Raw genomic sequence first — 72,089 nt, forward strand, 5'->3', positions numbered from 1 at the left:
TCTATTGAGATGATCATATGGTTTTTCTCCTTCAATTTGTTAATATGGTGTATCACATTGATTGATTTGCGTATATTGAAGAATCCTTGCATTTCTGGAATAAACCCCAATTGATCATGGTGTATGATCCTTTTAATGTGCTGTTGGATTCTGTTTGCTAGTATTTTGTTGAGGATTTTTGCATCTATGTTCATCAGTGATATTGGCCTGTAGTTTTCTTTCTTTGTGACATCCTTGTCTGGTTTTGGTATCAAGGTGATGGTGGCCTCATAGAATGAGTTTGGGAGTGTTCCTCCCTCTGCTATATTTTGGATGAGTTTGAGAAGGATAGGTGTTAGCTCTTCTCTAAATGTTTGATAGAATTCGCCTGTGAAGCCATCTGGTCCTGGGCTTTTGTTTGTTGGAAGATTTTTAATTGCAGTTTCAATTTCAGTGCTTGTGATTGGTCTGTTCATACTTTCTATTTCTTCCTGATTCAGTCTTGGCAGGTTGTGCATTTCTAAGAATTTGTCCATTTCTTCCAGGTTGTCCATTTTATTGGCATAGAGTTGCTTGTAGTAGTCTCTTATGATCCTTTGTATTTCTGCAGTGTCAGTTGTAATTTCTCCTTTTCATTTCTAATTTTATTGATTTGAGTCTTCTCCCTTTTTTTCTTGATGAGTCTGGCTAATGGTTTATCAATTTTGTTTATCTTCTCAAAGAATCAGCTTTTAGTTTTATTGATCTTTGCTATCGTTTCCTTCATTTCTTTTCCATTTATTTCTGATCTGATTTTTATAATTTCTTTCCTTCTGCTAACTTTGGGGTTTTTTTGTTCTTTCTCTAATTGCTTTAGGTGCAAGGTTAGGTTGTTTATTCAAGATGTTTCCTGTTTCTTAAGGTAGGATTGTATTGCTATAAACTTCCCTCTTTGAACTGCTTTTGCTGCATCCAATAGGTTTTGGGTTGTTGTGTCTCCATTGTCATTTGTTTCTAGGTATTTTTTAATTTCCTCTTTGATTTCTTCAGTGATCACTTCGCTATTATGTAGTGTATTGTTTAGCCTCCATGTGTTTGTATTTTTTACAGATCTTTTCCTGTAATTGATATCTAGTCTCACAGTATTGTGGTTGGAAAAGATACCTGATACAAATTCAATTTTCTTAAATTTACCAAGGCTTGATTTGTGACCCAAGATATGATCTATCCTGGAGAATGTTCCATGAGCACTTGAGAAAAATGTGTATTCTGTTATTTTTGGATGGAATGTCCTATAAATATCAATTAAGTCCATCTTTTTTAATGTATCATTTAAAGCTTGTGTTTCCTTATTTATTTTCATTTTGGATGATCTGTCCATTGGTGAAAGTGGGGTGTTAAAGTCCCCTACTATGAATGTGCTACTGTCAATTTCCCCTTTTATGGCTGTTAGTATTTGCCTTATGTATTGAGGTGCTCCTATAGCTACAGTAATCAAGACAGTATGGTACTGGCACAAAAACAGAAAGATAGATCAATGGAACAGGATAGAAAGCCCAGAGATAAACCCACGCACATATGGTCACCTTATCTTTGATAAAGGAGGCAGGGATGTACAGTGGAGAAAGGACAGCCTCTTCAATAAGTGGTGCTGGGAAAACTGGACAGGTACATGTAAAAGTATGAGATTAGATCACTCCCTAACACCATACACAAAAATAAGCTCAAAATGGATTAAAGACCTAAATGTAAGGCCAGAAACTATCAAACTCTTAGAGGAAAACATAGGCAGAACACTATGACATAAATCACAGCAAGATCCTTTTTGACCCACCTCCTAGAGAAATGGAAATTAAAACAAAAATAAACAAATGGGACCTAATGAAACTTAAAAGCTTTTGCAAAGCAAAGGAAACCATAAACAAGACCAAAAGACAACCCTCAGAATGGGAGAAAACATTTGCAAATGAAGCAACTGACAAAGGATTACTCTCCAAAATTTACAAGCAGCTCATGCAGCTCAATAACAAAAAAACAAACAACCCAATCCAAAAATGGGCAGAAGACCTAAATAGACATTTCTCCAAAGAAGATACACAGACTGCCAACAAACACATGAAAGAATGCTCAACATCATTAATCATTAGAGAAATGCAAATCAAGACTACAATGAGATATCATCTCACAGCACTCAGAATGGCAATCATCAAAAAATCTAGAAACAATAAATGCTGGAAAGGGTGTGGAGAAAAGGGAACACTCTTGCACTGCTGGTGGGAATGTGAATTGGTACAGCCACTATGGAGAACAGTATGGAGGTTCCTTAAAAAACTACAAATAGAACTACCATATGACCCAGCAATCCCACTACTGGGCATATACCCTGAGAAAACCATAATTCAAAAAGAGTCATGTACCGAAATGTTCATTGCAGCTCTATTTACAATAGCCTGAGATGGAAACAACCTAAGTGTCCATCATCAGATGAATGGATAAAGAAGATGTGGCACATATATACAATGGAATATTACTCAGCCATAAAAAGAAACGAAATTGAGCTATTTGTAATGAGGTGGATGGACCTAGAGTCTGTCATACAGAGTGAAGTAAGTCAGAAAGAGAAAGACAAATACTGTATGCTAACACATATATATGGAATTTAAGAAAAAAAAATGTCATGAAGAACCTAGGGGTAAAACAGGAATAAAGACACAGACCTACCAGAGAATGGACTTGAGGATATGGGGAGGGGGAAGGGTAAGCTGTGACAAAGCGAGAGAGTGGCATGGACATATATACACTACCAAACGTAAAATAGCTAGCTAGTGGGAAGCAGCCGCATTACACAGGGAGATCAGCTCAGTGCTTTGTGATCACCTGGAGGGGTGGGATAGGGAGGGTAGGAGGGAGGGAGACGCAGGAGGGAAGAGATATGGGAACATATGTATATGTATAACTGATTCACTTTGTTATAAAGCAGAAACTAACACACCATTGTAAAGCAATTATACTCAAATAAAGATGTAAAAAAAAAAGACACTGATGAAAGAACTGAAAAATGATACAAACAGATATAGAGATATACCATATTCTTGGATTGGAAGAACAACATTCTGAAAATGAATACACTACCCAAAGCAATCTACAGGTTCAGTGCAATCACTATCAAACTACGAATGGCATTTTTCATAGAATTGGAACAAAAAATTTCACAATGTTTATGGAAACACAAAAGACCCCGTATAGCAAATGCAATCCTGAGAAATAAAATTGGAGTTGGAAGAATCAGGTTTTCTGACTTTAGGCTATACTACAAAGCTACAGTAATCAAGATAGAATGGAACTGGCACAGACACAGAAATATAGATCTATGCAACAGGATATGAAAGCCCAGAGATAAACCCACGCACATATGATCACCTTGTCTTTGATAAAGGAGGCAGGAATGTACAGTGGAGAAAGGACAGCCTCTTCAATAAGTGGTGCTGGGAAAACTGGACAGGGCAATTATACATAAAGATGTAAAAAAATAAAATAAAATACAGTTTCTCATAATTAAAAAAAAAAAAAGGACTGCCCTTTTTATCTTTTTGGTTACGTAAATTTTTTAGTATATTTTGGATATCCAACTGGAAAGTTGTGAGCCTTTTTTCTATACCTTTTTCCTTTTGTTCCTTCTTTCCCGTCCTTCCCTATATTATATTTTAAGTCCCAGGATTTACTTTGGAAAAGAGGGTGTCCTCTCTACCCTGGGATTCATAAAATTTTTCCCCCAGGGGTGCACACTAGTGCCATCCGGATCAGAGGTCTCCTCCACGACTATTGGGTATTTTATAGAGTTTTTAGTTTAAGTTTGAACTAATCCCTTTGCCGTGCCCCAGTGAGGCTATGGGTGTTGTCCCCCGTAACTCAGAGGGTCAGGATCTTTGTTGCAGCAGAGGCAGGGGCAGCAGCAGCAGAGGTGAGCCCTCATATTAGGAGAGTGGACTCAGCTCACCACCTACTGACTGCCTTTCCCAGTCTCCTTCTCTCTCTGAAATACCTACTCTTTAAGGAGTGGCCATCTCATGGGCTCACCTCATTCACAGGGTATATAATCAGCCTTTTACTCCCCAAAGACAAGGCAATCCCAGCCTCAGTTACACTTTTACTTAAAGACACTGATAGGTTTCAGCCAACACATCGACTGAGGACCACTTTAACAAAGGAGCCTTTCTCATACTCCTGCTCAGAGAGGACAACGAATTACCTAAACTTCCAACTCGGTGTCCTCTGTATATAGAACCCAGGGTTGGTGGGGTCAGCAATGCCACACAGGGCAGCTCAGTGCAGAGAAGGAGCTCCTCAGCAAAGAGCAGCTCACAGGGCAGGAGCCTCCAGGCTTTCTTATCAGTCTGTCCAGGTAAGAACTAGGGGAAGAGGGAGGGGTGAGGCTTAACTTTCAGTAGTCAAACATCAAATATGTGGACCTCCGACAGCTCATTATAAGAACAAATCCAGAAAGCATTAGCACTGGTTTGTTCTTATACAAAGAAACACTAACAAAATGATCAAGAAGTAATCAAAACTGGTTATTTCAGGGTGGCTGGAATAAGAGCAGAGAAGTAGAACAGGATATGTAAGTTAGTTTCCTATCTTAGGAATTTTTAAAAAAATCAACCTTTCCATGCATTAGTTACTGAAAACAAGGAGAGAAATTTACATACACTGCCTTTTCCTATGATTAATCATTATTTTAAATTAGCTTTTGATTTTTAAAATTTAAATTTTTCTACATAAGAAACTACTTCAAAACTTAACCCTTTAAACACTAGCAGATATAAAACTGCAGACCATGAAAAATTTACAAATCCCTTTCCAACTAAAAAAACGGGATTTCTATCAACAGCCCTAACGTACAATGCTTCAACTTACAATTTTTCGACTTTCAACAGATACTCTTACAACCATCCTGTGCACATACAACCAGTCTATTTTTCACATTCAGTACAGTACTCAATAAAGTACATCAGACAGTCAACACTTTATTATAAAATAGGCCTCGTGTTAGATGATTCTGCCCAAATGTAGGCTAATGTAAGTGTTCTGAGCATGTTTAAGGCAGACTAGGCTAAGCTATGATGTTCAGTAAGTAAGGTGTATTAAATGCATTTTCAACTATCAATATTTTAAATTTACGATGGGATTATTGGGATGTAAGCCCATCATAAATTGAGTAAGATCTGTAATAGTTCCTCCCTCCACTATATTTAACATAAAATATTTTAGAGTATGAGTAGCATATTATAATACATTAGGGGTTTCAATTAAGCCCTGAAATGTACTAGAAATTTCAAAGATTTCCATAGGCTTTGAGGTGTTTTCCTCATATCAATGAAAAAAGAAATTCAACTTCTTTTTCCTCGCATGCATTAAAATAGGAATTCATTTGCCTTAGGAATAGTATAGCCTCTTAAAAGTCAAAGTTCTCTAGAGACATGGACAGACACTGACCTAAAAAATGAAAGAAGCAGGGCTTCCCTGGTGGCACAGTGGTTGAGAGTCTGCCTGCCGATGCAGGGAACACGGGTTCGTGCCCCGGTCCGGGAAGATCCCACATGCCGCGGAGCGGCTAGGCCCGTGAGCCATGGCCGTTGAGCCTGTGCGTCCGGAGCCTGTGCCCCGCAATGGGAGAGGCCACAACAGTGAGAGGCCCGCGTACCACAAAAATAAAAAATAAAGAAGCACCTGAGAACTTAAAAACACCCATATCTCACATCTTGAGGGTCTCCTGCCTAAATGGAACCAAAATTCTACCTGGTTCCACAATTTTCTTATCTTACACTGTATATGTCAACCAACTCACATAGTATAACCCCGAATGCCAATGAGAACCAGAATCAACACAGATATGCAGCATGCTTCGCTACAATTCAGAAAACAAAAACACCACCACGTTCACAAAGTTGAACATAATCGCAACTTGGGTTCTAAACACTCCTGGTTGAGATGTAACCCCCTACAGTGTGTCAGCCTCTGGTGAAGGAGGGTAGGGACACCTGAGCAGCCACAAGAAAGAACACTGGGAGCTCCATACGTCCTCCCCCCTGTAAGCATGGACGCTCTCCCTCCCCCAGGCTTCTACTCTCACAAGTGAGGAAACTCTCAGCCTGATTCTGTTTAAGGGTCTGACCCAAATGAACTCCCAAATTCATCAACCCTTTGTCCATGAGACAGAACACCTGACCTTCAGACTTTCTCAATGTGCACCAATTACATTCTGAATGCAAAACGTCAGCATAAGGCCTAAAAACGTCTAGACCTAAGGAACCACAACTACAAACTCAGAAATAGCATCACGACACACCTCCCACCCCCGTGTGCACATGCATCCCCAGTGTTCCAGGGAGTTGGTAGCTTTTCTCAGTATAAAGGACTCCTTCTGTGGTGGGTGTGACCAGGAAGGACACCAGCAGAAGGAGGTTCTCCAGGAAGAATCCAACAGGTCTTTAAGTATTTCCCTTTGCAGACAAAATGGGAGCCATAGCTTGGGCCAGGCCGCTGCTCCACTCTGCAGTTGCTCTGGAACAACGTTGATACTTTAAATGACACAAAGCCAGTGTGTGAACAATCCCAAAAGTCACTCAAACCCAGCATTTACATAGAAAGGAGGGAAGAAAACTGTAAGGCACTTCGACGAGTTCAAATAGAAAACCCCAAATATCTATTCAGGTGTCACGTAATTATTATTTCCAGGGAAAGAAACTGGTTTGTAAACAACTGATCATACTGGAACACTTCTACTCTGCAATTCTAAGCCCTGGAAATTTACTTGAAGACACCCAAAAGTAAAGAATAGACCTCAGGAACTTCCTATACATGCTCAGGGGAATAAAGAGTGAAAGAATCCTATACAAATGGAACGTGTAATACTGGAACATATTATTTTCTTCTAAAATTCACCTCTTTCTTGCCTGTTTAGAACTATTTTATACTCTCTTTGAAGCTCTATTGATTAAATACATTTTACCTCTATTGAAAAACTGAGACTTAAATAAGTGAAAAAAATCTTTCTAAGGTGACAAACCCAGAGAGGGGCTGCTCTGACAAAACACCCAGGAAAATTTCCAAAGAAGAACCTCCACCCAAAGCACTTCCCATAGGATGTGTGTGCGTAGGACAGATTAGGGGGAGAGGCAAGAGGATTTGATGCAACCTAGTTCTAAGTGGTTATTCTCGGCTTTCCTCTCACGAAAACAGCCACAGGCAAATACAAATCTTTTAAAAACAGCATTCCACGGCTCTGGAGAAAAAAGATAAAATATTGGATCTGTGAGACATGCAGCCGGAAGACAGCTGATTATAATGATGTGAATTAGAGAGGGAAAGTTGGCTCTGGGAAGGAGGTGAGGGATCTGAACATTTAGGGATTTATTATCAGTCCTAGGAAGAGCTACGGCGGGAGGACAGGAGCATGGATTTGAGACTCCGCTTCCCAAATATGTGGAAAACTCAGGAGAAAACAGGTGACCCCTGGGAGAAAGGGACCGGGAACACCGCAGACTACAGCTCCTCCCACGCACGAACCCCAGAGACCGAGGCCTGATTGTCACTAATGACCCTCCCCGTGGTTACCGCACAGTCTGGGGAGACGCGGGGACGTAGGCACAGCGCTGCCCAGCGAAGCTCTGGGGTCGGGCGCCGAGCTAAATAACGGGACAGGACGCCCGGGGTCCGGCTGCCGTCCCAGCGTCCACGCTGCGGGCGGGAGGGGACTGAGGTCCGAGCCCCGCCACAGACGGTTCCCACAGACGCTCCGCCCCGACTCCACACTCAGGGGCAGCACACTCACCATTTCTAGGTTTCCTGGGTCTCCCTGAGTCCTTCCTACGGCTCCCACGACCAGTGCAGGTCACAGCGCAACACAAAACGCGGCCCGCTCACCAGGAACTGTTGAAGCACAGGCTATACCCGATCTCCGGCGAGGCCGGCGCCAGTAGGGACGTCCACTCCGGTGCGGTACGTCGCCCCCACCCACCTGCTCCAGCAGCGCCCCTGATTGGATAGCTCGGAGGGCCACGCCCCTCAGCTTGAGCTACAACAGGAGGGAGGATGCGCTGCTCACCCGAACCACCTTCTGCCAGTGGGTGGGAACCTGACCCAGCCACGATCGTTTGTATGGAGAAAAAACTTTCTCCTGGTCTGGGGCTGCGTCTACAGTTTTTTTCTCCCAGCTCTTCGTGAACATGTGGTCACAATTTACAGGGAATTCTTGAGTTTTCGTGAAACAAGCACACAGCACGAGGGTGGCCCAGGCCACACTGGAACAACAGGGTCTTCTGTCTCTAGGGATCAAGGGCTTGGCATAGGCCTGTCAGGCCACTCAGGGAACTGCAACCCTTGTTTAGAAACACAAGACACTAAATGTGACATCACCACTGAAAATAAAGAACCCGGCTGCATTTGATCTCACCACTGATAATAAAGAACCCGGCTGCATTTGATCTCACCACTGATAATAAAGAACCCGGCTGCATTTGATCTCACCACTGATAATAAAGAACCCGGCTGCATTTGATCTCACCACTGATAATAAAGAACCCGGCTGCATTTGATCTTTGATCCTTGCAAGGATTGAGCATTCCACCCATCCCTTTCCCACCCCCACTTATTTGGCACTTAAGTGAACGAAACCCAGGGCACTTGGATCTGTGGGAAGTTTGAGCCCAACAGCCCCAGCCTGGGCACAAGCACTCAGTCTAACCACAGGGTGTGAGATGTACTCATTAAACTATTAGGTGATGAAATAAAAATTCATATTCTAAGGCAAGTCAAGGAAAATTTAAACATAAAAAGTTTTCTCTGCCCTTTGGCCTCCTCCTACCCCTCTACTGTGCATTGTGTATCAGCATTATGCATCAACCAAACCTCCCCACCGGCAGAAATACCTGCTCAAGCATAAAGAGCAACATTCTCCCAGTATCAAGAAGATAACTCCTTAGGAGATAGCCTTCCAGCTTAATCTTGTAAGGGGCCACGAATACCCATGACCCACTATTCATACTTGCTTTGTACACGTAGACCTGGATTGTGTAAACTGTCAGTAATACATCATTTAATGTACAGCTCTCTGCCTCAAAATCTTATATAACTGTGCTTCGACATCTAGTGGGTAGTTCTCAGAGCTTTCTGAGGGTATACTTCCAGGTTATAATCCTCAATTTGGCTCGAATAAAATTTTCCATTTCTTTCTTAGATCGACTAATTTTTTTGTCAACACAGGTTTCATTAAATTCACATTTTACGTTGGAAGGAAATTTATTTTAGATCAGATTTTGCCAGTGTTTCTCGAGAACTTCAAAATGTAACTGACTATAATGTCCCTAAGGCAACTGATTCCGATTTTCACTGATAGAAGAAAAATAGTAAGTCTTTATCTAAACAGGGAAGTATCTGGAAATCCGCACCCCGCCCCCACCAGCTTTACTGAGGTATGACTAATAAAACTGCCTGTATTTTACAATGTGATGATTTAATATACGGTATCCCGGGGCTTCCCTGGTGGCGCAGTTGTTGGGAGTCCGCCTGCCGATGCGGGGTACACGGGTTCGTGCCCTGGTCCGGGAGGATCTCACATGCCGCGGAGCGGCTGGGCCCGTGAGCCATGGCTGCTGGGCCTGCGCGTCCGGAGCCTGTGCTCCGCGGTGGGAGAGGCCACTACAGTGAGAGGCCTGCGTACCGCAAAACAAACAAACAAACAAACCAAAAAAAACATACGGTATCCTACATTGTATACTTGAAATCAGGCAAGACAGTGGATTAAGTAATCTCACCACCCACTCAAAAAGTAACCATGTGTGGTGATGGATGTGTTAATCAATCTGGAAACTCTTATATGCCTACAAGATCGAATTGCATAACTTAATGTATTTAATTTATATGAACACCTTTATTGAGACAATGTTGATACCATACGATGCATCACATTAAAGAGTACAATTCAAAGGTTTTCAGTATATTCCCAGATATATAAAATCATTCCCACAGTTGATCTTTGAAGATTTTCATCATCTCAGAAAGAAATTCCCCTTCACTTTTTCACTCCCAATATCCCATCTTCCTCCTCCAATATCCAGCCTTAGGAGCCCTTAATCTACTATCTGTCTCTATAGATTTCCTTATTCAGGGCTCTCAGATGAATGGAATTATGTAATGTATGGTTTCTGTGATTGATTTCATTCATTCAGCATAGCTTTTTCAAGGTATACCCATGCTGTAGCATTGATCAATATTTTATTCATTTTTATGGCCAAATAATATTCCACTAGATGGATAAAATGTTTTCTTTACCCTTTCATCTGTTAATAGACATTCAGATTATTTCCACTTTTTGGTTACTATGAGTAACATTGCTATAAATTTCATGTACAAATTTCTGTTTGACCACATGTTTTTCATAGTCATATAGCTGGGAAAGGAACTGGGGGGGGGTCATATGATAATTATAGATTTAATTTTTGAGAAACTGCCTGACTGTTGATCAAGTGGCTGCACCATTTGTGAATAAAATATTTCAAGTGTTGATAGAAAAAAAGGATCTAACTAGAATTCGTTGTTGAGCAAAATTATCCTTCAAAGGTAAGGGGGAAATAAAGACTTTGAGACAGGGCTTCCCGGGCAGCGCAGTGGTTGGGAATCCGCCTGCCAAAGCAGGGGTCCGCCTACCAAAGCAGGGGATGAAGGTTCGAGACCTGGTCCGGTAGGATCCCACACGCGGTGGAGCAACTGAGCCCATGAGCCACAACTGCTGAGCCTGTGCTATGGAGGCCGCGAGCCACAACTACTGAGGCCCGTGCGCCTGGAGCCTATGCTCTGCAACAAGGGAAGCCACCACAATGAGAAGCCCGTGTGCTGCAACGAGGAGTGGCGCCCGCTCACTGCAACTAGAGAAAGCCTGCGCGCAGCAACTAAGACCCAACGCAGCCTAAAATAAATAAATTTATTAAAAAAAAGAATTTATAAAGACTTTGAGACAAACATATTAGGGAATTTGTCACCAGTACACCTGCTTTGCAAGAAATGTTAAAGGAAATTCTTCAAAAGGAAGGAAAGTGATAAAGGGAGAGCTTTTGAGAAAAAAATAAATGAAGGGAAAATATCACTTTAAAAAGTTCTTAATCAATCTGATAGATAACACTTATTAAAAATAATACCAGAGGGGCTTCCCTGGTGGCGCAGTGGTTGAGAGTCCACCTGCCGATGCAGGGGACACGGGTTCGTGCCCCGGTCCGGAAAGATCCCACATGCCGCGGAGCGGCTGGGCCCGTGAGCCATGGCCACTGAGCCTGCACGTCTGGAGCCTGTGCTCCGCAACAGGAGAGGCCACAACAGTGAGAGGCCCACGTACCGCAAATAAATAATAAATAAATAAAAATTTAAAAAATAAAATAAAAATAATACCAGAAACAATTTATTTGGTAATTATCGCTTATGGATAAGCAAAATGAATGACAGCAATGTTGAAAGGGACAGGAAGAGAGGAAGTGGGAATATGAGGAATTTATACAACCAGTGAAGTGGTTTAGTGATACTTGAAGGTCGACTTGGGTTAACTGTAAATGTATACTACAATTCAAGAGCAACCAATAATAAAGTAAGTAAAGTATAATTGATATGCTAGGAGAAGAAAAAATAGAATCAAGTAAAATGCTCAAAGCCAGAGAAGACAGAAAAAAGGCAGAAGACAAAAGGGAAAAAAAAGAACAAGGGCAACAACTAGAAACCACAAAAATTACTGTAGATATTAATGCAACTGTATCAATAATCACTTTAAAAGTCATTGGTCTAAATACAACAATCGAAAGACAGACAGAATGGATAAAAAAACAACACCCAATTATGTATTGTCTGTAACAAACTCTCATTAACATTAAAGACAGATGGAGTAAGACTAAGATATGTAAAGATGTATCATGTTAACAGTAAGAAATAGTTGAGGGGACTTCCCTGGCAGTCCAGTGGTTAAGACTCTGGTCCAGTGGTTAAGACTCCATGATTCCCATGTAGGGGGAGCAGGTTCAATTCCCGGTCGGGGAATTAAGATCCCACATGCTGCAAGGTATGGACAAAACATTAAAAAAAAATTTTTTTAATAGTTGAAATATCTAATTTCAGATAAAGCACAGGGATAAAATGGGGCATTACATAATGATAAAGGGGTCAAGTCTCTAAGGAGACACAGCAATCCTTGTGCTTATGCACACAATAAAGTGGCAAAATACACCAGGGAAAAATGGATAGAACTGCAAGGAGAAATAGATGACTCCACTATTATTACTGGAGACTTCAACACTCCTCCATTAATAATTATGAGAACCAGCAGCAATTGGATTTAATTGAAAACTGTGAAATAACTCCATCAAGCAACAGCAGAATATATATTCTTCTCAAGTGCATATGGAAAATTCATGAAGATAAAACACATTGTATAACATAAAACACACCTTAACAAATTAACAAATATGCTTTCAGACCACAAAGGCATTAATCTAGAAATCAATAACAGAAAGATATTGGGAACTCCTCAAATACTTGGAGATTAAACAACACACTTCTAAATAACTCATGGATCAAAGGAGACTCAAGAGCAATTAAAAATTATTTTGAATTAAACAAAAATGAAAGTACAATTGATTAAAATTGTGGGATCTAGCAAAAAGTGCTTAAAGGAAATTTATAGCATTGAAGGCATACACTTGAAAAAAGAGATCTGTGTAATTAATGATCTAAACCTCAACCTTATACAACAAGAAAAAGACGAGCAAATTAAACCAAAATTAACCACAGGAAGATAAATAATAAAAGTTGGAGAAGAAATCAATGAAATTATGGGAAGCCAATGGAGAAAACCCAACAAAACCAAAAGCTGGCTCTTTGAGAATATTAATAAAATTAAGATACGTGGGGCTTCCCTGGTGGCGCAGTGGTTGAGAGTCCGTCTGCCGATGCAGGGGACGCGGGTTCGTGCCCCAGTCTGGGAGGATCCCACATGCCGTGGAGCGGCTGCGCCTGTGAGCCATGGCCACTGGGCCTGCGCGTCCGGAAGCCTGTGCTCCGCAATGGGAGAGGCCACAGCGGTGAGAGGCCCACGTACTGCAAAACAAAACAAAACAAAAAAATTAAGATACGTGTACACAAGCTGAGAAAAAAAAAGAGGGAAAAAAGAAATTATTAGTATCAGGAACAAAAAGGGAGAAAATAAAACTGTAAAAGCATTTGACAAAATACATGACAGCAAACAACAAATAGAAGGGAAGTTCCTCTTCCTGAGAAAGACCATCTACAAGAAATCTGTGGTTAACATGATACTTATGGTGAGAAACTAGATGCTTTCCTGATAAGATCAAGAAGGCAATGGACGGCCCCTCTCTCACCCGTCCTAGTCAACACTGTACCAGAAGTCTAAGTTAATCCAATGAAAGAAAATACAAGGAAAGGAAATAAAATGTATACAGAATGGGAAGTAGGAAATAAAACTGTCTTTTGTCACATATGACATGATTATGGAGAAAAACTCAAAGAATCAACAATAACAAAGAAAACCTCTTGAACTAAAATAAGAGAGTAGATTAAGGTTGAAGGATAAATGGTTATACAAAAGTCAACACCTTCCTATAGATCATAAATGGTTAATATACAAAAGTCAGTGCTGTCCTATCGTTCCAAACAAATATAGTCAACTGATCTTTGACGAAGAATCAAAAGCAATATAATGGAAAAAAACAGTCTTTTCAACACATAGTGCCAGGGAAACTAGATAGCCACCTGCCAAAAACAAAAACAACATCAAAAAAACCCTACCACATAATCAATCAATCAATGTACCTAGACACAAATCATAAACCTTCCACAGGAATTAACTGAAAATGGATTATAGATCTTATGTAAAATGCAAAACTACAAAACTCCTAGAAGATAACACAGGAGAAAATCTAGGTGATCTTGGCTTTGGTGATAAATTTTTAGAAACAACACCAAAAGCAAGATCAATGAAAGAAAAAAATAGTAAGTTTGACTTCACTAAAATGAAAACTTGTTCTGTGAAATGCAGTGTTAAGAGATTAAAAACACAAGCTGAAGTCTGGGAGAAAATCTTTGTAAAACACTTCTCTTGTAAAGGACTGGTATTCAACATGTCCATTTATAAGAACTCTTGTAAATCAATATATCAAACAATTAAAAATGGACAAAATATCTGAACACATACCTCACCAAAGAAGATATATGAATGGTAAATAAGCATAAGAAAAGATGCTCAACATCATATGTCAACAGGAGTTGCAAATAAAAGAAGAATGAGATACTACTAGACACTATTATGGCTCAAATCAAAACATCAAGAACAAACACCAAATGATGGAGAAGATGTGCAGCAACATGAACCCTCACTCACTGCTGGTGATAATGTGAAATGATATGCCTACTTTGGAAAACAGGCAGTTTCTTAAAACTAAACCTATGCTTACCAGGCACTCCAGCAAGCAGGTTCCTTCCTATTTCCCCAAATGAGTTGAGACTTTCATTCATAAAAAAACCTACATAAAATTTTTATAAGAGCTTTATTCATGATTGCCAGGACGTACAGGTAACCAAGATATCCTCCAATAAATAACAGAAAAAAATAACAATGGGAACATCCATTTGATGAAATATTATTAAATATTTTTAATATTAAGCTATTAATATTTAATATTATTAAAGGATATGAGGTGGAACTTCGCTGGTGCTCCAGTGGTTAAGACTCTGTGCTTCCACTGCAAGGGGTGCGGGTTTGATCCCTGGTCCGGGATCCCACATGCCACGCGGTGCAGCAACAACAACAACAAAAACAACGTCATGAAAGTGATGATATAAACTTAGTATTAAAAATAAAATAAAGATTATTTTTAAAAAAGGATATGAGGTATCAGGCCAAAAAGATATGGAGAAACCTTAAAATAAGACGGCTAAGTGATTGTATAGTTCTGGAAAGGCCAAAACTATGAGAAAGTGAAAGATCTTTGGTTGCCAGTGATTTTGGGGTGGGAGGGAGGAATAAAGAGGTGTAGCGCAAGAGATTTTTAGAGCAGTGAAAGTACATGATACAGAAACGATAGACACATGTCATTTCACGATGTCAAAGCCCAGAGATTGTATAACACAGAATCAAAGCAATCTTACATGTAGATTTTAATGCATCAATACTAGTTCATCGAATGTAACAAATACACCACAGTAATACAAAATATTAAAAATAGGACAAACTACGTGGAGGAACAGAGGTTATGTGGGAACTCTTTACTTTCTGATCAAGTTTTCTGTAAACCAAAAACTGCTGTAAATAAAAGTCTGTTAGGAAAAAAAAAGATAAAGACAGATACATTAACATTCATCTTAGATGACTGATAACTGAAAAGGGCCATCTTTCATTCAACTGATTTGAATTTATTTCAATGAGGCATTACGATGCTCTTATGAGGCCTGGACCCTGAGACCTGGAAGAGAGGTTAAAACTACATTGAATGCTGTGTTCCATAGCCCAGCCCTGGATATTCTGAGAAGTGAAATGAGTGCCTTGGTTACTATCAGTAGTGCCTGGGACTCTGACGTGGATAAGAGGGTCCTGGCGAGGCCTTAGTACATACACAGACAAGTGTTACTTTGATTTATATTGTACCTGTTAGGCAAGAGATTCCCAGAATTCTTTTACCACGAACTCTTAGACAATCATCCAGGGGCCTGTAAACACACGCTGTCCAAGCCAGTTGCTGATCAGGGCTCAGACGACAGCCTTGGTTTTGGTCAGTTGTGGACCCTTGAGTCCCATCCTTCATCAGGATGTCCCAAATAAGGGATGAAAAGCAGCAACTCTGCCTGAGTTGGATCATGTATGAATGTGGAGATGTTGTCTCTAATGTCTGAAACTCCCATTGCTTTTCACTCAGGGAATCCTAAGGAGCTCACGGGGAGCCTAGGGGTCTGGGAAGGTGGTGACCTTCTTTAGCACCTGGCAAGGGGCCAAGGAGAGGGGAAGCCACCCCTCCTGCAGGTAGGTTATGGCAGGGGGCCCAGGTTTAGCTGTATCTTGCCTGAAGGGGGTCTCCATAGCTGAGCTGAGCTGAGCTCTTGGGGTGCTGTTCACAGGTCCCAAATCATAATGGGAATCTGGGTGAAGGGTCACATGCTCAGGGCTGTTTTTAGCACAGCTCTGTCAGAAGGGATAAACTGCAGCTCGAATGGCATATAGCGTGGAGCCTAGGGCAGTTACTGATCGTCACTCCAGAGGCAGAAGACGAGGTCACTGAAGCCTCTACTGTGAATCAGTGTCTGATGGCACGAAGGGAAGTGCCTGTCATCTGGCAGTTTGACCTTAGTCCGGAGCCCTTTTGTTTTTTTGTGTAGGGGGAATATTCAAGGTAGGCCGATGTACAAGTAATGGTATAAATGGGCTCAAGTAAAATTCATAAACAAGGAATAACATGCCTCCAGAACACCAGAAGAGTCTAGACAAGGTTGTGGGTGCTGAGAGGGACAACAGTTATTTCTTCACTGTGTCAGGTAGAGTGGGCCCCAGGTTACCAAATAATTTTTAGGAATTTAAGCAAGCTGCTAGGAGCCTCACATCAAATACCAGCAATGTCCTGTCTACTTTTTAGGAGTTCTTTTTGTCAGTATTTTTATGTTCTGATGTCCTCAGAAAAGGATGTCATTGGTGTAATGTCACACCTGTGCTTCTGGAGCAAGGTGGCTACAGTTCAGATCCTGCCTGCAGAGACTATGCATGCTCACAGTGGTGCTGAGGTTCCCTGAGGGTAACCAGGTAAAGGTGTATCATATCCTTTCAGAGGTGAAGGCAACTGCACCAGGTGAAGGTGTATCATATCCTTTCAGAAGTGAAGGCAACTGCAGCTGAGAGGCTGTTGAAATAGACAGAGAACAGAACAGACTTAGCCAAATCTGGGAAAGCAGGATATTTACATTGCTGAATGGGTAGAGCCAGTAATTTCCATAATCCTGGGGACAGGGAGTAGGGTTTTTTTTGTGTAACCACAGCCTCACAGTTACAGTAATCCAGTGTGAAGTGTCATTCATTCTTTCCAGATTTAAGAACAGGTTAAGGGAATTCCCTGTAAATCCAGTGGTTAGAACTCAGCGCTTTCCCCTGCCAGGGCCCAGGTTTGATCCCTGGTCAGGGAACTAAGATCCCACAAGCCAAAAAAAAAAAAAAGAACAGGTTAAATGAGGCTGTTAAAAAGAGAAGCAGAAGGAATAATCACTTCTTCATTAAAAGGTGTTACACAACGGTTTTCAATCCTTCAAGGCCCAATATAAGGTTTAATTTATAGTGGGACAGACTAAATAATTTAACTGGGAGGTATGGCCTGTGGGGTTCCATTTTCCCTATATAATTTGAAAGTGTCAAAGACTAAATTAAAATTTCATTTGTAACTCAATGGTTCAGACCTTCCTCTGCTCAGTGTGGGATATCTTAAGACAATGGGTGCTATGACCAAGAGGAATTTAGTCCTCATGGTCAAGGTGAAACATATCCATTTGTCCTCTCTATGATATTTAGTTAACTCCCCTAAAATTATCCAGGATACCTTGCTTAAATTTTGTGGGATTCCCAAGTATCCCACTTTGAGCCCTAGTATTATTTGCATGAAGGTTTGTGAATGAGTGCATTACAGCAAAAGGTAAAATTAATTCAGAACATGTGATGTAGAGGCCCAAAAGCAGAATAGTGTCCTTTCATATATTTTTTCTTTTTTTATTTTTGCGGGACGCGGGCCTCTCACTGTTGTGGCCTCTCCCATTGCGGAGCACAGGCTCCGGACGCGCAGGCTCAGCGGCCATGGCTCACGGGCCCAGCCGCTCCGCGGCATGTGGGATCTTCCTGGACCAGGGCACGAACCTGTGTCCCCTGCATCGGCAGGTGGACTCTCAACCACTGCGCCACCAGGGAAGCCCCATATATTTTTTCTTCAAAAAAATTTTTTTTGTCTTTCCTTTCAACCTTTTTGTTGTGTAAATTCTTTTAGGATATTTTGAATTTCCAATTGGGTCAAAGTGTAGACATTTGTTTCCGTATTCTTTTTCCTTTGTTCTCTTCCTCCTATCTTTCCAGGGTTTTTTTGGTCACTGGATGTACTGCCGGGGAGGTGGTATGCTCTCTACCCTGGTATTTGTCAATTTTTTCATCTAGAGAGCCACAAAAAAGTGCCATCCCCCATGACGACTGTTACCTTGTAAATGTTAAAAACAAGATAACACACTCAAAATGAGATCACTTATACTAAGCAGCATGTCACCAAACCAAGTTAATTATAGTTTCAGCTGTCCCCAAAATGGAATCTTAAACCATCAATCAGGAATTACCCGTTCAGCACTAGTTAAGTAATCTGCCACACAGACCGCTACTATCCCCTAAAGGAATAGTACTGATACCTTGCCAGACCAATCCACTTTTCCATAGTATTAAAGTTCTTTGTCCCCACTCCCTTCTGCCTACCTGAGCCTTCCATTTTGTGCAGCTTTTTGTGCAGCTCTTCGAAGTTCCTTTCTGCTAGATGAGATGCTGACTGATGCATGAATCTCTGAATAAAGCCAATAAGATATTTTAAATTTATCAGTTGAATTTTGTTTAGTATAAAGCTTAAGGACTGCTTAAGCTTTGCTGTGCCACAGTGAGGCCATGGTTGTTGTCTCCCATAAACCTGATGGTGGGGATCTTTGTTACCACAGAGGCAGCAGCAGCAGAGGTACTAAAGCGTCCTGGGAAGTCCTCTGGTATTAGGAGTGTGGATTCAGCCCACCATCTCAATGGCTGCCTTTCCCCCATGTTTTCTTTCTTTCTTTCTTTTTTTAAATACTTGTTCTTTCAGAGCAATTACCCAATGTGCTCATCTCTTGCACAGGGTATAGTTTCCCTCTCTCATCAATGATATGATGGGTTAGGGCCAACCTATTCTCTGTCACAGATTCACTCTAACACACCAATAATTCAGGCAAAGAAACTGATTTAGGATTAACTTAAGGATGACTAAATCCCATACTCCTGCTCCCAGATGCCTAGGAATTCTCGACTGTCAATTCTGGTCCACTTAACCTAGAACTGAGGCTTGGTATGGTCAATAATGCAACACAGGGCAGCACAGCTCACAACTCGAGCTCCCCAGCAAGAAGCAGCCCACAATACCCGCCCCCATCAAGCAGCAGAGCAGGTTAGAGAGTCAGAGCAGGAGAAGACAGACCCACGGGTGGTGGTCATGTCTGGACATGCTGCTGCTCACTGCACCAACTGTATGGTCACCTGCAGAGGGGTGGTTCCCATGTTGAGTAATGCCAGTGTGGCATACACACACACACACACACACACACACACACACACACAGGGTAGGAAAAGGCTTATGAATCACAGAATTGAAGTTTCAGGTGAGGGCAGGGCAGGCCTCTCAAGCAGCACAGGGTGGGGTTCGGGGGGTGGTGTTGGGGAATGAGGCTTAAGCTGAGAGCAGTCAAATATCAAAAAGTGTGGGCTCATTACAAGTTCAAAGATGGGTCAGAAAAATATGCATTTGCAAATGCTTCTTTTTAGATAAAGAAACACAGGATACTCAAGAAATGATCACCACTAGTTTTTTGGGGGTGGCTGAAGCAACAAAACTGGAGGAAAACAAAATGTTCAGACACTAAGTCTAATTTAGACCTTCTTATCTTACAGAATTTTGCTAACTGTTGTACGATTATTTAAAATAAGCAGAGTAATTTATATAAACCATATTTGTCTATTCAATAGACTTTATTTTTAATTAACTTGCTTTTGCTTTTTAAAACAATTTTTAATTCATTTAATTTTTACTTTTCTATAAGGACACCATTCTAAGATTTAATCCTTTAAACACTAACTCTTATATAAGTTTTAACCATAAAATAGAGAAAAATTTCAAATCTCTTTCTAACTAAGAAGCACTATAAACTACAAACTTTATAAACACTATAAACCATAAGAAGCTTTATAGTTTCTCCTTATATCTTACTCCAGGGGATTATTATTATGCATTATTATTATGAATAATATAATGCACTAAGGATTGAGACAGGCTGGGACCTGGGACCCTTTGCTGCAGTGCTTGCATCTGGACAAACCTCTAGCAACAAAATACAAACTGTAAGGGACAAGCAACAAAATACAAAGAGACTTAAGGGACTAACATAAATGCATGTATGTGAAGTTGGGGCAAATTCTGAACAATAAGATACAAAAAGACCAAAACCCACACAGCACCACCAAAGGAGAAGGCAGACCACCTAAGCCACCCATCCAGAACGACCGCATATAAGGTACCAGCTGCCCACTCACCCAACCCCCCAGGGAGTGAGCAAGGGAGGCTGTTACTTGTTTTCGCTCCCTCCTGCTACAGCAGAGGCCCCAATAAAGCCCTGCCTGAATTTCCTGTCTGGCCTCTTATCAATTTCTATTGGTTAAGGAGGCTAAGAACCCTGGTTAGTAACAGGATTTGGGACTAATCCATAAAATGTATTAGACCTCTCAAAGATTTATATAAGTTTTAAGTAGTTTTTCTCATAGCAATTAAAATAAAAATAAAATTCTGTTTGGTTCCAGAATTTCTTGCCTTACCTCCATTGTATCTCAGTCAGCCTACATTTTCAAAGCCCAACAAAGAAAAATCTCATACATTCACAGGAAATAATATCACAAATTACCAAAGGAAAACAAAGTTAAGAGCTGCAATATTCAATATATAAAGGTATACAAGGAAATAAATGCAAATGTTTGAATCAGGTGTTTCCCTATAGTTCAGAAGAAAACCCAGATTCCCAAGCTTGCAGTCCAGTCTCTGCTGCTGGAATACAACCCCTAGAGTCAATCCCTGGTGATGGAGGATGGGGGGGACACCTGACCAACCACATGAACGAACTCTGGGAGCTCTGCACACCCTCTTCTCAGGGCATGATGAAAATACTCCCTAAGGCTTCAGTTCTCACAAGTGAGAAAACTCTTGGCTGGATTCAATTTAAGGTTGTGATTCAAATGAACTCCCCAACTCATAAACCCTTTGTCTAGAAGACAGAACTCCTGACCTTCACAGTCTTTCTCAATGTACTCAGATTACTAAGTGCACCTACACTGTGGATGCAAAGCTCAAGCCTACCTCTACAGCCACAGTTAGAACCTCAGAAAGGGCATCACCTCCCCAAACCCATACCCACCATCCCATGCTCATCCCCAGCTTTCCAGGTCTCTGTAGCTTCTCTCGGTACAAAAGTTCCTTCTGTGCTGAGTGTGAGCAGGTAGGACACGTGCAGAGGGGGGCTCCCCAGGAAGAAACTGGGCCTTCAAGTACTTCCCTTTGCAGGCTCAAGGGGGCCTTAGCTTAGAGAAACTGACCTTGAGCTTTTCTTCCCACATAGTTGATCTGGACCACCACTGATACTTTAAACACAGAAACCCAGGGTTTGAACAATACAGAAAAATCATTCAATCCAGTGTTTATGTGTAAAGCATGGAAGGAAATTTTTAGGCAATTTTCTAGTTCAAAAACACCCCACAAATATCTATTCCTTTCAGAAAGTAAGTGTCAGTTAATAATTATTTCTATGCTAAGAAATTGTTTGGAAACATTGTATGATTTCACTTATATGTGTGATGTAAAAAACAAAACAAACAAAACAGAAACAGATCCATGGATACAGAGAGCAAACTAGTGGTTGCCAGAGGGGAACGGGGTGGGAAATGAGTGAAGTAGGTGAGGGAGATGAAGAGGTACAAACTTACAGTTATAAAATAAATAAGTCACGGGAATGTAATGTACAGCAGAGGGAATATAGTTGATAATACTAGAATGACTCTATATGATGACAGATGGTAATTAGACTTACCCTAATCATTTTGTAATATATAAAAGTATCAAATCTCGGGGCTTCCCTGGTGGCGCAGTGGTTGAGAGTCCGCCTGCCGATGCAGGGGACATGGGTTCGTGCCCTGGTCCGGGAAGATCCCACATGCCGCGGAGCGGCTAGGCCCGTGAGCCATGACCACTGAGCCTGTGCGTCCGGAGCCTGTGCTCCGCAACTGGAGAGGCCACAACAGTGAGAGGCCCGCGTACCGCAAAAAAAAAAAAAAATTTTACCACATTTTTTACACTGATAGAGTTTCTCTCCAGTGTGACTCCTTTCATGTATTTTAAGAGAACTGGGATTAAGGAACACTTTCTCGCGTTCTTTACATTTATAAGGTCCATCTCCAGTGTGTGTTATCATGTGATATTGCAAGTTATTGTACCATGTGTAGGCTTTCCCACATTCCTCACACTCATAGGGTTTTTCTCCAGTGTGGATTCTTTCATGATTTCGAAGAGAACCAGGACTATTCAATGCTTTAGAACATGTTTTACATACATATACATTCTCTCCAGTGTGACTTCTTTTGTGTATTCAGAAGGAACTGAAATAACTGAAGCCTTTACCACACTGTTTACACTGATAGGGTTTCCCTCCAGTGTGATTCCTTTCATGTACTTTAAGAGAACTGCAATTAATAAATACTTTCTCACATTCCTTACATTATAAGGTCCATCTCCAGTGTGTGTTATCATGTTTTTGAAAGGTTATGAGCCACGTGAAAGCTTTCCCACATTCCTTGCACTTATAGGGTTTTTCTCCAGTGTGGGTTCTTTCATGTATTTGAAGATAATTGAGAGTACTAAATACTTTAGAACACGTTTTACATTCATACAGTTTCTCTCCAGTGTGACTTCTTTTGTGCTGTAGGAAGGAAGTGAAATGATTAAAGGATTTACCACAGTACTTACATTTATATAGCTTGTCACCATGTTTTTGAAACTCTCCTGGTTCATGTTCAATGTGACATTTCATGTGTCTAGTAAGGGTTGAATGATCCATGAAGACTTTTCCACATGCACTGCATTCACATGGTTTTAATCCAGTAGATTTCTTCCTGAAATTGAGAGATAGAATAAGGATGAAGTTTTCTCCACATGGACTACTGTCTTTACGTTCAGAGAGTCTCTCTACCATAGGACTTCTGTGAAAAATGAGAAGTACATTTTTAATGATTTCTTTATTGATCTTGTATTTATTGTATTTATTATGATTTATAGGATTAGCATAGGTTTCCCACCTTGTATGAATTGTTAGAAATTGGATAAACTGAATGCTCTGCAACAGGACTTTACCCTTCCTACTATTAAAGTGATATTCAAATATAGGGTTTATTAATAATATTTGCAAGTGAACTATTTTGCAAACACCTAACATTTGTGTCACATTTAAGAAAATGTTTTTGGTAGAAATTTTCTAAAAATTAAATTTGAAGAAGGGGCTATTTGTTTTGTTTGCTTGTTTTAAAAATTTCATAATTTACCAGGATTCTCACTTGACACAATGCTTTGTATTGTGAGTGTGACTTACCTTAGGTATCCCCCCTGGTTTCTGTACTGATCTCCAATGTCATGATATTCCCATGTTTTTCCTAAAATGCAGACCCAGAAAAATTATTCCAAAATATTAGAATTAATAAGAATTATTTGATTGTGTGTCCACTGTTTTTGTTTTGTTTTGTTTTTTGCAGTATGCGGGCCTCTCCCGTTGTGGAGCACAGGCTCCGGACGCGCAGGCTCAGTGGCCATGGCTCACAGGCCTAGCTGCTCCGCGGCATATGGGATATTCCCGGACTGGGGCACAAACCCATGTCCCCTGCATCTGCAGGTGGACTCTCAACCACTGCGCCACCAGGGAAGCCCTGTTTCCATTGTTTATAGTGACCAAGCCCAGTTTACATACCAACATCCTCCCTTCCCCAATTCCACATCTTAGAACAATGTCAGTTAGCACAACGGATTTGTTCTCTAAGTGACTAGGTGAAAGGAAGTCACCATCCTTACCTACTGAGACCAGGTTCCAGAAGTTTTCCTGCATCACATCTCTGAAGACTTTTTCCTGTGAAAGATCCAGTAAAGCCCACTCCTCCAGGGTGAAGTTCACAGCCACATCCTCAAAGGTCACTGAATCCTAAAACATCCCAAATAAGTGTACAGTAAGATGTATGAGACTGACAGAACTAGACATCTATACTCCATTTACAGGAAGGTTACGTGTAACTCTGTTGTCTGCAAACAATTATTCTATGACTTGATCATCAGAAACTTACTCTCTCAATGCTTCCTCATAAATTTAACAACATTATGAACACATGGAAGTTATTTACACATTATTTCTGTGATCTCATTATACCTTATACCTCATTAATAGGAAAGCCCAGAGATTATAGGGAACTGACAGAAATGCTATATGAATGAAACAAATATCATTTTAAGAACGTTGGTTTTGTGTGTGGAAATTATTTCACCTTCTTCCTTATTATCCACCATTTACAGCACTTCATGAGGTAGAGAGTCAAGTCTGCATGAGTTTTCAAAGAATGAGTTTCCTGAGAAGAAAATTCAGGAAGCTTTTCTTCCTAGTTCTATCACGAAACATGAGACTCCAATGGACCTGTAGAAATCAAACTTTTACCAAAGCCAAGCTAGCCACACTGTCCCAAAGTCCTGCAGGCCTGTAGAAGTAATTAGGTACACCTGACTGGATGTAAATCTTGTGGGGAAGCACTGCTTTTAAGTTGTCTAATAATTATCACAGACCATGTTCTTCCTTTCTATGTATAATTTCATGCAGCTACAAAGTTATTCTAAACTTAGAGCTCAGACCCAAGGAAAAAGGAATAACAACTTAGATCACAAAATCCCTCCACTCATGTGCCTCAGAACTTCTTCCAGCCAAATTGTAGAATACATACTGAGATAATAGCCAGAATAGCTCTCTCTGGTCAAACCCTGTTCCCTTGAGGAACAGGATAATAAGAGCTACAGACTGCAAAAGAGTTCACTGAAGTCCATATATGTTGATGGTGAATTGGTCCATGATTATAAAATATGTAAAGGTTTCATCAGTGGAGTCCTCCAAAACAATGTCAAGTCTCCATTCTGCAATTACAGGACCGAGTGTTTCCTGAGCAGACACCCTATCTGCTGTCTGGCAAACTTCCAGTCTGGAATTCATGAAGTTAGAAGCTGTGATTCTCAATCTCACTAGAAGAGAATGAAAAAATTCGAAATAAAGTTTTCCTAGAGCCACAAGACCAGTGACTTCAAAGGGCAAACTGATGTCTCCAAAACTAGGAAAGAAAAAATAAAGATGTTTTTGAAATATGCCCAAAATATTCTGTTCTTAAGGCCTGTACTGGAACAAAAAAGTTTTACCGGAGTGTAATGCAAAAACAAAAGAAAAAAAGAGATAGAATACAATATCCATAAACCTTAGCATAACCTTCTGTAACACAAGATTTAAAATACACATGAGGGCTTCCCTGGTGGCGCAGTGGTTGAGAGTTCACCTGCCGATGCAGGGGACACAGGTTCGTGCCCCGGTCCGGGAAGATCCCACATGCCGCGGAGCGGCTGGGCCCGTGAGCCATGGCCGCTGAGCCTGTGCATCCGGAGCCTGTGCTCCGCAACGGGAGAGGCCACAACAGTGAGAGGCCCGCGTACCACAAAAAAAAAAAAAAAAAAAGTAAAATACACATGATAAAATAACTAAGAGAAAAGAAACACAGAAAGAAACAGAAAATATAAGTAACAATCCCTGAGATTTTCCTAAAATTAATGATAAACAACAAACGTAGACCATGAAGCTCAGCAAACACTAAACATGAAAACACCTGAAACGGAGACCAAAGTATACCATATTCAAACTAGAGAAAAACAAAGGCAAAAAGAGTATATTTTAAGAATCTAAAGGAGGAAACACACCTCAGGTATAGACAAAACAAATTAGATTAAATTGGACTTCTTTTCAGAAAACAAACAAGAACAGAGTGGACTGAAATACTTAAAGTTTTGAAATTAAAAAACCATCTAGAATTCTATATCAAGCACAATTATTCTAAAAAATAAAGAAGAAATAAGGACTTTCTGAAACAAAAATTGAGGGTATTTGTCATTAGTTAACCTACTTTGAAAGAAACATTCAAAATTCATCAGAAAAAATACAAATGATGAAGGTGGATTAGAAGAGGCACAGACATTTTTTATATTATCATATATAACAGATGACACTTTATGTAAAATAATATTAACAACAATGACATTGGAATGAAAACCTCATGGATAAGTGAAATAAGAAAGGGGGGAATGAAGAATAGTGTGGTATGAGGTACCTATACAACCACTGAAGATGTATAGTGTTACTCGACAGAAGATGTGGGTTAGTTCTAAATGTATACTGAAAACTGAAGACCAACAACTAGAGACTTCCCTGGTGGCGCAGTGGTTAAGAATCCACCTGCCAATGTAGGGGACATGGGTTCGAGCCCTGGTCTGGGAAGATCCCACATGCCGGGGAGCAACTAAGCCCGTGCGCCACATCTACTGAGCCTGAGCTCTAGAGCCCGCGAGCCACAACTACTGAACCCACACACCAAAACTACTGAAGCCCGTGCGCCTAGAGCCCATGCTCTGCAACAAAGAGAAGCCACCGCAGTGAGAAGCCCATGCACCTCAATGAACAGTAGGCCCCGCTTGCCGCAACTAGAGAGAAAGCCCACATGCAGCAACGGAGACCCAACACAGCCATAAATAAGTACATACATAATTTATATACATATAAAAAAGACCAACCACTAAAAGTTTTTTTTTTTTAACATGTAATCGATAGGCTAAGAGAGGATAAAGTGAAGAATCGGGTAAAATGCTCAATTAAAGCCAGAGAAGGTAGGAAAAAAGGGGAAGGCAAATGAAAGAAAGAGCAAGGGCAACAAATAGAAACAGGATAATGTGTGGTAGATATTAATTCAACTGTATTAATCACCACTTCAATCATTAATGGTCTCAAAACAAACGAAAGACAAATACAGTAATATCTGATGTTAAAAATTGTAATTATATGTTGTATACAAAAAACCCATTTTAAATATGAAGACACAGGTAGATGAAAGGTAATGGGATGGAGAAAAATGCGCCATGCCAAAACTAATCAAAAGAAAGGTGGCATTCGTATATCAATTTCAGACAATGCAGATTTCAGACCAAGGTAACCTCAGAGATAAAAAGCTGCTTTACATAATAACAAAAAGGTCCATTCTCCAAGAAGGCATAAGAATCCTTCATGTGTACATTCGTAACAACAAAGGGGCAAAATAAATAAAGCAAGGCCTGAAAGAATGCAAGTAGAAATACATAAATACATTATTATAGTCGTACATCAACACCCACTTATCACAAGCTATAAATTTCAGCAGGCAGAACATCAGGAAGGACAGAATTGAACTGAACAAGCACTATAAAACAACTCGATTTAATTGTAATCTATGGAATGCTTTATGGAACAAGGGCAGAATACACATTCTTCTCAAGTTCACATGGAACATTCACCAACACAGAACATATTCTGGAATATAAAACATACCTTAACAAATCTGTAAAAACAAAAATCATACAAACTCTGCTCTTAGACTTCAAAGGCATTAATCTAGATATAAATAACATAAAACAACAATAAAAAAGAAATAGATATCAATAACAGCAAGAGAGTTGGAAAACCCCTCAATACGTGGAGATTCAACAATACACTTTGAAATAATACATAAGATCAAAGAAGTCTCAAGAAAAATGAAATTTAGAACTAAATGAAATGAAAACACAATGTTTCAAAGGATGTGGGATGCAGCAAAAGCAGTGCCTAGAGGGAAATTTATGCCATAAAACAAATATACTGGAAAACACCAAGATGTATAAACAACAATTTAAAAGCATGTACCTTAGGAAATGATAAAAAGAAGAGCATATAAAATGTGAAGTAAGCAGAATAAAAGAAATAATAAGACTTAGAAAAAAGTAACAACATAATTGTGAGAGAAAAAGTAACAACATAATTGTGAGATATCGATGGAGAAAAAAATGTTAACTTTGTTTCTTTGACAAGATTAATAACATTGATAAAAATCTAGTCAGGATAATTAAGAAAAGAGGGAAGAGAAATAGTACAAATAACAGAAAGGAACAGAGGGGGAAATGAAAATGAAAAAGGATTTGATAAAATCCAACATCCATTTATGAAAACAAACTACGAATAGAGGGAACTTTCAGTTCTTGAGAATGAACATCTTCATGAATCCTGTAGCTAAATCTACAACATTTGTTTGTATAACATGATTATCCCTGTGAAACATCTGAAAGGATCCACAACGACAGAGATACCTCCTGGAATTAATAAGAGACTGAGATTAAGGGTTAATCAATTGCTTTCCTACAGACCCACACAAATGTACTCAGCTGAACTTGAACAAAGATGGAAAGGCAATTCAAATGAAAAGGAAATCCTTTAAACAAATAGCACTGGAAATAATGGATATTCACATAAAACACATGCATGCACATAGAAACACAACAAATGTAGACACAGGCCTTACACATTTCATAAAAAATAACTCAAAACACATCACAGATCTAAATGTAAAATGCAAAAGGAACAAACTCCTAGAAAATAATATAGAAGGAAATGTAGGTGACTTTGGGTTTAGTGATGAATTTTTCAATATAACACCAAATGCAAGGTCTGTAAAAGAGAAAAAGGTATAATTTCACTTCACTGAAAGGGAAAAAACCTTGCTCTGAGAAAAACAGCATTAAGAGAATGAAAAGGCAAGTCAGAGAGTAGGAGAAAATCTTTGCAAAACACTTATGTGACAAATGACTGGTATTTAACATGTCCAAAGAACTATTAAAGTGCAACAGTAAGAAGAAAAAAACCTAATTGAAAATAGGCAAAATGTCTGAACAGCTCCCCAAAGAAGATATACTGAAAAGAAATAGGCTACATGAAAACATACCCAATATAAAATGTCAATGGGGAATGGAAAATAAAACAATGAGGTATCAGGACACAGTTATAAATGACTAAAATTCGAAACACTCGAACACCAAATATTGGTGAAGATATGAAGATAATCCTCATTCATTGCTGAGGGGAAAGGAACTTGGTACCCCTACAATGAAAAACAGGAGCTTCCTATCAAGAAAATATACTCTGAGTATGTACAGTAAGATCCAGCAATCACACTCCTTGCTATTTATCCACATGAGTTGAAATATTATGTTCACAGAAAACCTGTACATGAATATCTGGAGGGGGTTTATTCATAACTGACATGAGTTAGAGTTAAGCAAGATAGCCTTCAAGACTCAAATAAATAATCAGTGGATGGGACTTCCGTGGTAGTGCAGTGGTTGAGAGTCCGCCTGTCGATGCAGGGCACACGGGTTCGTGCCCTCTGAGAGGATCCCACATGCCACGGAGCGGCTGGGCCCGTGAGCCATGGCCGCTGAACCTGCGCGCCAGAAGCTTGTGCTCCGCAGCGGGAGAGGCCACAACAGCGAGAGGCCCACGTACCGCAAAAAAAAACAAACAAAATAAAAAAACAATCAGTGATATATCCTTAGGACGAAATACTATTCAGTGATAAAGAGAAATGAGGTATCAAGCCATGAAAACACATAGAGGAAGCTTAAAAAGTACATTGCTATCTGAAAGAAGGCAATCTAACAAGGTTATATACTGTATGATTCCAAGCATATGATGATCTGGAAAAGACAAAAGCATAAGACAGTAAGATGATCTTTGGTTCTTAAGGATTTGGGGGTCAGAGAAAGAGATGAATCAATACGTGAAGCACAGAGTATTTTTAGGGAAGTGAAACTACACTACATGTGCATAAATGATGGACACATGTAATTGCCAAACCCATACATTTTACATACATTATATAATACAATACAAAAAGCCCAGACTAATGTAATCTGTGCACTTTAATGCATCAGTATTGGTTCAGCAATTGTAACAAATGTACCAGTCATACAAGATTTTTTTTTAAGTGAATACTGTGTGGATAGAGAAGGGTTATGTGGGAACTCGCTATATAATTTCTGATCAGTTTTTTGCTATATCTAAACTGATGTAAAAAAGCTGAAGCCTGGGGGACTTCCCTGGTGGCACAGGGGTTAAGAATCCGCCTGCCAATGCAGGGGACACGGGTTCAATCTCTGGTCCGGGAAGATCCCACATGCCATAAAGCAAATAAGCTCATGCGCCACAACTACTGAGCCTGCGCTCTAGAGCCCGCAAGCCACAACTACTGAGCCTGCGCTCTAGAACCCACAAGCCACAACTACTGAGCCCGCGCTCTAGAACCCACAAGCCACAACTACTGAGCCCGCATGCCACAACTACTGAAGCCCACATCCCTAGAGCCCGTGCTCCACAAGAGAAGCCCTACAAGGAGAAGCCCATGCACCGCAATGAAGAGTAGCCCCCGCTCGCCGCAACTAGAGAAAGCCCACGCACAGCAATGAAGACCCAATGCAGGCAAAAATAAATAAATAAATAAAATTTTAAAAATAAATAAAACCAACAAGGAAAGCGTATTTATAAAAAAAAAAAAAGCTGAAGTATATTAAAAAAAAAAACGATGAAGAAAGATCTGTACAACTCACCCCTGATGACTGCCTGATGTTTGGTTATGTGTGGTGATGGTTGGGTTTGGTTCTCCATCAAGGCTGTCCCAATTAAGGGATGAAGGGCAGCAGTTCTCTACTGAGCTCCATCATGTACCAGGGTGTATTGTCATCCTTAATCTATGTACTCCCCAGAGCTGTCTGTGCATTCAGTTAATCCCAAGCAAGTACCCAGGGAACTAAGGTGTTGGAGAGGATGGCTCCTCCAGCACCACAGCATCTCTCAAAGGACTGAAGAAAAAAATATCATATCTCCACCAGGAGGCATAAGCCCAAGGGCCAAGGTTTGGCTCCATCATACCACAAGTAAGTGTGAGCAGCCAGGCTGAGCTGCTGGGGTGCTGTTTCCAGGACCAGAGCCATAACAGGCACCTCAGTGGAGTGCCATATGATCAGTGCTTATGGGAGGCCTCTATTTTCTAGAGAACCTGGAACATGTGTAACTGAGCAGGACCCTATAGGGCCTTCCGGGAACATACAACCCCCCCCACCCCCCACCCCCACCACCAATGTCCTCTGCCTGCCTCTTGTCTGTTGAAAAACTTTAGCCTTCTAGGTCTTCATCGAGTTACACAGAATAAATTTTATCAGAGATGAGAGAAAATGCAGAAAAAAGGGAAAACAGCCAAGCAAGACAAAATAATGATAGTTTAGCTATTAAACAAAGTCAAGGACCTTTAGTTCCTCCTCAAGGGCTGTAGATAATATTCTGAGCCACGTCCTTTTAGCTGTTTTGCAGATACTGAAACCCCCACCGGGTGGAAGAAGTTAACTCTATGCTGCCCACAAGCAGGGAGACCCCAGACTGGTTGGAACCAGAAGTTTAATGATGTCAATTCCAAATTACCTCACCAGCAACCAATCAGAAGAACGTCCACGAGCTGATCACATACCCCACAAGCCCCCTCCCTCACCCAGTCTTTAAAAACCTTTCGGAGAGTTCAGGTCTATTAAGCACTAGCTACCTGGACTCCTGGCTTGGTGCCCTGCAATAAATGATGCACTTTCCTTCACCACATCCCAGTGTCAGTAGATTGGGTTTACTGCCCGCTGGCAAGCGGAACCAAGTTTGGTTCCGTAACACATGGAGATAATTACAGCTCTACTGGCATATTAATGTGGGACCTAGGGCAGTGCCTCGCATCAGAAGCCTATGGCCAACTTAAGGCCCCCTCCAGAGAGCCTCCAATCACTGCCAGTAGGGTTAGAGGCCTCCTCCACGACACTGACTGCTTTATAGAATTTAAAGAACTCACTTATGTTGGGTTTGAACTAATCTCTTTGCTCTGCCAAACCGAGACGGTGGGTTTTGTCCAGCATAATCCAGAGGGTAAGGATCTTTGCTGTAATAGATGCAGGGCCAACAGCCCCATAGTTACTTAAACATTTTGGTGAGCCTTTTGGAATCTCACCACCTACTAGCCACTTTTCCCTGTCTCTCTTCTTTCACTTTCTTTGAAGTAACTGCTCTCTAAGTAGTGACTGTCTTTTGGGCTCACCTCATTCACAGGGTATAATCATCCTCCTACTCCCCCAGTCCTCCCCTCAACACTAATGTCTGGGCAAACCCAGCTTCAGTCACACCTTCACTCTAAACACAGATAGGTTCCAGCTCAGACATCAACCCAGGACCACTGGAAGGAGGGCCCCATTCTCATATTCCTGCTCCCAAACTACAGGGAACTAACAGAAACGGCCAACTGGGAGTCTTCCAAATAGAGAACCCAATCTTGTTGGGGTCAGCAATGCCACACAGGGCAGCACAGCGCACGGGTAAAGCTCCCCAGCAAACAGCAGCTCACAGAGCAGGAGCCTCCAGGCTTTCTTATCAGCCCGTCCAGGTAAGAGGCACTAGGGGAAAGGGAAGGGGTGAGTCTTAACTTCTTCAGTAGTGAAACATCAAATATGTGGATCCCAAGTAATCATTACAAGAGTAAAAACTGTAAGAAAAACAGGCATCCGCACTGGATTCCGTGTATATAAAGAAACACTAAAAGGACGACGAAGTAGTAATCAAAACTGGTTACCTGAGCATGGCTGGAGTTAACAGCAGAGGAGTGGAGGAGGATATGCGGGCAGGGAGTCCTGAGACACTTTCCTCCCTTAGGAGTTTACACTTTTCTACAAAGGAAACTACTGCAAGATCTGATCCTTTGGGGGTGGGGGGAGGGATAAATTAGGAGGTTGGGATTAACATATACACACTAGTACTATGTATAAAATAGATAAGCAACAAGGACCTACTGTATAGCACAGGGAACGATACTCATTATTTTGTAATAACCTACACGGGAAAAAATCTGAAAAGGAATATATATATATATATATATATATATATATATATATAGAGAGAGCGAGAGCTATAGACCTATAGAGCTCCTCTCTCTCTATAGTTTTATATATATATATAACTGAATCACTGTGCTGTACACTTGAAACTAACACGATATTATAAATCAACCATACTTTAATAAAAAATAAAATAAAGACAAAAAACCCTTTTAAACCAAAAGATTTGGTGCTTCAGCATTGGCGAACACATGGTGCTGGGACGGCTGCAGGCCTGGAGAGGGCGTGGAAGCTCTGTGCCTCTTCCCCCATACCTTGCCCTACACCTCTCTTCTATCTAGCTGTTCATCTGTATTCTTTGAAATATCCTTTGTAATAAATCAGCAATAGCAATAAAATAAATCTGATCCTTTATACAGTAATGGATATAAAATTGCAATCATTAAAAAATGAAAACCTCCTTTCAAACTGAAAGGACAAGGGGCATAATAGTTTGTCCCGCTACTACAGTAAACAGAATGGTCCCCTGATGACCCTCCACGTGGTCAACGACCACTCTGGAAGAGACACGGGGCTACGCGTGCACAGCAGCCCAGAGAGGCTCTGGGTCAGGCCGAAGACGCCACCAGAAGGGACCTGACAGAACGAGCGGGGTCCCGGCTGTCGGCTCAGCCCCCAAGCTCCGAACTGGAGGCGACTGACGTCCGCGCGGCGCTCCAGATGGACTCGGGTCCGCAGACTCCCGGAATTGACCGCGAGGATGCCGGTTCCGGGCGGTCCCGACCAGAGCCTCTAGCACTTCTCCGCAACCCGGGGCAGCACACTCACCATTGCGAAGTTTTCTGGATCTTTCTGTGTCCTTCCCTCGACTCCAACGACCAGTGCAGGTCAGAGCACGACAGAAGAGACTGAAGCGCTACCAGTGGCCCCGATGGGTAAGGTAACCCGCTAACCCTACGCGGTGGGAAGGAGAACGGAAGACTAAGCGTGTGCGGAGCGTCGCCCCGCCCACCTGACTCAGCGGCCTCCTGGTTGGGCAGATCCCAATACCCCACCCCCTCGTGCCTGAGTGACGACCCACGGGAGGCGATATGGGACCAGCCCCTCGCTGGCACTTTTGGTTTGTAGCAAGTTTTTCCTGCCCCGGGATTGCCTCTGCTGTCTTCCACAGCTCCTCGTGCACTGGAACTCCTGATTCAGTTTCAAGAGGGAGCAACTACAGATAAGAGGTTGGCCCAGGCCAAAGCTGCCTGGAACAAGAGGGTCTTATGTCCTTCAGGGGTCAAGGGCTTGATGTAAGGCTGTGTGGCCAGTCATGGAACTGTGCTTCTTTTTAACAAACTCATAAAGTTAAATGTGAACTCACCGTCTATAATAAAGAGGCTGGCTCCATTTTAGTCCCTGGTCCTTGACAGCGCTGAGCCTTCCACCCATCCCTTACCCATCCCCGGCTCATTAGGTACTGGAGCTGAGGAATCCCAGAGCACTTGGCTCTGGTAGGTCTGAATCACTCAACCCTAGCTGAGTCAAACCACAAGCTGTGAGGTGTATTCATTAACTTCTCAGGTGTACATTTTACACTGGAAGGAAATTTATTTTAGATCAGTGTTCTCTGTATGCCTAGAAAACCTTGAAATGTTGACAGCTATAATATATATAAGGTAATTGTATTCCTATTTTAATGATAGAGGAAAAACAATAAGTTATGTAAACTTGGAATGCACCTGGAAACTCCTCCTGCCCCCTGCCCGCAGCTTTACTGAAGTATAAGTGACTGATAAAATTGCATTTACAGATTAAAACATGATGATCTGATACACTTATACAGTATTGTATAACTGAAATTTGCTGAGACTGGATTTTAAGCATTCTGACTACACAAACAATAATAAAGGTAACTAAGGGAAGATATGGATGTATTATGTAACGTGGACACTCATATTTCGAGGAGATTGCATTACAAACTCTTTTGCATTGCAAAACACTTCTTGCATTAATTTATTTGAACACCTTTATTGAGCTGTCTTGCACACACTGTAGAAGGTAGCCCTTAAGTATACATTTTCTCGCTTTTATTATATTTGTAGATACATGCAATCATCACTGCAGTCAATTTTTGAAGATTTATGTGATTATAAAAAGAAACTCCTCTACCCTTTAGCTGTCACTACTAATCTTCCCATCCTCCTCCAATCCCTCCACTTAGAAAACAACTACTCTATCTTTATTTCCCTATCCTGGTCTTTCATATGAAAAGAATATTATAATATATGGTCTTTTGAATGACTTCACTCACTCAACATACTTTTTCAACAAATTATATATATATATATATATATATATATATATGATGTGGTCTTGAGTATTGACATTGTTAACTGAGATTGAGACTTCCAACTGATATGGCCTACAAATATTTGTGATGCTGTTTTTTTGTGTGTTTAATGTCATTTAAGAGGATATTCATTTTCTTAAATAAACTAAAGTCTTATATCTGGCTCCACCACGGGGGTGTCAGTGGCTGCCTCACTGTCCTTGAGTTCTCAGTGTTGGTGGCCGGTGGAGAGAAGCATGATGTTTGAGGCAGAGACCCTGAGGCAGCCTCGCAAGTGGCCTCCTTCATTGCTGTTAACAATGCCATCACCCTGTGGCAGTTCCTCCTTCAGCTCCTAAAGGAGCCTCAGAACGATCACATGATCTGCTGGACTTCTAATGACGGGGAGTTCAAGCATTTATTTGCAGGCAGAAGAGGTGGCTCATCTCTGAGGGATTCAAAAGAACAAGCCTAACATGAATTATGACAAACACAGCCGACCCCTCAGATACTATTATATGAAGAATATCATTGAAAACGTGAGGGGTCAGAAGTTTGTGTACAAGTTTGTCTCGCACCCAGAGATTTTGAATACGGTTCCTATGCCAGTGGGCAGGCTTGAGGGAGACTGAAGCTTTACACATCAGTGAAGTCAGCAGCGAGAGATCCATAGATGAAGAGAATGGAGGGAAAAAGAAGCCACCGCAGCCTGGTGCCAAGACCCCTAGCTGCAGTGACTACAGACACTCTGGCTTATATTCTTCATTTACCCTCAAATCTTTGAACTTCTCCAATAGGAAGCTTTTCAAATCTATAAAGGTTGAGAATCCAGCTGAGAAATTGGCAGAGAAAAAAATCCCCTCAGGAGCCAGCACCATCTGTTATCAAATTTGTAACACCTTCCAAAAAGCCACCAGCAGAAACTCTTGCTGCCGCCAATTCAACTGACCCAAGTATTTCTCCATCTTCCAAGGGAACTATCCAAGCGTTGGAGAGTTTATATTCCCCCAAACTGCCTTCCCTAGAAACACAAACTTCTGCATCCAGCGCAACTGCTGCTTTTACCACCACACCTCCTATTTCGTCCATTTGCCCTTTTCAGGAACTTCCTAGAACACCTTCACTACCGCTGAGTTCCAACCCAGACATGGACCCAGACATGGACGCAGACATGGACGCAGACATGGAATTAGTGGCTTCTCAGCCAATGGAACTTCCAGAGAACTTGTCACTGGAGCCTAAAGACCAGGATTCAGCTTTGCCAGAAAAGGGCAAAATAATTCATCAAGGTCCAAGAAACCCAAAGGGTTAGAGCTGGCACCAACCCTCATGATCACAAGTAGTGATCCAAGCCCACCGATAATATTAAGCCCACCTCTCCCTAGAGCTTCTCTTAGGCCAGCACTATTTTCACAGAACCCATCTTACTGTCTTGGAGTCCCTTGCTCTCCAGTATCTACTTTTGGAGTATTCTCAGGCCTGTTGCTCCCCTAAGTCCAGCCAGACTTCAAGGTGCTAAAACACTTTTCAAGTTTCCTTCTGTGCTGAACAGTCATGGTCTGTTCACTGTCTAGCCTGGATGGACCTTCCACCCCTGGCCCATTTTCCCCAGATCTACAGAAAAAATAACCTATGCACTTGTGGAATGAGAGAACCAAGGAATAAAGAAACAGACAGACATCGAACAAGAATACTTTTAAAATGTGCAATTGATACTTCCACAATGATAATAGTCTATTGTGATTTCTGCCATTTCCCATTAAAATGCTTATTTAGGAGTCCCTCAAAAAAATAAAAAGATTCACTCTCTTCCTACATTTCAATTATACTATACAGTATAAGTGTATCAGATCATCATGTTTTAATCTTTAAATGCAGTTTTATTAGTCAGTTATCCCTCAGTACAGCTGGGGGTGGGGGGCAGGAAGAGTTTCCAGGTACACTCCAATGTTAAGTACAACTTACTGTTTTTCTTCTATCAGTGAAAATGGGAATACAATTGCCTTATATATATTATAGCTGTTGACATTTCAAAGTTTTATAGGCACATAGGGAACACTAATCTAAAATAAATTTCCTTCTAGTGTAAAATGTACAGCTGAGAAGTTAATGAACACACCTCACAGCTTGTGGTTTGACTGAAATTTGTCCTGGCACCCAGCTAGGGCTGAGTGATTCAGGCCTCCTACCAGAGCCAAGTGCTCTGGGATTCTTTAGCTTAAGTACCTAATGAGTGGGGATGGGGAGGGATGGGTGGAAGGCTCACCGCTGTCAAGGCGCAAAGATGAAACTGGAGCCACCCTCTTTATTACAAACGGTGAGTTCACATCTAAGTGTCTGCCTTTCTTAACTAGAAGCACGGTTCCATGCCAGGGAATCCCAGGCCAGGGAAAAGTTATGTTACAAACTTTAAGTGCCAGGCGAGGACAGATTCAATCCCAGCGGCGTTAAGTGATTGAGCTGAGTCAGGCTTCCTCCCGCAGGTTGTCACTCAGGCACGAGGGGGCGGGGTATTGGAAATCTGTCCAACCGGGAGGCCGCTGAGGCAGGTGGGTGGGGCGATGCTCTGCACCGGCATGGACGTCCTTTCTTTTTCCAATTGCGCATAGAGCCGCTTGCTGTGTGCGGTTCACTACCCCTGGAGAGCCCTCCATGTCACGTATCTGCACGGGTCTTTGGAGTCGTTAGGAAGGACTCAGGAAACCTCGAAATGGTGAGTGTGGTGCCCCAAGCTGCGGCCGCCGCGGAGGGACTGGTCGAAACCGGCTGAAGCCGGCCATCTTTTTGACACGGCCTCCTAGCGCTCCACGCCAGAGTCTACGGATACGCGGGGTCTGCGGCGCCGCTCGTACCTCTGTACCCTTCGGCTCGCAGCGTGGGGATTAGCCCGGCAGCCGGGACCCCAGGCGTCCGGTTCTGTCACTTCGTGCAGGAGCTTCCGCCCCGGCGTCTCTGCGCCCGCAGCCCCTCTTCTCTCCCGGATTGTGCGGTGAACTCGGGCGCCGTCTTCAGGTGACAATCGTGACTCGTTCTCCAGGATTCGGTCCTGGGATTACCTGTTACCTGACAGGTCCCAGCCCCTCCTTGCTACCCAGGGGGCACCCGTTTTCCTCTGGGTTTTCCAAATGTTTGGGAAGCAAAGTCTCAAATCAAAGACCCCGGCCCAGCAGAGTAGCTCTTTGTAGGGCTTGTAGTAAATCATTACATTTCCATGTTATTCCCCGTCTTCACAACGTCAGTTTCTCTTCTCCGATTCACATCGTCTGTCAACTGTTCATCTTCCGTGGTCCATTTCATACAAACCCAATATTTTAATTGTTTTTACTGTTTGCGCAGAGTCGTGGATTGCATTGGGAAGGGGGGCGGTCTGTGTATATTTTACAGGAGCGGGAAGCCAAGAATAACTACTTGGAAGTAGGTGTATGAAATTCTTTCTCCTCCCCGTTTTTTTTTTTTCTGGGAAGAGACATTCTATGGGAAGTCCTTTTGTCGAGGTTTTTAATGAAACTTTTTTGGACGATCTGTGCTGTGACCACTGCCCATCCCTGGGTTAGTCCCCTTCAAAAGATTTATTCACTTATTTAAGTTTTTCTTTTCAATAGTGTAAAATGTATTTAATTAATAGAGCTTGAAAAACCATGTAAAATATTTCCAAAGAGGTAAGAGAGTTGAATTTCAGGGGGAAAAAAATTTTCAGTATTACATTCCAGTTGTTAAGAATTTTTGTTTCACTTTTTTAATTCCCTGAGTAAGGTGAGTTCTTTTGGAGTCTCCTTTATTGTTGGTTGATTTCAAATGAAATGTCAGGATTTAGACTTGGGGACAAAAAGTATTCAAGTGTGATTACTTACATACTAATTAAACTTGCCTTGGAAATAATAAATGACTGACATATTTTTCCTGAAAGGAATAGATCACTTGGGGTTTTCTGGGTGAATTAATAAAAGTGGCTGAGAATTTTCTTCTCTCATTTCCACATACACACTGGGTTTGAGTGATTTTGCTGAATTGTCCAAACAGGGTTTCTGTATTTAAATGATCACTGGTGCTTACCTTATTTAAAGACTTGTCCTACTGTCACCACACTAATCTTAAGACATTTCCATCACTCCCAAAATGAACCTCATGTCCATTAGCAGTAACTCTCCCTTCTCATCCCGAGGCCTAGGAAATCACTAATCTATTTTCTGATTCTATATATTTGCCTTTCTGGGTATCTTACATAAAATATCAGTAGTGGTTGAGAGCGCCTGTAGTGGGGAGCAGAGCCTGAAGTCAGTATCTTCAAACTAAGGCCCCCTTTGAGCCTGCACAGGGAAGTGGATCTTCCTGGACATCCTCCTCCTGCCCAGTCCTACCTGCTCACACCCATCAATGGTAGTCCTTATACTGTGAGAAGCTGCAGAGCCCTGAAATCTGGGGGTGCAAGTTCACAAGGGTGTAGGGATGTTGCCCTTTCAGGGTGGTACTTGTGATTTCCTTTAGCCCAGGCTTTTTTTTGTTGTTTTTTTGCGGTACTCGGGCCTCTCACTGTTGTGGCCTCTCCCGTTGCGGAGCACAGGCTCCGGACGCGCAGGCTCAGCGGCTATGGCTCAGGGACCCAGCCGCTCTGTGGCATGTGGCATCTTCCCGGACCGGGGCATGAACCCGTGTCCCCTGCATCGGCAGGCGGACTCTCAACCGCTGCACCACCAGGAAAGCCCTAGCCTAGGCATTTTAAATGTTATATTTGAGTGGTCCCTCCATGATAATAGGTGCACTCAGAGTGTAATTTGTGCCCATTGAGAAGTCTGTGAGGATGAAGTGTTCTGTCCCGTGGACAAAGGGTTTATGAATATGGGAGTCCATTTGGATCAGAACCTTAACCTGAATCAGGCTAAGAGTTTCCTGACTTGTGATAATGGAAGCCTGGGGTAGGGAGAGCTTCCCTGCTTACAGGACTGGGGAGGGTTTGTGGAGCTCCCAGAGTTTATTCCTGTGGCTGCCCAGGTGTCCCTGCCGTCATTGAGGGACTGACTGTTTACAGGAGTTTTATCTCAACTGGGCGTATCTAGACTCTCAAGTCTGTAAAGATGTTCAACTTTCTGAATATGGGCTTCCGAATTGTACGGACACAGTCTGCTTGTATGTTTTGATTCCAATATTTGTGTTTCTTTTCTTGGATTCCTTTATCCATTCAAGATTACAGCCCTTTGATTCTAGTTTCCATTAACACTTGGGCTTTTAAAATCTATGTTGATTAACAAATACCATCTAAGGCAAGAAAATTGTGAAGTCAAGTAGAATTTTTGTTTCATTTAGACAAGAGAACCTCAAGACGTGAAATGGGTGCATTTAAGTTCTCAGGTGCTTTTCCCTTTTTAGGTCAGTGTTTGTAAGCGCCTGTCCCTAAAGAACTTTAACAATTAAAAGTCCTCTAGTATTCCTAAAGCAAATGAATTTCTATTTTAATGGATGTGGGAGAAAAGAAGAAACAAATTCTATTTCAATTGGTATGAGGAAAACAACTCAAAGTTTATGTCAATCTTTCAAATTCCTAGTCCATTTAAGGCTTAATTGCAAACCTAAAATACAGTGTAATATGCCACTTATTTCTGAAAATATCTCCAACGTTTACTGTAATGGAGAGGAAACCTATAATATCCTGTGTGCCTTTAGTTAGAAAGGGAGTTTTCATTTTTTTGTGGTTTACACTTTTATATCCATTACTGTTTAAAGGATCAAATCTTGCAGTGGTTTTCTGTATAGAATGGTTAAAATTAAATTCCTAAGGGAAGAAATTAAGACTCCCTGCCCACATGTTGCCCCACTCCTCTGCTCTTAATGCCAGCCACCCTCAGATAACCAGTTTTGATTAAGCCTTCATCATCTTTTTAGTGTTTTTTAATATAAAACAATCCAGTGCAAATGCCTATTTTTCTTAAAGTTTTTATTCTAGTAATGATTATTTGGGACCCACATATTTGTTGTTTCACTACTGAAAGTTAAGCCTCACCCCCTACCTTTCCCCTCGTGCCTCTTACTTGGACAGGCTGATAAGAAAGTGTGGAGGCTCCTGCTCTGTGAGCTGCTGTTTGCTGGGGAGATTTTCCTGTGCCCTGTGCTGCCCTGTGTTGCACTGCTGACCCCACCAAGCCTGGGCTGTATACAGGGAGGATACTGAGTTGAAAGTTTCTGTCAGTTTTTTGTACTTTGGGAGCAGGAATATGAGAATGGGGCCCTCCTTCCAGTGGTCCTGGGTTGATGTCTGAGGTGGAACCTATCTGTGTTTAGAGTGAAGATGTGACTGAGGCTGGGTTTGCCCAGACATTAGTGTTGAGGGGAGGACTGGGGGAGTAGGAGGATGATTATACCCTGTGAATGAGATGAGCCCAAAAGGCAGTCACTACTTTCAAAAGAGCAGTTATTTCAGCGAAAGTGAAAGAGAAGAGACAGGGAAAGGCAGCCTGTAAGTGGTGAGAGTCCAGAAGGCTCACCAAAACTTTTAAGTAACTCTGAGGCCGTTGCCCCTGCATCTGTCGCAACAAAGATCCTTACCCTCTCGGTTACGGTCGACAACACTCACCGTCTCAGCTTGGCACAGCAAAGGGATTTGTTCAAACCCAACTTGAACTCGGGTTTCTTAAGCTCTATAAGGCAATCAGTGTCATGAGGAGGCCTCTAGTCCTGCGAGCAGTGATGGGAGGCTCTCTGAGGAGGGCCTTAAGTTGGCCATAGGCTTCTGATGCAAGGCACTGTCCTAGGTCTCACATGAATATGCCATTAAAGCTGCAATTATCCCCCCATACTGGGATCTCTTACAAACAGAGGACTCCACTCAGGTGCCTATTATGGCTTTGGTACTGGAAACAGCACCCCAGGAGCTCAGCTCGGCCACTGACACCTACTTGTGATATGATGGAGCCAAACCTTGGCCGTTGGGCTTATGCTCCCTCGGAGAGATGACATTTCTTTCTTCGGTTCTTTGAAAGATGCTGTGGTGCTGTTGGAATCACCCTCTCCAACACCTTGGTTCCCTGGGTAGCTGCTTGGGATTCACTGAATGCACAGCTCTGGGGAGTGAATAGACTAAAGATGACAGTACACCCTGGAACATGATGGAGCTCAGTGGAGAGTTGCTGCCCTTCATCCCTTAGTTGAGACAGCCTTGATGAAGAACCAAAACCAACTGTTGCCACACCTAACCAAACATCAGGCAGTCATCAGGATGAGTTGTAATGAGTCAGTGCTCTTTTTTTTAAATAGACTTCAGCTTTTTTTAGGTTCACTAGGAAGCTGATCAGAAATTACAGAGAGTTCCCAAATAACGCCTCGGCATCCACACAGTAGTCATTAATCTCTAAATCTTGTAAGACTGGTCCATTTGTTACAATTGCTGAACCAATACTGATGCATTAAAGTGGGCAGGTGGCATTAGCGTTGACTTTTTGTGTTGCATAATGTATGGATTTTGCAAATGTATAATAACATGTATTAACCATTTCTGCACATATAGTGTAATTTTACTTTCCTAAACTTCCTCTCTGCTCCAGAGATTGATTCATTTCTTCCTCTAATCCCGAAATCCTCCAGAACCAAAGATCATTTTCCTGTCTCATGCTTTTGTCTTTTCCAGAATGTCATATACTTGGAATCATGTAGTATATAGCTTTGTCAGATTGGGTTCTTTCACTTAGCAATATACTTTTATGTTTCCTCCATGTGTTTTCATAGCTCTACCTCATTTCTTTTTATCAGTGAACAGTATTTCATCATATGGCTATACCGCTCATTATTTATTTGACTCTTGAAAGATATCTTGCTTACCTCTAACTTATGCCGGTTATGAATAAAGCCCCTACAGGTATTTGTGTATGGGTTTCGTGTGAACCTAAGAGCTATAAGAGTTGAAGTCATTTGGACAGATAGCAAGGAGTGTGATTGCTGGATCTTACTCAGTATGTAGTGTTTTGAAAGAAAGCTCCTGTCTTCCACTGTAGGGCTACCAAATTCCATTTCCCCCAGCAATGAATGAGGATTTTCTTCACCTTTTCACCAATATTTGTTGTTCTGAGTGTTTTGCATTTTAGCCATTAAATAAGTGTGTAGTGATATCTCATTGTTTCATTTGCAATTTCCCATTGACATTTGACGTTGAGCACATTTTCATATTTCCTGTTTCCCTTCTGTATGTCTTCTTTGGGAAGCTGTTTGTTAGATATTCGGCCAATTTTTCATTGGTGGTTTGTCTTCTTACTTTGACACTAATACTCTAGATATTTTGAATACCAGTCATTTATCATGTATGTGTTTTGTAAGGATTTTCTCCTATTTTGTGATTTTCACTCTCTTTACACCCTTTCTTGAAAGAGGCATTTTTCATTTTAATGAAGTGAAATTATACTTTTTTTTCCTTTTATAAATCTTGTGATTATTGTTATATTTGATAATTTGTTACCAAACCCAAGGTGACCTAGATTTTGTTCTGTGATATTTTCCAAGAGTTTATTACTTTTGCATTTTATATTTTTCTCTCTAGCTTCTTACAGTGTATTCTCTTCGTTTTTTCCCTAGTTTGAATATGATATACTTTGATCTCCATTTTTGTGTTTTCATGTTTTCTGTTCACTGAGCTTCATGAACCTACAGGTATTGTCTATCATTAATTTTAGAAAACTCTTAGTTACTTACATGTTCTATTTCTTTCTTTTCCTTTAGTTAATTTCATTATATGTATCTTAAGTCTTGTGTTAAAGAAGGTCATGCCAGGCTTCATAAATATTGTGTTGTATCTTTTAGTTCTTTTTGGTCTTTTTGTTAGACGCTGGTGAAACAGACTCTTCTGGGTATAGGCGTTAAGAACTGAATATTTGGGTCATATTTTAAAAACATCTTTTCTTTTTTACAGTTTTAGGACATTGGTTTGCCCTTTGAAGTCAGTGCTCTTATGTCTCTGGGAGGGCTTGTTTATTTCAAGCTTTTAAATTCTCTTCTTGTGAGATTAAGAATCACAGCTTCTAAATTCGTAAATCCCAGAACTAGATTTTCACCTGGCAGTAGACAGTGTGGCTGCATGCCCAACACTTGTAGCTGAAATTGCAGAATGGAGACTTTATGTTGTGTTGGAGAAAACCACTGATGAAACCTATACGTATTTTCTAATCATGGGAAAATTCACCATCACACTATTATGGACCTCAGTGAACCCCCTTGCAAACTGTAGCTCTTAAACTGTTCCTTAAGGACAGTAAGGCCCAGGGTATACTGTTAGGGTGTGATGAGAAGAGTTTTTCTGGCATGTAATTGCACTGTGTGTTCTAAAATTTGGCTGGAAGCAGCCCTGAGGCACATGAGTATAGGGATTTTGTGGTCTAATATAATATTGCTTCTTCCTCGTGAGTGAGCTCTAAGTTTCAAATTTTCTAGCTGCATCAAGTTATATATAGAGAGAAAGGAAAAATAGAGTCTTTGATAATTGTTACACAAGTAGAAGGCAATGGTTCCCCAGAAGAATATATTCAGGCATCTACATCTGATTTCTTTAAAGGCCTGGAGGACTTTGGGAGAATGTGGCCAGCTGGGATTTGTTAAAAGTTCAATTTCTCCAGGCACCTGGACTCTGATGTTAGATGATGGGACTAGGAAAAAGCTTCCAGTTTTTCACAGTGTTTCTATTCATTGAAGCCTCATGAGTCTTGATCCTCTGCCTTATGAAGTGCTGTAAATGGAGCATCATAGGAAGAAGATGAAAGAATTTTTTTCACAAGAAATTGATGTTCTTAAAATGATATTTGTTTTATTTGTACAGTATTTCTGTCATTTCCCTGCATTCTCTGGGCTCTGCCATTGTGATATAAGTGATAATGTGTAAATAATTTTCATTTCTTCATGATGCTGCTAAATTATTGAGGAAGTGTGGAGAGTAAGTTTCTCATGATCAAATCATAGAGTAACTTTGTAAATAACAGAATCATACGTAAACTTCCTATAAATGAAGTGTGGATGTCTAGTTCTGTCAATCTCATGCGTCTCGGTGTACACATATTTTCGGTATTTTAGGGCTCAGTGACCATAGAGGATGTGGCTGTGGACTTCACACTGGAGGAGTGGGCTTTATTGGGTCCTTCACAGAGGAAACTCTACAGAGATGTGATGCAGGAAACCTTAAGGAATCTGGCTGCAGTCGGTAAGAATGAAGAAATTCCCTAACTTTGTCAATTAGAGAAGAAGTATTTCTTACCTGTCAATATTGTTCCAAGATGTGGAACGTGGAAAGGGAAGGCATTGGTAAAGAAACTAGAAATGGTCAGAGCTCATCCTGGACCTAGAATCTAATAATTTTTCTATAATTTATAGTACTTTGGGATCATTTTTCTGGGTCTGCATTTCAGGAGCAAAACGGGAATATCATGACATTGAAGATCAGTACAAAAACGAGGGGAGAAAATTAAGGTGAGTCACACTTAAAATACAAAGCACTGTCTCATGAGAATTGCAGTAATATTATGAAAAATTTAAAAGAAGCAACATAATAAATAACCCCACCTTCAAATTGAGTTTTTTTTTTTTTAATTTATTTTTGGCTGTATTGGGTCTTCATTGCTATGTGTAGGCTTTCTCTAGTTGCAGCAAACAGGGGCTGCTCTTGGTTGCGCTGCGCAGGCTTCTCACTGTGGTGGCTTCTCTTGTTGCAGAGCACGGGCTCTAGGCTCACGGGCTTCAGTAGTTTTGGAACCTGGGCTTAGTGGCTGCACAGCATGTGGGATCTTCCCAGGCCAGCGCTTGAACCTCTGTCCCCTGCATTGGGAGGCGGATTCTTAACCACTGCGCCACCAGGGAAGCCCCAAATTGAGTTATTCTTAGAAAATGTTTCCCAAAAATATTTTCTTAAATGGGACATAAATATTTAGTGTTTGCAAAGTAGTTCACTTGCAGTCATTAACAATAAAAACCTATACTTGAATATCACTTTTTAATAGAAAGTGTGAAGTCCCATTGAGAACATTCAGTATATTCAATTTCTAACAGTTCACACATGATAGAAAACTAGTTCCTATAATTCATAATAAATATAATAAGTGTAAAATGATTAATGAAGTCATTAATAATATTCTCATTTATTACAGAACTTTTATGGTAGAGAGATTCTGTAAAAGTAAAGACATTAGTTTATGTGGAGAAAATTTCAACCTTATTCCAACTATCAATCTGAACAAGAAAACTCCTGGATTAAAACCATGTGAATGCAGTGCATGTGGAACAGTCTTCATGGATCATTCATCCCTTAATAGACACATGAGATGTCACATTGAACACAAAACACGAGAGTATCAAAAATATGGTGTAAAGCCATATAAATGTAAAGAATGTGGGAAAGCATTCATTTATCCTGGTTCTCTTCGAATGCATGAAAGGAGTCACACTGGAGAGAAACCCTATGAATGTAAGCAATGTGGAAAAGCATTTCCATATCAGAAATCTTTCCGAACACATAAAAGAATTCACAGTGGAGAGAAACCCTATGAATGCAAGCAATGTGGTAAAAGATTCAGTGCTCAAAAACGTTTCCAAATACATGAAAGTAATCACACTGGGAAAAAACCATATGAATGTAAGGAATGTGGGAAGGCCTTCACGTGGGAAACAAGCTTTCAACAACACATGGTAACACACACTGGAGATGGATTTTATAAATGTAAGAAATGTGAGAAAGCATTCATTTATCCCAGTTGTCTTCGAATGCATGAAAGGAGTCACAACGGAGAGAAACCCTATCAGTGTAAACAATGTGGAAAAGCCTTTAAAAGCCCTGAAACTATTCAAATACATGAAAGAATTCACAGAGGAGAGAAACCCTATGAATGTAAACAGTGTGGTAAAGCCTTTAATTATTTCAGTTCCTTCCAAATACACAAAAGAAATCACACAGGAGAGACACTGTATGTATGTAAAACATGTTCTAAAGTACTGAGTACTGCCAGTTCTCTTAGAAATCATGAAAGAATCCACACTGGAGAAAAGCCCTATAAGTGTAAAGAATGTGGGAAAGCCTTCACATGGCAAAAAACCTTTCGAAAACATATGATAACACACACTAGAGATGGACCTTATAAATGTAAAAAATGTGAGAGAGTATTCATTAATCCCAGTTCTCTTAAAATACATGAAAGGATTCACAGTGGAGAGAAACCGTATCAATGTAAACAATGTGGCAAAGCCTTTAGTTACTACTGTTCCTTACGAGTACACAGAAGAACTCACACTGGAGAGAAACCCTATGTATGTAAACAATGTGGAAAAGCCTTTAGTTGTCATGAAAGCCTTCAAACACATGAAAGAATTCACACAGGAGAGAAACCGTATCAATGTAAACACTGTGAGAAAGCCTACAGATACCACAGTTCTCTTCGAACCCATGAAAGGAGTCACACTGGAGAGAAACCTTATCAATGTAAACAATGTGGTAAATGTTTTAGTTCAAAAAAAGGTTTTAAAGTTCATGAAAGAACCCATACTGGAGAAAAACCCTATGAATGTAAAATATGTGGGAAAACCTTCCGTTCCACTTATGTTCAACTGCATGAAAGACTTCACACTGGATAGAAAACCTATCAATGTCAGGAATGTGGGAAAGCCTTCATTTATCTCTCAATCATTTGAAGACACATGAGACTGCACACTGCATAGAAAACATATAAAGTGTGGAGAATGGGAAAGGCTTCTCTGATCTCAGTAGTTTAAAAGGATGAAAGGATTCCCTAGATAAAACTGCATTTGTAAACAGCCGGGACAACAACTTCAGTTGGCCAACATCATGTATGAGAATTCCCATGAAGAAGAAGTATAAATGTAAATAACATGAGATAACTTAATGGAAAGTACTCCATGCCTAATGTTCCAGAAAACCTTCAATATGAAAGAGTTGTTTTAAAAGTTTTATAAATATGTTGTGTTTAGTAAGGATTTTTCTTCAAGTGTATCCTTGAACAGTGGATTTCTCCTAATTTTAGAAATGAGTATTAATGTGAGGTAATTGTGTACATTGTCTTTCAACAATAGTACGTAAGATTTAAAGGTAGTGGTTTTTCCTTTAATCAGATAATGATTATTTTTCTTTCCATTTTAACCCTGTTGGATCCATGGGTGAACTTAAGTGTATTTCTTTTTTTTCCTTTTTTTTTAAATTTTGGCTGTGCCATGCGTCATGTGGGATCTTAGTCCCTTTACCAGTGATCAAACCTGCACCCCCTGCAGTGGGAGCACAGGGTCTTAACCACTGGATTGCCAGGGAAGTCCCCAAGTGCATTTCTAATATGCAGTTAGTCTTAAATTTTTATAATGTTCTATTCATTCTCAGTTAATGAGCCATTGCAAAATGGCAGTTTGGTATTTGTTGGGATATGCCTAGTAGCTTTGTGTGGCAGTTCCTGGATATTCATAATCTATTATATATACTACCCTTTTCACTGAGAAAGATACTTTTTGATGATGGTGAGTATAGGAACCTTTTTGCATTTTCCATTATACTAAACACTTGGAATAAATTTTATGTATGGGAAGGATGTCAAAAAGTATAGTTTCATGTAAATTATGCTTTGTATTTCCTTCTGACTGGTATTTGGTGAATAAACTATGAGACTTGTGATAATACAGAAAATCTGTAGAGTTGGAGATATCTTACCTGTGAGTAATATTAAGATCTAGACTTTCTATAATCCATCCCCTTTTTGGTTCCATATCAGCATTCACCAATAGCTCACCTGTGTGTGATTTAAAAGCAGATACAAAGAAGATATTCTTCAGGTACTGGAACCCCCACACTGGGAGAGAGGCAGATACATAGGAGCTTCAATGACACCATCTTCCAGCTTATTTTCCAGACTCTGTCCTTATAGTCAAGAGTATCGTTAACACCACCAACAAATGTTTGATTTCCATTTTTATGGATATATAGTTTCCCCTGCTGTCTTCATACCTTCCACATCAAAGATGCATCAGAGTTTGAATTTTTTCTGTAAGGCCTCTTGTGTCCACTGTCAAAGTATTCCAGTGTTTTATGGTTGGGAATATTCTCTGATTCCACTATTCTCTGGATTATATCTTCATAATGTCTAATTTGTGTAGGAAACACTTTGTGCTGTTAATAGTGCTAGTGAGTATGTGTTCTGACTCACCACAGCGTTCACAATGGTGCCACCAAAAAGAATGACATGGGAGTTTGTTTCTCTGCTGCGTTGTACAGTGGCTTCCTTGACCCATTGTTTACATGTGAGAATAAGCACCTTCTGTCAGGAAGATGGTGGGTTTTTCCTGTTAATTGTAGCTGAATATAACCCCTCAATATGTTTTTTATTTTATTTTATTTTATATAATTAAAACTGAATTTTTTGTAAAACAGTTTTTGTAGTTGTTTCAAATATTTTACCAACTCTTTGATGTTTTTGTTAGCTAACACATGTTTTTCATTTCCTCAAAGAATATATTGAAGTACCCATTTTATAAATATTCAGAAAAACTTGCAGTTTTCTTCATTTGATCATTATACAATATGAGTCTGTTTTATCCTGTGAATAGAAGGTCAACTACTTTATCCTCAGGCCATTTTCTTATTTTTAGTTACAGTTTTGTTATGGATCTAATTTCTTACTCATCTGCAAAAGTTTAATCTTGGGTTTTTTTCAGTGCTGTCTTGCCAGTGACCACAAGATCATACCTCTAGTCAAATACTGGGGCAAAATGAATTCAATTAAGAATTATTACAGGCAGGCTTCCCTGGTGGGGCAGTGGTTAAGAATCCGCCTGCCAATTCAGGGGACATGGGTTCGAGCCCTGGTCTGGGAAGATCCAACATTCCGTGGAGCACCTAAGCCTGTGCACCACAACTACTGAGCCTGCACTCTAGAGCCCATGAGCCACAACTACTGAGCCTGCACTCTAGAGCCCATGAGCCACAACTACTGAGCCCACGCGCTTAGAGCCCTGCTCAGCAACAAGAGAAGCCCGCACACCACAATGAAGAGTAGCCCTGCTTGCCGCAACTAGAGAAAGCCTGCACGCAGCAAGGAAGACCCAACGCAGCCAAAAATAAATAAATTAAAAAAAAAAGAATATGTACATATACAACTGAATCACTTTGCTGTACAGCAGAAATTAACACAATATTGTAAGTCAACTATACAGTAAAAATTATAAAAAAGACTGATTACAAATTCTATAAGACTGTGGTGTGTAACAGTAACGGTGTTCAAAAGGACTTCTTACAGGAATTTTACTTGTGTTAAGAGGATTTGATTGCTGTTCAAGGTAGCAAGAAGTATTGAATGCTTTTAGGTGGTTAACATTATTTTATCATTGGTGATCATAAATCATTTTCTTGAAAGCAAGAACATTCTCGTGGAGCTAAATTGCTAAGAAACTATTCAATTATGTTAGAAGAGGGGGTTGTTGGTCATTTTTATAATTTTTTATTTTATCTTTTATCACTATTAGAGACAGGTTATAAAATACATAGATTCACTTCTTAGTATGCTAGGTAATATTTTTATAATCTCCTTTGTGACATAACCAAGGCCTATAAATTTAGGCAAATTGTGAGACAATAAAAAGCTAGCAAGAGAGAAAGATAGGACTGCTATGCCAGTGAACCCTTCTGAAGGACTATACTCTTTAAACATTAATTTTATTGAACTACAGTTGATTTACAATGTTGTATTAACTTCTGCTGTACAGCAAAATGATTCAGTTATATATACATATATATATGTATATTTTTTTCAGTTTATTACAGTTTATAATAGGATGTTGAATACAGTACCCTGTGCTATAAAGTAAGACCTTGTTGTTTATCTGTTCTATGTATAATACTTTGCATCTGCTAATTCCAAACTCCCAGTTCATCCCTCCACCATTTCCTCTCCCCCTTGGCAACCACAAGTCTATTCTCTATGTCTGTGAGTCTGTTTCTGTTCCATAGATAAGTTCATTTGTGCCATATTTTAGATTCCACATGTAAGTGATAGCATTTGGTATTTGTCTTTCTCTCCCTGACTTCACTTAGTGTGATAATCTCTAGGTTCATCCATGTTGTGCAAATGGCATTATTTCATTCTTTTTTATGGCCAAGTAGGAGTCCATTGTATATATTAACCACATCTTCTTTATCCATTCACCTGTCGATGGACGTTTAAGCTGATTCCATCTCTTGGCTATTGTGAATAGTGCTGCTGTGAGCATAGGGATGGATGTATCTTTTTAATTTATTTTTGGCTGCATTGGGTCTTTGTTGCTGCGTGCAGGCTTTTTCTAGTTGTGGCGAGTGGGGGCTACTCTTCATGGTGATGCACAGGCTTCTCATTGCAGTGGCTTCTCTTGTTGCGGAGCACGGGCTCTAGGTGCACAGGCTTCAGTAGTTGTGGCATGTGGGCTCAGTAGTTGTGGCTCACGGGTTTAGTTGCTCCACAGCATGTGGGATCTTCTCAGACCAGGTCTTGAACCCATGTCCCCTGCATTGGCAGGCGGATTCTTAACCACTGTGCCACCAGGGAAACCCCAGATGTATCTTTTAGAATTGTAGTTTTCTCCAGATATTAGCCTAGGAGTGGGATTGCAGGATCATATAATCTGCATGTTCTTTTTAAAATATATTTATTTATTTGGTTGTGCCAGGTCTTAGTTGTGGCAGGCGGGCTCCTTAGTTGTGGCTCACAGACTTAGTTGTGGCATGCATGTGGGATATAGTTCCCTGACCAGGGATCGAACCTGGGCCCCCTGCATTGGGAGCATGGAGTCTTTATCCACTGCGCCACCAGGGAAGTCACTCATCTACATATTCTTAATTCAATACACCAGCTCTGGCTTCTCAATACAGGGGGAACAGGTTTTATTAAACTAATGCAAGCACTTGAGATTTCCCCGGTGGCACAATGGTTGGGACTCTGCACTCCCAATTCAAGGGGCCTGAGTCCAATCCCTGGTCAGGGAACTAGATCCCATGTGCATGCCGCAACTAAAAGTTCGCGTGCCACAACTAAGGATCCCATGAGCTGCAACTAAGGAGCCCACGTGCCACAACTAAGGAGCCTGCCTGCCACAACTAAGAGCCAGCACAACCAAATGAATAAATATTGAAAAAATAAAGTAATAAAATAATGCAGGCACTCACTGAACAAATAAGCACATAACAATAAAAATCTCCAGAAGGAATGGGTCCAGTTCCCAAAGTTGCTACATTATATTTCCTAAACTATCTAGTTTATATCAAAAATATGAGACATGCAAACAAACAGGAAGGTAAACCATACAGTGAGAATAAAGAGCAATTGAAAAGTGACCCAGCTCTTAACAAGGAGACCGCAGTAAAATTGCCAGGTGATGTCTCAGCAGAAAACAGCGAAGCCAGAAGGCAGAGGGAAACATTCAAAGTACGCTAGGAAAAAAGGCTGTCAACCAACAATCCTATATTCAAAACTACCTTCTGAAAAAGGATGGCAAAATAAGGACTCTCTCAGATAAACAAAAAGTGAAAGAATATATTGATAGCCAATTGCCTCACGGGAATTACTGGAGTTCTTCAGTTCTTCCTCACGGGAGGAAGCCTGACTCAGCTCAATCACTTAACGCCGCTGGGATTGAATCTGTCCTCGCCTGGCACTTAAAGTTTGTAACATAACTTTTCCCTGGCCTGGGATTCCCTGGCATGGAACCGTGCTTCTAGTTAAGAAAGGCAGACACTTAGATGTGAACTCACCGTTTGTAATAAAGAGGGTGGCTCCAGTTTCATCTTTGCGCCTTGACAGCGGTGAGCCTTCCACCCATCCCTCCCCATCCCCACTCATTAGGTACTTAAGCTAAAGAATCCCAGAGCACTTGGCTCTGGTAGGAGGTCTGAATCACTCAGCCCTAGCTGGGTGCCAGGACAAATTTCAGTCAAACCACAAGCTGTGAGGTGTGTGCATTAACTTCTCAGCTGTACATTTTACACTAGAAGGAAATTTATTTTAGATTAGTGTTCCCTGTGTGCCTATAAAACTTTGAAATGTCAACAGCTATAATATATATAAGGCAATTGTATTCCCATTTTCACTGATAGAAGAAAAACAGTAAGTTGTACTTAACATTGGAATGTACCTGGAAACTCTTCCTACCCCCCACCCCAGCTGTACTGAGGGATAACTGACTAATAAAACTGCATTTAAAGATTAAAACATGATGATCTGATACACTTATACTGTATTGTATAATTGAAATTTATGAAGAGTGGATTTTTTTTTAAGGGAACCCTAAAAAAAGCATTTTAATGGGGAATGGCAGAAATCACAATAGACTATTATCATCATTGTGGAAGTATTAATCGCATACTTTAAATATATTCATGTTCAATGTCTTTCTGTTTATTCATTGTTTCTCCCATTCCACAAGTGCATAGGTTGTTTTCTGTAGATCTGTGGAAAATGGGCCAGGGGTGGAAGGTCCATCCAGGCTAGACAGGGTGAGGAGCCCATGACTGTTCAGCACAAAAGGAAACTGGAAAAGTGTGTTAGTACCTTGCAGTCTGGCTGGACTTAGGGGAACAACAGGGCTGAGAGTACTCCAGAAGTGGATACTGGAGACCAAGGGACTCAGAGTCAAGAAGGGTGTCTGTGAAAATAATGCTAGCGTAATAATCAGTGGGCTTGGATCACTGCCTGTGATCATGATGGTTGGTGCTAGCTCTAACCCTTTGGGTTTCTTGGACCTTGATGAATTACTTGTTTTGTCTTTTTCTGGCAAAGCTGAATCCTGGTCTTTAGGCTCCATGTCTGCGTCCATGTCTGGGTCCATCTCTGGGTTGGAACTCAGCAATAGTGAAGGTGTTCTAGGAGGTTCCTGAAAAGGGCAAATGGACGAAATAGGAGGTGTGGTGGTAAAAGCAGCAGTTGCACTGGATGCAGAAGTTGGTGCTTCTAGCGAAGGCAGTTTGGGGGAAGACAAAGTATCCAGCGCTTGGGTAGTTTCTTTGGAAGATGGAGAAATACTTGGGTCAGTTGAACTGGTGGCAGCAAGAAGTTCAACTGGTGGCTTTTTGGAAGGTGTTACAAATTTGCTAACAGATGGTGTTGGCTCCTGAGGGGATTTTTTTCTCTGCCAATTTCTCGGCTGGATTCTCAACCTTTATAGATTTGAAAAGTTCTGAGGGTAGTTCAAAAGTTCAAAGATCTGAGGGTAAATGGAGAATATAAGCCAGAGTATCTGTAGTCACTGCAGCTAGGGGTCTTGGCACCAGGCTGCGGTGGCTTCTTTTTCCCTCCATTCTCTTCATCTATGGATCTCTCGCTGCTGACTTCACTGATGCGTAAAGCTTCAGCCTCCCTCAAGCCTGCCCACTGGCATAGGAACCGTATTCAAAATCTCTGGGTGCGAGACAAACTTGTACACAAACTTCTGACCCCTCACGTTTTCAATGATATTCTTCATATAATAGTATTTGAGGGGTCGGCTGTGTTTGTCATAATTCATGTTAGGCTTGTTCTTTTGAATCCCTCAGAGACGAGCCACCTCTTCTGCCTGCAAATGCTTGAACTCCCCGTCATTAGAGGTCCAGCAGATCATGTGATCGTTCTGAGGCTCCTTTAGGAGATGAAGGAGGAACTGCCACAGGGTGATGGCATTGTTAAGAGCAATGAAGGAGGCCACTTGCGAGGCTGCCTCAGGGTCTCTGCCTCAAACATGATGCCTCTCTCCACCGGCCACCTCCTCACGCTGGAAACTCGAGGACAGCACCGCGGCCACTGTGACCCCTGTGGCGGAGCTGGAGAAGGTGGCGGCAGCCAAGCCATTCGTTGCAGCAGCCGGGCCTGCCAGTTGCTCCATGCCTGCTAAGAGAGTGGATCTTAAGCATTCCGACCACAAAAACAAAAATAAAGATAATTAGGACTTCCCTGGTGGTCCAGTGGTAAAACTCTGCACTCCCAATGCAGGGGCCCGGCTTCCATCCCTGGTAAGGGAAATAGATACCACATGCCGCAACTAAGAGTTTGCATGCCGGAACTAAAAGAGCCCGCATGCTGCAAGGAAGATGGAAGATCCCGCATGCTGCAACTAAGACCCAGCACAGCGAAATTAAAAAAAAAACAAAAAACAAAAACCAAAATGATAACTAAGTGAAGTGATGGATATTAATTAACCTGGAAATTCTTATACTCCCAGGATACTTAATTGCAAAACTCTTACATTGCAAAACACTTCATGCATTGACTTATTTGAACAACTTTATTGAAATGTATGGCACATACTGTGGAAGGCACCCATTAAGTATACATTTTCATGCTTTTAGTATAATTGTAGATACATGCATTCATCACTACAGTCAATTTTTGAAGATTTTCTCACTTCAAAAAGAAACTCTTCTACTCTTTAGCTGTCACCGCTAATCTTCCCATCTTCCTCCTCCAATCCCCAGCCTTAGAAAACCACTAATCTGCTTTCGTTTTCTCCATCCTGGTCTTTCATATGAAAAGAATTCTATAGTATATGGTCTTTTGATTGACTCAGCATGATTTTTTTCAAGGGAAAATTATAAATCAGTATTTCCTTCATTTTACATCAGAATAACATTTTATTGATTGGGTAAAACACATTGTTTACCTATTCATCTGTTAATGGAACTTTAGATGTTTCTACCTTTTGGCTACTATGAATCACATTACTCTAAAATTCATGTATAAGTTTTGGCCAAATATGTATTTTCATATTCTTGGGCATATACCGAGGAGTGGGATTGATGGGCCATATGATAACTCTAGGTTTAATATTTGAGGAACTCCAGAACTTTTTCCAGAATGGCTTCACTATTTTATCTTCATTCCAACCTGTATGAGATTTCAAATTTCTCCATCTATCCTGGATAAAACTTATAACCTCACTTTTCGATTTTAGCCATCCTAGTTTTTGTGACATGGAATCTCATTGTGGTTTTGATTTGCATCTCCTTGATGACTAATAATGGCCAGAATCTTTTCATATGCCCTTGATCATTTGTATATTTTACTTGGAAAAATGTGACTTCAGATGCTTGTCACATTTAATATTGAGTTAATTGACTTTCTATAACTAACTTATAAGAAGTCTCTAGATATTTTCAATATAAGTTGTTTTAAATATATGATTTGCAAATTTTTCTTCCATTCTAAGGGTTGTGTTCACTGTCTTGCCTTAAAAGTTTAATTTTTATAGTATACACATACCATAAAATTTACATTTTCACCATTTTTTTTTTTTTTTTTTTTTTTCGGTACACGGGCCTCTCACTGTTGTGGCCCCTCCCACTGCGGAGCACAGGCTCCAGACGCGCAGGCTCAGCGGCCATGGCTCACGGGCCCAGCCGCTCTGCGGCATGTGGGATCTTCCCGGACCGGGGCACGAACCCGTGTCCCCTGCATCGGCAGGCGGACTCTCAACCACTGCACCACCAGGGAAGCCCACATTTTCACCATTTTAAGTGTATAGTTCAGTAGTACAAAATACATTGACATTGGGAAACCAATCTGCAGAACTATTTTCATCTTTCAAAACCAAACTCTATACCCATGTTGACATAAACAAATAGGATGCCAATTATTTCTCCAGCCAAATATGTGTTTATCCAGGATTAGCAAAGAATTGTAATTTGGGGTCAGCAACCTCGGCATGCAAGTTCCCCTGCAGGAAGGAGAGGAGTATTCTTTTAAAGAAGGGAAAAGGAAGTTGGGAGGGCTATAGTAAGCAAAGAGTTTTGCACAGCAAAGAAACCATAAACAAAACAAAAAGACAATCCACAGAATGGGAGGAAATATTTGCAAATGATGTGATCGAAAAGGAATTAATCTCCAAAATCTACAAACAGCTCATGCAGCTCAATATTAAAAAAAAAAAAACCCAATCAAAAAATGGGCAGAAGACCTAAATAGACAATTCTCCAAAGAAGACATACAGGTGGACAAGAGACATGTGAAAAAATGCTTAACATTGCTAATTATTAGAGAAATGAAAATCAAAACTACAGTGAGATATCACCTCACACCAGTCAGAATGGCCACCATCAGAAAGTCTACAGACAATAAATGATGGATGACAGATGAATGTATAAAAAGAAGTGGTACATATGTACAATGGAATATTACTCAGCCATTAAAAAGAATGAAATAATGCCATTTTTAGCAACATGGATGGGCCTAGATGTCATACTGAGTGAACTAAGTCAGAGAAAGACAAATATCATATGATATCACTTATATGTGGAATCTAAAAAAAAAAAAAAAAGATACAAATGAACTTATTTACAAAACAGAAACAGAATCACAAACTTAGAGAACAAACTTATGGTTACCAGAGGGGAGAGGGGGAGGGATACTTAGGGAGTTTGGGATTTACATGTACACACTACTATATTTAAAATAGATAACCAGGGACTTCCCTGGTGGTCCAGTGGCTAAGACTCCACACTCCCAGTGCAAGAAGCCTGGGTTTGATCCCTGGTCAGGGAACTAGATCCCACATGCCGCAACTAAGAGTTCACATGCCGCACCTAAAAATTCTGCATGCCAGAACTGAAGATCCCACATGCCACAACTAAGACCGGGCACAGACAAATAAATAAATAAATAAATATTTGAAAAATAAATAAATAAAATGGATGACTAACAAGGACCTACTGTATAGCACAGGGAACTCTGCTCAATATTATGTAACAACCTAAATGGGAAAAGAATTTGAAAAAATAAAATAAAATAAATAATTCACAAGGTGCTTTAAGCTCTCCCTCTTGAGAGTACTCCATCATTAGAGAAAAACAAACAAAAAAAAACAATAAATGATGGAGAGGGTGGGGAGAAAAGGGGTTGTTGGTGGGAATGTAAATTGCTGTACCCGTTATGGAAAACAGTATGTATGGAGGTTCCTTAAAAAACTAAAAACATAGCTACAATATGGTCCAGCAATTGCACTCCTGGGCATATATCCAGAGAAAACCATGGTTTGAAAGGATACATGCACCCCAATGGTCACTGAAGTGCTGTTTACAATAGCCATGACATGGAAGCAACCTAAAAGCCCATCGACAGGTGAATGGATACAGAAGATGTGGTACATATATACAATGGAGAAAAACATTCTTCTTTTTGTCTCTAGGAATTTAGCTACTGTAGGTACCTCATACCCATGGAATCATACAGTGTTTGACCTTTTTTGTCAGGCTAATTTCAGCTAGCATAATGTCCTAAGGTTCATCTATGTTGTAGCAAGAGTAAAATTTGCTTTCTTTTTAAAGCTAAATAATACTCTGATGTATGTATGCACCGTATTTTTTTGGTCTATTCAACTGTTGATGGACACTTGAGTTGCTTCCACCTATAGCTACTACGAATAATGTGAAATGAACATATATATCTGTTTCGACATATCTGTTTGAGTCACTGCTTTCAATTCTACTTCAATTGACAGAAGTTGGATTGCTCGATCAGATAGTGACTCAGTTTGCAATTTTTTGAGAAATTGCCATTTTTTTATACCATCAATACAATTTTATATTCCAAGCAATATCACACAAGAATTCCAAAGGATATATCCACTTTCTTGATAGTTTCCTTTGAAGCACAAAATTATTAATTGTCCAAATTACCTAAAAGAATGAAATTAGAACACTCCCTAGCACCATACATAAAAATAAACTCAAAATGGATTAAAGACCTAAAGGTAAGGCCGGATACTATAAAACTCATAGGCAGGACACTTTTTGACATAAATCCCAGCAAGATCTCTTTTGATCCACATCCTAGAGTAATGAAAATAAAAACAAAAATAAACAAATGGGATCTAGTTAAACTTAAAAGTTTTGCACAGCAGAGGAAACCATAAACAAACACAAACTATAACCCTCAGAATGGGAGAAAAGATTAGCAAACGAAGCAACCGGCAAGGGATTAATCTCCCAAATATACAAACAGCACATACAGCTCAATATCAAAAAAACAAACAACTCAATCAAAAAATGGGAGGAAGATCTAAATAGATATTTCTCCAAAGAAGACATACAGTTGGCCAAAAAGCACATGAAAAGATGCTCAACATCACTAATTATTAGAGAAATGCAAATTAAAACTACGAGGAGGTATCACCTCACATGGGTCAGAATGCCCATTATCAAAAAATCTACAAACAGTAAATGCTGGAGAGGGTGTGGAGAGAAGGGAACACCCCCTACACTGTTGGTGAGAATGTAAATTGATACAGCTACTATGGAGAACAGTATGGAAGTTCCTTAAAAATCTAAAATTAGAACTACCATATGACCCAGCAATTCCACTCCTAGGCATATATCCAGAGAAAACCATAATTTGAAAGGATACATGCACCCCAATGTTCATTGCAGCATTATTTACATTTATAATAGCCAGGACTTGGAAGAAACCTAAATGTCCATCAACAGAGGAATGGATAAAGAAGATATCATACATAAATACAGTGGAATATTACTCAGCCATACAAAAGAACAAAATAATGCCATTTGCAGCGATATGGATGGACTTGGAGATTGTTGTGCTGAGTGCTGTGGGTCAGACAGAGAAGGTTGGATGTCATGTGATGTTGCTTATATATGGAGTCTAGAAAGGGGGTGCAAATGAACTTGTTTGCAGGGCAGAGGTAGAGTCAAGGATATAGAAAGCAAACTTATGGTTACCAGGGGATAAATAGGGAGGGATAAACTGGGAGGTTGGGATTGACGTGTACACACTACTATATGTAGAATGGATAACTGATGGGGACCTTCTGTGTAGCGCAGGGAACTCTACTCAATCCTCTGTCATGGCCTATATAGGAGGGGAATCTAAGAAAAGAGTTGGTGTATGTATATGTGTGGCTGATTCACCTTGCTGTGCACCTGAGGCTACTACAGCATTGTGGATAAGCTATAGTCCAATAAAAATTAGTAATTAATTAATTTATTTATAAAATTTCCTACCAGTGTAAAATGTACACCTGGGAAGTTAATGAACACACATCATAGCCTGTGGTTTAACTGAGATTTGTCCTGGCACCCAGCTAGGCTGACTGGTTCAAATTTCCTACCAGAGCCAAGTGCTCTGGGATTCTTTAGCTTAAGTACCGAATAAGTGGGAATGGGGCAGGGATTGGTGGAAGGCCCAGCGCTGTCAAGGACGAAAGATGAAAATGGAGTCAACCCCTTTATTATAGATGGTGAATTCACATTTAAGTGTCTGCGTTTCTTAACAAGAAGCACAGTTTCGTGCTTGGCCACACAGCCTTACACCAAGCCCTTGACCCCTGGAGGACATAAGACCCTCTTGTTCCAGGCAGGACTGGCCTGGGCCACCCTCTTATCTGTACTTGCTGCATCTTGAAACAGAATCAGGAATCCCAGTTTAGGAGGAGCTGCGGAAGACAACTGAGACAATCCCAGGCCAGGAAATGTTGTTTTACCAAGCAAACGTGCCAGGCCGGGACAGGTCCCATCCCACCTCCCACAGGTTGTCACTCAGGCACTAGGGGGCGGAGTATTGAGATCTGTCCAACCAGGCGGCCGCTGAGGCAGGTGGGCGGAGCGGTCCCCCACTCAGGCGCGGCTTCTACAGCGCAGGGGTCGCGTGTCTTTCCCGGTTCACTAACCTGTTAACTCTCACACTAGTTGCCCTGTGTTCTGCACTAGTTCTTGGAGTCGTTAGGAGGGACTCAGACCCAGGAAACCTCGAAATGGTGAGTGTGCTGAGCCGGGCTGTGGACGCTGCGAAGGGACTGGTCGCAACCGGCCGAAACCGGCCATCTTTTTTGACCCGGTCACTTCGCGGTCAACTCCGGAGTCTGCGGATACGCGGGGGTCTGGGGCGCTGCTCGGACCCCAGTCCCCTCCGGGTCTCAGTGGCGGGGTTGGCCCGGCAGCTCGGACCCCGGGCGTCCTGTCCGGTCACTTCGCTGCAGGAACTTTGGCCCCGGAGCCTCACCCGGCTGCTCTGCAGCCCCTCTTATCCCCCCAGATTGTGTGGTGACCTCAGGCGCGGTCTTCAGGTGACAATTGGGACTCGTTCTCCAGGGTTCCGTCTTGGGATTAGCTGTGGTCTGAGGGGTCTCAGCCTTTCCTTTCTGCCCCAGGGGGCACCCGTTTTGATAGGGATAGAATGGCATAGTTACACTGGTAGTTGTAGAAGTCCCAGTAGGGGATTGTAAATAGAGAGGGAAATCTAGGGAACTTTGGGAGACCACTGTAACTTATTGATCGCTCAAGAAAGCTATCGGAAATGTTGTGGGATCAAGCAGGCCTCCTTAAGTATAAAGCCATAAATAAAAGCATGAGATATGCCCCAGATCATTAAGTGAAAGAAAAAATGAGGCCTGCATTCTGCTGGTCGAGTTCAGCAAGGTAATGATCCTTAACCCCAAGGACAGGAATTTTAAGGGAAATGTGACATTCCAAAGTAGGAGACCCTCATTATATGGAGACTTGAGATGATACAACATACTTTAGTGTATGTTACCACCCTTCTCCTGATTTGAATAAGCTCTATGACAGTCCTAGTTTGACCTCATAGGGTCAGATACTCTCCTATGCCATACGAAGGAGGAGCTAGTGACCTAAGCCTGACGTCTACTCGAAGAATGAGGAAGAAGGCAGTCTTTTTCCCCTTCCCCAGTTTCCTTTGACTATAAAAATATAGCCCACTTAATCCTCAGGGCAGAGCCCCCCTGCCTGCTTGCGTCTCTTGCAAGCGTCCTATGTTAATAAATCTACATCTTGCCTATCTCTTTGCCTCTTGCTGAATTCCTTCTGCACTGTGACACAAAGAACCCGAGCCTCAGTAAGTCCAACAACAGGTGAGTGATTCTAATTAAAAGACCATAGGTTCAAGTCCCAATCTGGGTTTAGGCAGGGTTCGAGTCCCGGCACGTGGGTTCAAGTCCCATCTGACTTACACGGTTTCATTTTTTCTCTGAGTTTTCCAAATGTTTGGGAAGCAGAATTTCAAAGACCTTAGCCCCCCAGAGGAGCTCTTTGTAGGGCTGGCAATAAATCATTAAATTTCCAGATCGCTCCCCTCATTCCCAAAGTCAATTTCGCCTCTCCGATTCAAATTACCTATCATCTGTTCGTCTCCGCAGTGCATTTCAAACAAATATTTTAATTGTTTATCCTATTTCCGTAGTGACGTGGATGGTGTTTTTTTGGGGGGGCGGGGGGTGGTCTGTGGATATTTTACAAGAGCAGAAGCCAACAATGACCACTTGGAAGTGGGTTGTATGAAGTCCTTTCTTCTTCTGATTTTTTACTGGGAACAGATATCCTATAGGAAGTCCTTTCGTGGAGGTTTTTTTTGAATTTTTATGGACGATCTACCCTGCCCATCCCTAGGTTAGTCCCCTTCAAAAGATTTGCTCGCTTATTTAAGTTTCTTTCTTCAATAGTGTAAAATAGAGCTTCAAAGTCCATATAAAATATTTCCAAAGAGGTAAGAGAGGTGAATTTCAGGGGGAAAAAAATTCCAGTGTTACATTCCATTTGTTAAGAATTTTTTGCTTTTATTCAATCCCTGAGGAAGTGTGGTTAAGTTTTTGTGGCCTCTCCTTTACTTTTGGTGGATTTCAAATGAAGTTCCAAGATTTAGACTTGTAGAGGAGAAGTATTCAAGTGTGATTAATTATGTAGTAAATGAAATTGCCTTGGAAGTAATTGACTGACATTTTTTTCGGAAAAGGAATAGATATTTGGGGTTTCCTGGTGAACTAGTAGAAGTGGCTTATAATTTTCTTCTCTCATTTCCACATAAACACTGGATTTGAGTGATTTTGCTGAATTGTTCAAACAGGGTTTGTGTATTTAAAGTATCAGTGGTGGTGGAGAGCACCTGTAGTTGGGAGCAGAGCCTGAGGTCAGTGTCTTCAGGCCAAGGCCCCCTTTGAGCCTGCGAGGGGAAGTACTTGAAGGCCCTCCTATACTTGGAATCATACAGTATATAGCTCTGCCAGATTGGCTTCTTTCCGGTAGCAATATACTTTTGAGCTTTGCTTCATGTGTTTTCATAGCTTGATACTTTATTCCTTTTTATTGGTGAACACTGTTTCATCATATGGATATACCACTGATTATTTGACTCTTGCAAGATATCTTGCTTACCTGTTGACTCATGCCAGTTATGAATAAAACCCCTACAGGTATTTGTGTGTGAGTTTTGTGTGAATATAAGAGTTGATCTCATTTGGACAAATAACAAGGAGTGTGATTGCTGGGTCTTAATATACATACTAAGAGTATATTTTGTTTTGAAAGAGAGCTCCTGTCTTCCTTTGTAGGGGTACCAAGTTCCATTCCCCCCAGCAATGAATGAGGATTACCTTCACATCCATTTGGTGTTTTGCATTTTAGTTATTAAATAGTTGTGTAGTAATAGCTCGTTTTATTTGCAATTTCCCATTGACATTTGACATTGAGCATGTTTTCATATTTCCTGTTTCCCTTCTATATATCTTTTTTGGGGAGCTGTTTGTTCAGATCTTTTGCCCATTTTCAATTGGATTATTTATCTTCTTACTGTTGAGTTTTAATAGTTCCTGGATATTTTGAATACCAGTTATTTATCACATAAGTGTTTTGCAAATATTAATATTTTTTCATATCCTGTGACTTGGCTTTTCATTCCCTTAACACTGCCTTTCTGAGAGGAGACGTTTTTTATTTTAATGAAGTGAAATTATCCTTTTTTTCTTTTACAGACCTTGTGTTTGTTGTTATATTTGAAAATTCATCACCAAACCCAAAGTGACCTAGATTTCCTTCCATGATATTTTCGAGGAGTTTATTACTTTTGCATTTTACATTTAGATCTGTGATGTGTTTTGAGGCTTTTTTTGTAAAACGTGTAAGTCCTATGTTTACATTTGCTTTGTTTGTGTGTGTGTTTGTGAATATCCATTATTTACAGCACTATTTGTTTAAAAGATTTTCTTTTCATTTGAATTGCCTTTCCTTCTTTGTCCGAGTTCAGTGTGGGTCTACAGGAAAACAATTGATTATCTTTCAATCTTGAGATATGTCTTCTATTTTTTTAATAAATTTATTAATGTTATTTATTTATTTGGCTGCTTTGGGTTTTCGTTGCTGCGCGTGGGTTTCTCCCTAGTTGTGGCGAGTGGGGGCTACTCTTCATTGCGGTGTGTGGTCTTCTCATTGCAGTGACTTCTCCTGTTGTGGAGCACGGGCTCTAGACGTGCAGGTTTCAGTAGTTGTGGCATGCTGGCTCAGTAGTTGTGGCTCACAGGCTCTAGAGCACAGGCTCAGTAGTTGTGGCACACGGGCTTAGCTGCTCCACGACATGTGGGATCTTCCCAGACCTGGGCTCAAACCCGTGTCCCCTGCATTGGCAGGTACCTTCTTAACCACTGCGCCACCAGGGAAGCCGAGGATATGCCCTCTTAATTCCAAGAGTTATCTGTTGTTGGAGAATCTTTTAAGATATTTCACAGAGATAATTATGTCCTAGAGACCAAATATTTGAATTTACCTACAAGATACATGAATATGTTCTTTTTCAGGAAGTAGAAGTTCCCTCTATTACTTGTTTGTGATTAAAAATGGATGTTGTATTTTACCAAATCCTTTGAAATTTTCATTTCCCCCTTTGTTCTTTTCTGATATTTCCTTTTACCCTTTGTCTTCCCTTATAGGCATATTGATTAGACGTTTATCAGTGTTATTAATCTTGTCAAAGAACTAGCTTAAAAGTTTTTTTCTCCTTCAATTACCCACAATTACATTAATTTCCTTTCTGATTTTTATAATTGTATTTTGCTTATTTTGTGATTATATGGTCTTCTCTTTATTGTTTCCTTTTTTTGTGGTACGCAGGCCTCTCACTATTGTGGCCTCTCCCATTGCGGAGCACAGGCTCCGGACGCGCAGGCTCAGCGGCCGTGGCTCACAGGCCCAGCCGCCCCGTGGCATGTGGGATCTTCCTGGACTGGGGCACGAACCCATGTTCCCTGCATTGGCAGGCGGTCTCTCAACCACTGCGCCACCAGGGAAGCCCTCTTTATTGTTTCTTAAGGTAGATGCTTGTGTTGTTGTTTACAGACCTTTGTTTTTTCCCAGTTGATGATGGCATAAATTTCTCTGTAGGCACTGCTTTTGCTGCATGCCACAATTTAGCTCAAAACAAATCTTAATTTCTCTTGAGACTTCTTCTTTGATCCCATGTATTACTTAGAAATATGTTGTTGAACCTCTGTGTGTTAGGGGTTTTTCCAAATCTCTTGCTTGTATTGATTGCTAGATGAATGCCTTTGAGTTCTAGGAGCATGGTTTGTATGATTTTTCTTCTTTCAGATTTGTTAAGGTATGCTTTATGTCCCAGAAAATGTTCAGTCTGGTTGAATGTTTCATATGAATTTTAGAAGAATGTGTATTCTGCCCTTGTTGCATGAATTGTTCTTTAGATTACAATTACATTTAGTTATTTCATAGTATTCTTCAAAGCAAGTCTGTCCTTTCTGATTTTCTGCCTGCTGTTATATACAGCTTATGATAAGGGGGTGTTGATGTATGACTATAATAATGGGTTTATGTATTCCTCCCTGCATTCTTCATGTCTTGCTTTATGTATTTTGCCGCTTTGTTGCTATGTATGTACACATGAAGGATTGTTATGCCTTCTTGCAGAATGGACCTTTTTGTCATTATGTAAAGTCCTTTCTACCCCTGAGTTTTCCTTGGTCTGAAATATGCATTCTCTAAAGTTCATATACGAGTGCCAGCATTCTTTGGTTAGTTTTGGCATGGTGTATTTATCTCCATTGCTTTATTTCTCATCTACCAGTGCCTTCATATTTAAAATGAGTTTTTGGTAGACTACATATAATTGTAATTTTAAAAATCACATATTATGATATCAGAAAGGGAAAGTAAAGCAAAACAGTATGCACCGAAAAAAATAAAATGCTTTGGAATAAGCCTGACCAAGGAGGTGAAAGAGATATGTTGCACACCATAAAACATTGATAAAGGAAATTGAACTGAATCAAAAAATGGAAAGCTGGGCTTCCCTGGTGGCACAATGGTTAAGAATCCGCCTGCCGATGCAGGGGACACGGGTTTGAGCCCTGGTCCGGGAAGATCCCACATGCCGTGGAGCAACTTAGTCCATGTGCCACAACTACTGAGCCTGCACTCTAGAGCCTGCACACCTAGAGCCCGTGCTCCGCAACAAGAGAAGCAACTGCACTGAGAAGCCTGCACACCGCAACAAAGAGTAGCCCCTGCTCAACACAACTAAAGAAAGCTCACATGCAGCAATGAAGACCCAACACAGCCAAAAATCAATAAATAAGTTTATTTTTTTAAAAATGAAAAGCTAACCCATACTCTTGGATTGGAGGAATTATTTTTGTTAAAATGGCCATAGTACCTAAAGTAATCTACAGATTTAATGTGATCCCTATCCAATTACTCATGACATTTTTCACAGAACTAGAACAAATAATCCTCAAAGGTATATGGAACTGTAAAAGACCCAGAATTGCCAAAGCAATTCTGAGGAAAAAGAAAAAAGCTAAAGGCATAACCCTCCCAGATTTCAGACAATAATACAAAGTTAAAGTTGTCAAAACAGTGTGATACTGCCACAAAAACAGAAATATAGACTCAATGGAACAGAATAGAGAGGCCAGAAATAGACCCACACACCAATGGTCAATTAAACTTTGACAAAGGAGACAAGAATATACAATGGGGAAAAGACAGTCTCTTCAGCAAGTGGTGTTGGGAAAGTTGACTGCCTCATGTAAATCAATGAAGTTAGAACACACCCTCACACCACATACAAAAATATACTTGAAGTGGCTTAAAGACTTAAATGTAAGACATGACATCATAAAATTCATAGAAGAGAACATAGACAAAACATTCTCTGATATAAATTATACCACTGTTTTCTCAGGTCGGTCTCTCAAGACAGTAGAAATAAAAGTAAAAATAAACAAATGGGTCCCAAACAACGTATAAGCTTTTGCACAGCAAAGGAAACCATAAACAAAATGAAAACACAACCTATGTACTAGGAGAAAATATTTGTCAATGATACCAGCAACAGGGGCTTAATTTCTAAAATATACAAATAGTGAATACTATCCAATAACAAAAAACAGACAACCCAATAAAAAATGGGCAGAAGACCTAAATAGACATATCTCCAAAGAAGACATACATATGGCCAATAGGCACATGAAAATATGTTCAGCATTGCTAATTGTTAGAGAAATGCAAATCAAAACTGCAGTGAGGTGCCCACCTCACATTGGTCAGAATGGCCATCATTAAAAGTCTGCAAATAACAAATGCTAGAGAGGGTGTGGAGAAAATGGAGCCCTTTTATACTGTTGGAAGGAATGTAGATTGGTGCATCTACTTTGGAAAACAGTATGGGGGTTCCCCAAAACACTAGAGTTGCCATATCATCCAGCAATCCCAGTCCTGGGTATGTATCCAGAGAAAACTCTAATTCAAAATGATACAGGCACCCAAATGTTCACAGCAGCACTATTTACAGCAACCAAGACATGGAAACAACCTACATGTCCATTGGCAGATGAATGGATAAAGAAGATGTAGTATATATATTCAGTGGAATACTACTCAGCCGTTAAAGGTGAAATAATGCCATTTGCAGCAACATGGATAGACGTACAGATTATCATACTACATGAAGTAAGTCAGATGGAGAAAGAGAAATACCATATGATATCACTTATATGTGATATCTAAAATATGTCACAAATGAACTTATTTTCAAAACAAAAACAGACAGACATCAAAATGAAAGTTATGGTTACCAAAGGGGAAAGGGGATGGGGGGGAGATAAATTAGGAGTTTGGAATTAGCAGAAACAAGCTATTATATATAAAATAGATAAACAACAAGGTCATATTGTATAACACATGGTACTGTAAAATCCTGTAGAAAACCATAATGGAAAAGAATATGATAAAGAGTATATATGTGTATATATATATATATATATATATGAATCAGTTTTCTGTACACCAGAACCTAACACAACTTTGTAAATCATCTATACTTCAATAAAAGTGAATAAGTAAATCTGATATTACTGTAATTTTCTTTCATTTGTATTGAGACCATTGTTGATTGAGATGGTGACTAATACGGTTGGATTAATATCTAACACTTTTTACTCTTTCTATTTGTTGCCCTTATTTTTTCATTTGTCTTTTCTCTTTTTTCTACCTTCTCTGGATTTAATTGAGCATTTTGTCTGATCCTTCCTTTTTTCCATTCTTTTTTTTTTTTTTTTTTTGTGGTGAAGGAAAGTACAGCATTTATTGCAAGGCACCAAGCATGGCAATGGGAGAAAGCCTCAGATCCACTCCAACTTGGGGGTTGAATCAGAGTTTTTTTAAAAAGAGGAAGAACAAAGAGGCTAGAATTGATTATTGTCTATATGATATTTCTGGGATATTTCTTTTTTTTTTTTTTCATTTTAACATCTTTATTGGAGTATAATTGCTTTACAATGGTATGTTAGTTTCAGCTTTACAACAAAATAAATCGTTATATATATACATATGTTCCCATATCTCTTCCCGCTTGTGTCTCCCTCCCTCCCACCCTCCCTATCCCACCCCTCCAGGCGGTCACAAAACACCGAGCTGATCTCCCTGTGCTATGTGGCTGCTTCCCACTAGCTATCTACCTTACGTTTGGTAGTGTATATATGTCCATGCCTCTCTCTCGTTTTGTCACAGTTTACCCTTCCCCCTCCCCATATCCTCAAGTCCATTCTCTAGTAAGTCTGTGTCTTTATTCCTGTTTCACCTCTAGGTTCTTCATGACATTTTTTTTCTTAAATTCCATATATATGTGTTAGCATACGGTATTTGTCTCTCTCTTTCTGACTTACTTCACTCTGTATGACAGACTCTAGCTCTATCCACCTCATTACAAATAGCTCAATTTCGTTTCTTTTTATGGCTGAGTAATATTCCATTGTATATATGTGCCACATCTTCTTTATCCATTCATCCGACGACGGGCACTTAGGTTGTTTCCATCTCCAGGCTATTGTAAATAGAGCTGCAATGAACATGTTGGTACATGATTCTTTTTGAATTATGGTTTTCTCAGGGTATATGCCTTCTGAGGGCTGTCTTTTGGTCTTGTTTATGGTTTCCTTTGCTGTGCAAAAGCTTTGAAGTTTCATTAGGTCCCATTTGTTTATTTTTGTTTTTATCTCCATTACTCTAGGAGATGGGTCAAGAAGGATCTTGCTGTGATTTATGTCATAGAGTGTTCTGCCTATGTTTTCCTCTAAGAGTTTGATAGTTTCTGGCCTTACATTTAGGTCTTTAATCCATTTTGAGCTTATTTTTGTGTATGGTGTTAGGGAGTGATCTAATCTCATACTTTTACATGTACCTGTCCAGTTTTCCCAGCACCACTTATTGAAGGGGCTGTCCTTTCTCCACTGTATATTCCTGCCACCTTTATCAAAGATAAGGTGACCATATGTGCATGGGTTTATCTCTGGGCTTTCTATCCTATTCCATTGATCTATCTTTCTGTTTTTGTGCCAGTACCATACTGTCTTGATTACTGTAGCTTTGTAGTATAGTCTGAAGTCAGGCAGCCTGATTCCTCCAGCTCCATTTTTTGTTCTCAAGATTGCTTTGGCTATTCGGGGTCTTTTGTGTTTCCATACAAATTGTGAAATTTTTTGTTCTAGTTCTGTGAAAAATGCCAGTGGTAGTTTGATAGGGATTGCATTGAATCTATAGATTGCTTTGGGGAGTAGAGTCATTTTCACAATGTTGATTCTTCCAATCCAAGAACATGGTATATCTCTCCATCTGTTTGTATCATCTTTAATTTCTTTCATCAGTGTCTTATAATTTTCTGCATACAGGTCTTTTGTCTCCTTAGGTAGGTTTATTCCTAGATATTTTATTCTTTTTGTTGCAATGGTAAATGGGAGTGTTTTCTTGATTTCACTTTCAGATTTTTCATCGTTAGTATATAGGAATGCCAGAGATTTCTGTGCATTAATTTTGTATCCTGCTACTTTACCAAATTCATTGATTAGCTCTAGTAGTTTTCTGGTAGCATCTTTAGGATTCTCTATGTATAGTATCATGTCATCTGCAAACAGTGACAGCTTTACTTCTTCTTTTCCGATTTGGATTCCTTTTATTTCCTTTTCTTCTCTGATTGCTGTGGCTAAAACTTCCAAAACTATGTTGAATAAGAGTGGTGAGAGTGGGCAACCTTGTCTTGTTCCTGACCTTAGTGGAAATGCTTTCAGTTTTTCGCCATTGAGGATGATGTTGGCTGTGGGCTTGTCATATACGGCCTTTATTATATTGAGGAAAGTTCCCTCTACACCTACTTTCTGCAGGGTTTTTATCATAAATGGGTGTTGAATTTTGTCAAAAGCTTTCTCTGCATCTATTGAGATGATCATATGGTTTTTCTCCTTCAATTTGTTAATATGGTTAATCACATTGATAGATTTGCGTATATTGAAGAATCCTTGCATTCCTGGAATAAACCCCACTTGATCATGGTGTATGATCCTTTTAATGTGCTGTTGGATTCTGTTTGCTAGTATTTTGTTGAGGATTTTTGCATCTATGTTCATCAGTGATACTGGCCTGTAGTTTTCTTTCTTTGTGACATCCTTGTCTGGTTTTGGTATCAGGGTGATGGTGGCCTCGTAGAATGAGTTTGGGAGTGTTCCTCCCTCTGCTATATTTTGGAAGAGTTTGAGAAGGATAGGTGTTAGCTCTTCTCTAAATGTTTGATAGAATTCGCCTGTGAAGCCATCTGGTCCTGGGCTTTTGTTTGTTGGAAGATTTTTAATTACAGTTTCAATTTCAGTGCTTGTGATTGGTCTGTTCATATTTTCTATTTCTTCCTGATTTAGTCTTGGCAGGTTGTACCCTTATTTTTTCGTTTGTATTTTCTCTTTTTTCTATCTTCTCTGGATTTAATTGAGCATTTTGTCTGATTTTTCCTTTTTTCCATTCTTAACCTATACTTTTATAAAGAACTTTTTTAGTGGTTGCCCTTGAGTTTTCAGTATACATTTAGAACTAACCCACATCAGTCTGCAACTTAACACAGTACCTCTTCAGTGGTTGTTCAGGTACCTCATACCACACTATTCCCATTTCCCCTCCTCTGTCCCTATTGATATGGCTGTCATTTATTTCACTTATCCACAAGGTTGTCATTATCAATGTCATTCTTGCTAATATGATTTTAGACAAAGTGTCATCTATTATAAAAGAAATATAAAAGATGTTTACCTTCATTTATTTCTCTTTTAATTCCCCTACATAATTTACATTCTTTCTGATGAATTTTAATGTCTTTCAAAGTTGGCATACTAATGACAAGTTCCATCAATTTTTGTCTCAAAATGGCATTCTATTTTTTAAGGATAATTGTGCTTCCTAACAGAATTCTAGGACACTGTTTTTTTTTTTTTTAATTTCAAAACTTTAAATGTTTCAATCCACTTAGTTCTTTCATATATATGTATGTATATAATTATTATTGTTGTTTTTTTTTTCTGAAAAGAAGTCCTGTTTGATTCTAATCTTTATTTCTCTATACCTAAAGTATACCTCTGGCTTCTTACAATATATTCTCTTTGCCTTTGTTTTTCTCTCTACTTTAAATATAATATACTTTGGTCTCCATTTTAGGTGTTTTCATTTTTATTGTTCACTGAGCCTCATGGATCTATGGGTGTTGTCTATCATTAATATTTGGAACATCTCAGTGGTTGCTACTTATTTCTGTCTCTCTTTTCCTTCAGTTATTTTCATTATATGTATCTTAAATCTTCTGTTAAAGAAGGTCATGCCAGGGTTCATGGATACTGTGTTCTAT

At 40.4% G+C, this 72,089-nt stretch overlaps 2 protein-coding genes and 3 pseudogenes across 2 annotated transcripts; 3 read left to right on the forward strand and 2 right to left on the reverse strand.

Annotated features, from left to right (window-relative positions):
* Positions 1 to 7,549: 7,549 nt before the first annotated feature.
* On the reverse strand, positions 7,550 to 31,957 carry LOC103087484 (putative zinc finger protein 833). The gene is given in 7 exon segments (XM_082931205.1): positions 7,550 to 7,824; positions 7,909 to 8,032; positions 8,886 to 9,034; positions 22,131 to 23,044; positions 23,431 to 23,491; positions 23,904 to 24,030; positions 31,880 to 31,957. Coding segments are annotated over 7 exon segments (1,728 nt in total).
* Positions 31,958 to 33,804: 1,847 nt separating this feature from the next.
* LOC103087754 (ETS domain-containing protein Elk-4 pseudogene) lies at positions 33,805 to 36,816 on the forward strand (annotated as a pseudogene).
* Positions 36,817 to 37,416: 600 nt separating this feature from the next.
* Positions 37,417 to 47,826, forward strand: LOC103088032 (zinc finger protein 564-like). Its single transcript, XM_082931206.1, is given in 6 exon segments — positions 37,417 to 37,504; positions 37,989 to 38,199; positions 40,552 to 40,561; positions 45,226 to 45,352; positions 45,558 to 45,618; positions 46,293 to 47,826. Coding segments are annotated over 6 exon segments (2,031 nt in total).
* A 5,733-nt stretch (positions 47,827 to 53,559) lies between these two features.
* Positions 53,560 to 55,014, reverse strand: LOC103088301 (ETS domain-containing protein Elk-4 pseudogene; annotated as a pseudogene).
* A 5,874-nt stretch (positions 55,015 to 60,888) lies between these two features.
* Positions 60,889 to 72,089, forward strand: part of LOC103088566 (zinc finger protein 709-like) — a 14,846-nt pseudogene continuing 3,645 nt past the window's right edge.

Source organism: Lipotes vexillifer, unplaced genomic scaffold (assembly GCF_000442215.2).
Source record: "Lipotes vexillifer unplaced genomic scaffold, Lipotes_vexillifer_v1.1 scaffold469, whole genome shotgun sequence".
Classification (NCBI taxonomy): Eukaryota; Metazoa; Chordata; class Mammalia; order Artiodactyla; family Lipotidae; genus Lipotes; species Lipotes vexillifer.